The 72,089-nt window shown below is 40.7% G+C and overlaps 3 protein-coding genes across 4 annotated transcripts in view; 2 read left to right on the top strand and 1 right to left on the bottom strand.

Moving 5' to 3' along the window:
- LOC121185334 (zinc finger protein ZFAT-like) overlaps positions 1-1,981 on the top strand; it is an 11,669-nt gene extending 9,688 nt beyond the window's left edge. The window contains exons 19-24 of one of the 2 annotated variants that reach the window (XM_041043367.1): positions 73-161; positions 279-417; positions 625-731; positions 877-964; positions 1,068-1,165; positions 1,249-1,981. In XM_041043367.1, coding sequence (XP_040899301.1) covers positions 73-161; positions 279-417; positions 625-731; positions 877-964; positions 1,068-1,165; positions 1,249-1,443 — 716 coding nt within the window. In that variant the 3' untranslated portion in view covers positions 1,444-1,981. Of the gene's footprint in view, positions 1-72; positions 162-278; positions 418-624; positions 732-876; positions 965-1,067; positions 1,166-1,242 lie in introns of both variants that reach the window. The other variant, XM_041043366.1, reaches the window with a different exon arrangement.
- A 588-nt stretch (positions 1,982-2,569) lies between these two features.
- On the top strand, positions 2,570-28,848 carry LOC121185364 (MDM2 binding protein). The gene is made up of 23 exons (XM_041043406.1): positions 2,570-2,745; positions 3,377-3,460; positions 3,562-3,635; positions 4,052-4,200; positions 4,538-4,596; positions 5,343-5,487; positions 5,926-6,040; positions 9,056-9,172; positions 13,161-13,255; positions 13,572-13,638; positions 13,868-13,985; positions 14,176-14,355; positions 16,310-16,423; positions 18,871-19,029; positions 21,215-21,308; positions 21,386-21,544; positions 22,227-22,322; positions 22,518-22,781; positions 22,966-23,129; positions 24,874-24,986; positions 27,260-27,373; positions 27,951-28,016; positions 28,104-28,848. Exons 1-23 carry the CDS (start codon positions 2,679-2,681, stop codon positions 28,140-28,142), a joined length of 2,652 nt encoding a protein of 883 aa, XP_040899340.1. The 5' UTR covers positions 2,570-2,678; the 3' UTR covers positions 28,143-28,848.
- Positions 28,849-39,356: 10,508 nt separating this feature from the next.
- Positions 39,357-70,804, bottom strand: sntb1 (syntrophin, basic 1). The gene is made up of 8 exons (XM_041044677.1): positions 69,607-70,804; positions 60,798-61,044; positions 54,325-54,442; positions 54,076-54,165; positions 52,127-52,263; positions 51,342-51,538; positions 44,170-44,399; positions 39,357-41,516 (listed from the first exon to the last, which is right to left on the bottom strand). Exons 1-8 carry the CDS (start codon positions 70,151-70,153, stop codon positions 41,424-41,426), a joined length of 1,659 nt encoding a protein of 552 aa, XP_040900611.1. The 5' UTR covers positions 70,154-70,804; the 3' UTR covers positions 39,357-41,423.
- Positions 70,805-72,089: the final 1,285 nt, after the last annotated feature.

The following is a 72,089-nucleotide window of genomic DNA, read 5'->3' as shown; positions in this document are numbered from 1 at the left end:
CTGCTAGAGAATCAAAAATTTGAGGAGGTGCAAAGTCATGATAAAATAAGGGCAATAATTCTGTTTGTTCAGGGAAACGGTTTCAGTGTTCAGAGTGTGACTTTACCTCGGTCTCTAAACCTTCATTGCTCAGACATATGGAGCAACACGCTGAATTTAAGGTCAGAATACACACACGCAAATCTGTAATTTCATTTTTTTAATTTATGATTTTTCAGTCTTGCCCTACTGCTATTTCATTTGCATCTACTTGTGTGTGGATTTGTCCATCCCTGTAGCCATTTCGTTGTGCCCATTGCCACTACTCCTGTAACATTGCGGGTCCCCTGAAGCGACACTACAACTTGAAACACCCAGACCAGAAATATGAGAATGCTGGACCTGGACTGCCTAACCCCGATGCTCTGAAACAGCAAGGTCTGATTTTTGCTTTGCCCACTGCCATTTTCAGAACCTTATGTTCTTTAACATACCGTTTTACTAACATAGAACTTTTGTACTGTGTAAAGAAGTATGGTTCACATTATGGTGAAGACTGTTAGGAGTGGGAATCTATTTGATATGAGCAGAAAAGTCTTTACAGAACAAAAAGTGTGTTCAACTTTTGTGTGTACCTGTGTTCAGGTGGAATGAAGTGTCCTGAGTGTGAATTTGTTTATGGCACCAAGTGGGAGCTGAACCGCCACCTGAAGAGCAAACACAGCCTGAAAGAGGTGGAAGGCACCTGGGAGGTAAATAGTATACACATGCACAGACTAGATACAGAGAACAAAGACATTGGGTTGTTTTTTTTTTTTTTCTTCCTCACTGAAAATGATATCATACAGTATAAGTTTTCAGAATTGTACAATATCTGCCATATGTATAAATATCCAGGTGGGTGAGGCAGTAGAGGCCCAGTACCTATCTGTGGAGGATGAAGAGCAGCTGACAGAAGCACCTGTAGCGGCCCTGCATGACAACGGTAGCAACAGTGGCAAACATGTAGTAGATAAGTGATTCAGCCGAAGCTTACAAACACCAGACACAGATAATGTCCTATGTGACACATTGTCTTTTGTGTTTAGTTAATATCCAGCAGATCACTGAGTTCAGTTCAGAGACTCATGACGCCGTCGCCTCCATGGTCGCCATGGCTCCAGGCACCGTTACCGTCGTACAACAGGTGAGCGTCATCACGCTGCTCACTCAGAAAAACACAAGAGATTACAACAAAATGTTGATGTCCAGTTGTGGCTGAAGTTGCAGGTGGCTGACGAGCAGGAGGTTGGTAACTGCAGCAACCAGCTGATGGTGGTGAACGCAGAGGGGGCTCTAACTGGTGACCAGGTGATGGTGGTGGAGGACGCGCACGGCCTGGAGGCCCTGACAGTCCTTACTCAGGGAGAAAATGCTCACCACTATATTGTTTATGTTCAGGAACACACTGTAGAAATCAACTAGTAATACAGTTTTAACACAAGACTGTTGATCCATCAGTGCTGAGTGGATCAGTGAGCATCAGTTGATCATTTGCTGAAGTGAAGTAAGTATAACATGTACAAATAAGCAATAACATCAGGATATAGTGAATGTCATCATCAAGAATTTTCTTCATCAGTTATTTTTTAGTCACTTGGACATTATGAAAACAGGAAGTGCAATACTTTATTTTGTGTTTATGTGACATATTTTGTACTTACAAAGTATATTTAAATATAGTCTAATCTGCACAATTTGATGCACTGGAGTGGATTCCTTTACTAGAAAACAGCTTGTTTTGAGTTCCGTTGTTGCTCAAAATGTTTGATCCTTTTTTAATGAAGATTATTATAACACACTTTTAACAGGTGACAACACAGTGTAATACAAGATAAAACAGCACAGGCTCTTTAGTAGTCTACAGCAGCAGAAAGTGCTGAACATTTTGAATAAAATGAAAAAGGGAAGCAACACCTTGCATTGTGATCTCAACATATTTGTTTCTAGTGTTTTGTAGCTGGGATATAGGCATCACATTGTGCTGTATGACACACTCAAAAAGATCAAGACTTAAGTACTTGGTATGATGTGTATGAACAGTGTTTACATTAGCTGTACACACTGTAAAAGAGGTCATTTGCCAGTGAAGAAAAGCCTTCTCAGCGCAGCCTGAAGAAAAACAGTGTGCTTAAAAGACATCGAACAACTATGCCCCTTGTCTTCATGCAGGATATTTAAAACAGTATACTGATGCACTGTTGTAGAATAATACCACAATCTGTTGTTATGTAATAACAATCCATGTACTGGAGTTATTCATTTCTTATGATTTAATTTTTATCAAATGGTACTAAACTACATTTGTTTAATTGTGTTACTAAACAACAGTTTAAGATGGGATTACTTCTGACGCACACAATAAAATATAAAAGCACTGTGCGTGTTATGGGATGAAAGACAGCAGGCTATACAGAGTGAATGACAGGAGGGTAAAGATTTTAAAGTTTGCACCAATAACAACACCTCGACAGGTTCCGTCCAGTAGGGGGCGATGGTGCGCCTCGTGTCCCGTTGCCAGTCCTCGACACTCAGCGTAGAAGAAGAAGAAGAAGAACTGGTGGGAAATTTGATAGTGCGCGAAGTATTTGTTGTTCATAGTTCGGCAATATTTCACTCCAAACAAACATTAACCGTGGATTTACTAATGTTTAGACGAGATGGACCGGTACGTGTTGGTTATATCCTTTTGCCAAACCGATGCCGACGCGGCGGAGGACTATAAATGTAAGTTTCAATTCTCCCTTTGGAACAAACTCTGCTAATGTCAACGCCGCTAAGCTAGGTTTAGTTTAGTTTGCTAGCGGCTCTTAAAGTGTGTGGATAAGTTATACGAATGCTAGGTTAACCTCCTGGGGTTTGTCTGGTGGAGTACTTAATAACGAGCTCACATTGTTAACTGTCCTTTATATAAGTTTCAGGAGAGAGAAGAGTCACGTACATTTCGCTTGTAAACATTTCCAAGTCAAAACCTTTCTATAGGAAATAAGTGTTAACAGTCGGTAACTTAGAGGACTTTGAAGGACATTTAGTGTTAGCAGCACACAGTCTGAGATTACATTATCTAAATCAGGGGTGTCCAAACTGTTCCACAAAGGGCCGTGTGGCTGCAGGTTTTTGTTTCGACCAATGAAGAGCACACAGTGTGACCAATCAGCTGTCTGAAGACTGAGATCAATTGATTAAATGAGTCAAGTCAGGTGTGCTGCTGCTTGGTTGGAACAAAAACCTGCAGCCACGCGGCCCTTTGTGGAACAGTTTGGACACCTCTCATCGAAATGATCTGCTATTCATATGTTTTAATCTTAAATAAACCAGTAGTCTGGCTGTGATGAAGCCCAGTTGTCGTTGTTCGCAGGCCTGGAGTCAGTGAAGCACATGTACGACAGGCTGGTGGACATTTCAACTCAGGAATCAGTGAGAGGGATCTCTGTGTTCCCAGGTACAGTAACATACAGGCTGTGTGTGCATCTTTTGTTCTGCCTCACTTCAGTGCAGAAAACATTTCTTGACTTTTTTCCTTTGCATGTTTTTTTTTTCCAGCCTCTTCTCTGGATGGCAGCCCATCAGGCCAGAGGTGGTATTTTGCTGTTCAGGCTTGCCAGGGAGGAGCACAAGTAAGACATTAAGGAGAGATCCAAGACTGTATTGCTTTACATAATTGTATATTTTGCAAGGAGTTGAGTGTAGGCACCTATCCATGTAGTTTATTGTTTATTGTGAGGCAGTAAAAGCTTTTTCTCAGAAATAACTTATAAGACTGGAGGTACATCTTGATTTGAAGTTGTTTGACTCCAGTGCCATTAACACAAAGGGTGACTTTGTAGAGATTTTTAAGCATTTAAAGATAAAAGGGTATTTTATTGTTCTTTACTGATTTATTGATTAGCACCATTAACAACAGACCAGAGGCAGACAACAACAATGTACAGATGAATAAAAACAAAAGAGAAACCTGAAAAATTTACATTGAAAAAGCAGTTGCAATTCTGTAAGTATAATTAGTCCTGGATGTATGTCATCTGTTTTGTAGTTTTGCAGCTTGGACTGGGAAGAGTTGGGGACAGGCCATCAGAAAACAGACAGTGAGGAGGAGAGGCCTACTGCTGTGGAGTCGTGTCTCAGTTCTCTGAGTAATCAGGAGGCATCGGATCAAAAAGCCGACCAGCCAGTGCTGACAGAGTGAGTGACAGATGATATTTTCCGTTCTTTATGTAAATAAGTAGGCTTGATTTTCTGCTCTGTGTTGAAAGATTGTGCCAAATCTATCAGTGTGAGTCATTAAACTGACTTCTCTGAATATATATATATATATATATATATATATATTATAAATATATATAAATATATCATATTATCTGAACTTAATCAATTATTACACAGCTCTACATTTCATGTAAAGATAATTTCCTAATGTGTAGGTCAAATATAGGTGCGAACTCCAAGATCAAAGTCCTGGTGTTATGTTTTGGCCAGTGGGCCTCCCAGTCTTTCTGATCTGAATATCTTTATTGAGCAGGTTGTTAGAGGAGGCTGCAGAAGGACTGCACCTACTGTCAGACAAGCTACCACCTCCAGGTACAGTTGACCAATCCACCCATCTGGATCTCAGTTTTCATTTTCTATATTTCATTTGTGTTGATGTGAACTGTGTAGGGGTGCCACCTTCTTTACAAAATCTAGTTAGAATCCAAAACACTTCTACACATTATTTTTGCGAGAACAACAATCTTATAGTTTCTTCATAAGGCAACAGAGCAGGGATTTAGTTTACTCCATAAAGCAATGTCTCAAGTGGGAGTTTTGTCTAAGCCAAAAGCTGCCAATAGTGAAGGATCAAAATGTTTTTACTGAAGCCAAACTCCTCAGCTGTGTGACAAGGATCCAGTCCAATTTCAAGCAATTAGATTTTGAAAATCTGCCTGCTGCATTGCACTTAACTGCACTTAATAACATATTCCCTCACCACTAGGAGAGACAGGATACTTTTACACATCCTCTGAGTAAGTCTGCCTCCTGAAGTGATAATTCACTCTTTAAAGAACCCTTCTTAGCCTGCACTACTTCTGCAGGAGTTCAGAAACAGTCACCCTCCACGGTTAGAAGCCCTGAAGAGCTGGAGTCACTGTTGGCTTCCAGCTTTTCGTCAACAGGTCTTGATATTTAGAGTTGCAAACAGAGAAGATGGTGTCAGTGGAGCGACTAGTTTAGGTCACTGTCACCTCATGAAATCCTGTAAAGATATGTATGTGAGAAATGATAGAAGAAAGAAAATGGCTAATGAATTCCTCTTTGGTTTGTCCTATTTTTTTTTTCCCCTTCAGGTAAAGCCCTGTTGGATTTGGTGGTGTTAGGCTCTGCTGAGCAATCCCCTCCTATCAAAGACCTGCTGCCTCTGCTTGGAGCGCTCAAACACATGTCCTGCTGGCATGCTGCTAAGATCAGTGTAGTCACACAGCACACGACTGGGTGAGCAGACTTTCAGATCCTTTCATGCTAATGCATTTCACAAGAACCTTGCTAAAGACACTGAATTGCCAGTACATTTAGAATCTAAACAGAGCTGCATTGTGTAAATTTGCAGACATGATTATTTGTGAAATGGTCCCAGTTCACCACTAGAGGGAGTTAGATAAGTAGATATATACATTTGTTGACTTAAAGTCATGGATGAATAGTCTGAGCAATATTTCTCCAGAAACACTCATTTTAGTTAATTGCAGAATAGCTGCATTAAAAGCTTAACAACATATTCCTGCTTTATTTGCCTAAATGGAAAAATTAATCTGAATCTGGAGTTTTTTTTTCTGATTTACAATTCTAATTTACAAGCATCAGCATTTAAAGTTCTCCTTGAGTTCTCCAGTTCTGGTCACTGAGTGATGTTTTTTGATCCTTCTCTCCCAGGTGGCAAAATGCAGCATCCTACCTGAGCGCCGGTCTGGTGGAGCCTGCTCACCTGGACACCTGTATCGACCACAAGGAGCTATGGAGGGGTGGGCTGTTTATCAGAGAGAGGAAGGTAAGGGTCTCTGAAAATTAACCAATTAAGCATGAGAAAGAAAGACTGGGGATACAGTTCTTTTTGCATCATTTATTTGGTATTTTTTTTCCTCTTAGTGTAGAAAGATGGAGAAGGAGTTGGAAAACACAAGGAAACTCATTTGAATCTACACAGTATAGACCATGAGAAAAGCCCAGTATCATTAGTTTTTGTTAAAACACACTGTAATAGTTACAAATACAGCAGAGACGGTGCTGGTGACACAAGACTCTTGGGGACCAAAGAGGCTGGCGGCTTATTACATAGAGCAAGACTAAGGATTTTCAAGGAGATTACTTTGTGTGTGTGTGTGTGTGTGTGTGTGTGTGTGTGTGTGTGTGTGTGTGTGTGTGTGTGTGTGTGTGTGTGTGTGTGTGTGTGTGTGTGTGTACACAGTGCCTCAGTGCTACAGTAAATTCTGTTTGTCAGTTACTAGAAGGGTAAGACATTTAGAAAAAAAATGTGTGTGGGTGACAGCTGATAATATTTAACTGTAATTCTTTGTATATACTTGAATGAATCTGTATACACTAGCTACACAATGGCATGTGTTTGTTTCAAAAGTTTTCAAGGACAGTGGGTGCAGTTAATCATCAAAAAACAGTGATGAAGGATAAAAGTTCTTTTGTCTTATCAACTCTGTGCCTGTGTGTGAGTTTGTGTGTTCTGGACAAGTGCTGTAGAAGGCATGAGAAAAAACTGTGTCCTGTTGAACTTACCAGCTTGCTTGCCAGTGTTCTCTGTGGGCAGGAGCACACAGCTAGCTGTGCTCAGTGAGAAAAGGCAAAGAAAACAGTGTTTTGCTTAACCCCCTGTACTGGGGCTAATTGTGGTTCAGAGACCCGGTTCATACCACTGTATGTGTTCCTCTGTCTTTTTCATGTGAAATTACTCATGCACTGCACACAAGGCCATGGGGTAAATTTTCGTTTATTTCCTTTTAAATTGAGTGAGTCTTTTGAGTCAGTAGGGGGGTAAGTCTTTCTCTGCTGCTGAATGAATCTAGAGGGATCACTGGAGGTCACTGAGGGGTCATGGGAAATAGCTCTGCCTTGTTGGCATTGCCCTTGCAGAGCCTACCCGGCCCAGCCTGGTCCCGCTCTGACTCGACCTCGCTACCCGGGCAGTCGGCCACAGTTAATTAATGGTCCAGAGTTAGGCAAAGGACAAATGTTAGAGAACGCCTCTGGGCAGTTTCTGTCTGTATTTAAAGGACAGCGTTATTGACATGCAGGTGCAGTTCTGTTCTCTACTTTAGTTGAAGTTTAAAGTGTAAAAAATAGATTTAGATGAAAATGATGGCGAGAGCTGGTAGACAGCATTTAGCCTTTCCACAAGAGTTGGGGCTGTTGTAGCAGCAGATTAATGCCCATTAATTTGGAATGAGAGGTTTAATTACATATGGGTCTGATACCAGATGTCTGGATATTTTTTGTGTACATGTATTGTCCTTTATTTCCCACTTTATTGCTAGTATCAGTCTATTGGTGTCAAAGTGAATAGGCTGAGCTGAGTTGACAGCATTTTCTTTTTATTTATTTATTTATTTTTGCTACTCTGGAGATTACTACACGCCCACTTGTACTTCTTTCTCATTATGGGAAAACTCTGGCAGGTGCGGTGGTTTTCAGTGTCTGGACAGAATTGGCCAGTTTTGTGCTATTCTTCCACAGTCCTCAGGGGGAGAATCAGCAATCTGTTTCGCGGTGGAGTTTCCTTTTATGTCTCATACTGTTGGTGTTTTTTTAATCTGACTGAGATTTTCAGTCTGTCTTTTGGAATCATTTTAAACATTGATCAGCTTGCATCTGAAAACAGACAGCTGAGTCACATCTTAATGTTAAATATGTGTTTTGAAAAGACTGTCAAATGAGGACGTATTGTTCCTGTGAAGAAAGAGCCTGTTATTTCTCAAATATAAATTTTTAAGAACTAAACCGCCTTGTTTTTCTGCTTGATGGTGATGTTTGTTTGACACGATCAAAGTAGTTTTCAGTTTGGTTTAGGCCTGAGAGGTTGGACATGGTTCTGAAGTAGCATGTATTTCTTTCTGTTGAAAACATGAGAATCACTGAAACTGGAGACAAGAAATTGTCACCTCACGTGAAAATATCTGAAAGATTGTTTTTTTTTGGGCACAGAGCTTTTGTTATATTGTTGTGGAAATGAAAACCATGAAGCTTATAAAACCTGCATCTCTATAGCAACGACCACATACGGCCACAATTCTCAGTTTCAACTAAGTTCAGTTGAACATATCTGATGTTATTTCCGACACAAAGATATTCAAATTCTTTGGCATTAAAGGTAGTTTAAAAAACAGTATCTTCATTGAGCGGTTCATTTTTCCGCTGTAAAATTTCCTGATCAGTGCACAGTTGAAGTTAATTAAGACACATTTAAATGACCCATATCAAAAATGTTTAATAAATTAAAATATAGGCCAATAAATCCTCATCAGATACCGATATCAGCCTCAAAAATCTAGTATCGGGCACACTATGATATGAACTGATGTCCCGTTTGGCGAAAGTGTTCTCCAGTCATCTCTCCTCTGTGTGCTTAGCTCGGAGTGCAGCTTCTCCTTCACTGTAGTGACCTTTGTGAAGTTGCTTCCTTCAAAAGTGAGTGGGCTCCAGCAGTGAGTCGAGAAAGCTTCGCAGTTGGAGAGCGGTGGAACAAAGGAGAATTCCCACAGGAATAAAAGCCTGTCTGAGAACAACCAGCACCACTTTACAGCCGTGTAACACACGGCATATCAACGTGGCGTGTGTGTGTGTGTGTGTTTTTCATACGTGTGTATGTACATGTGTGTAACTAACTATAATTTTTGAGTTAATCTGAGAAACGCTAACTGCATTATAGAATGTAGTGTGCGATATTCAGCACAGGCACTAATTTCTAACTAACACTGACTAAATGAGATAGTGTGTGACATTAAGATCACTTTGCTGTTACGTGACCCTTTCTCTCCTCTGTGTGTGTTTGCTTCAGTATGTGTCGGAGCTCCGTTTCGATGGTTTTTCTCTGCGTGCTCCAGTGCGTCACATATCAGGGTCCAGTCTCTTGCGAGCCCCCTACACCACTACAGACCACAAACTACAGTCGGAGGTGAGTCCTGAGCTTTTCGCTATTTCTCACGTCTTTAATTCCCAACTTTCCTTTTGTTGAATTGACCTGAGCCACCGGTCAATGTGTGCTCTGTTTGAGAGGTTGGATACATCTGTAGTTTTGAATATTAGCAGCTTTATGGAGAGCCATGTGGCTGCAGGTCTTTGTTCCAACCAAGCAGCAGCACACCAGACAAGTATGTAGAAAGATGTCCCCATTCTTAATCCCTCTTGCAAAGCTCTGATTGGTTGAATGCTCCTCCAGCCGCAGATAAAAGCCGTCAGTAGAAACAACAACAGACATATTGGAGACACTGAGCTTATCACTGATGTGGGCAGTGATTCAGAGGTGTGGAACCAAGCTTTCTCAAAGCTGCTCTCATTTAACTTGTCCAAACACCTCAGGCAGCTAAATTCATGTGTTTTTTTTGGTCGCTTCAGAAGTCCAATTGTTTGCCTCATTATTTCTTGTTTCTTTCTCTCTGACAAAGACAGTAGCAACCACAGTCTTCTGCCAGAGTGCTGTAGGGCCTGCACTTGATCCAAACGTTGTCAGAGAAGAAATCTTGTTTAGAGAAATGCAGTGTTTTTGAAGTTGTTAATTTCTGCCGCTTGAAAGAAGAGTATGATGAAATAATATCTGTGTGTTCATGTTCCCACAAACTTCAGGGAATGTTTGATTGATGGGATGAGTAGATAATGACTGAGTTTTCATACAGGGTATAACTGCTCCTTTAACCCCAGTTCAACCCACATCTTTCCTCCTCCCAGCTAAAGAGTTGAATGAGGCGCACACACTCCATCTTCTAATGATTTCTGGTGGCTAAAAGGAGACGAGCTCCAAAGGGTCACTTCTTGGTTGCCCTTTAATCACGTTGTGGAACCTGTGACAGAAGGACCATCAGTCAGATAAATCAAATGCATTTCATCTGCTAAATGAGTGTCGACCTCTGGTGCTTCTGCTGACCTCATACCAGTGTTAGAATATAGATTTCACACATCATCAAGAAAGGCCAGTCCCCAAGGTCTCAAAGGAGGGAAATCTGTAGACATATGATACTTTCACAGGGTTTGCACTCATCTTTCGCCCATCTTCTTTCACCAAAATGTATGTACTTTATAGGGCAACCCTCCCCCTCCTTCATTTGGCACTAACTTTGTAGCCGAGATCCATCTTTCATCTTTTAATAGAGTTGTTCAGTTATTTGTCTTAAGGTGATATGAGTCTCTCACTGGTACTGTAAAACTAGAGTGTGCTGTCAGCTCGTTGTGGTATCTCCAGCCACAAAGTTTGTAGCCTAACTTAATATCCATGTATGAACAGTATTGACAGTAAGCCACTCAAATGACCTCTTATTCATCAACACAGGATGACATTGTCAGACATTGTGTTTGCGATACATATTAAAACAATACATGTTCATGTTTAATTTCTATGACTTTTAAATTCAACAGCAATAGCTGAACTAAAATGGTGTGTAATGGGTTTTTGATTATTCAGTTAATCATTTGGCTAATAAAATTTCAGAAAATAGTGAGACTTCGACTCTATATTGATGTCTTCAAACTTAACTTGTTTTGTCTGACCAACAGCCAAAGATATTCAGTTTATCATGAAATGAAACAGAGAAAATCAGGAGGAGCGGGAACGATGGCAGTGGTGGTGGGTCATCCCCCTCAGCCTGAGCTGTATTTTGTGTTTAGTGCTAATTAGCAAGTGTTAAAATTCTTACAGACTAAACCAAGTCACCGTCTTGATTGGCAGTTAATGGTAAATATACCTGCTAAACATTAGCATGTTAGCACGTTGACTCAAACCACTATCGTGCCCAAGTACAGCCTCTCAGAACTGCTAATGTGCCTATAGACTTAGAATTATTTCACTTTATTTCTTAATTGCTGATTGTTAGTCAAAGTTATAATGAATGGTGAAAAAACATAAGTAATAAAACACACACCTCACTGTATTGGCGTGTAACAACTATAATCTGAGTGTGCGTTCTTTTCCATGGAGAAGATACAGCGTGGTTGTGTGTTGGTGGTGTATGTGTCCAAAAACTGTGTATTAGTTTAGAGAATGCACTCTGTGTGAGACAGTGTCTTTTATAACAGTTGCTATTCTTCTGTTGTGAGTTTTCTTTTGTAGATAAATATCTATAATAAAACCACACAGGAGCTGTGCCCAAGAAGTTATGGCCTGATATGGGGTATACATGCGGACACACAGGCAGCCTTTACTAGCATTAATTAGATGAGCATTAAAGGCCCTTGGTTCAAAGGGTGTCTGTTGTACACAAGAAAGAAATACTGAGAAGAATCATAAGCTCTTCAGGCGAGAGTAATGATACGTGTGTGGTGTTTTTATCTCAACCATTGTCTGTTTTGTGAGTTTTTGTCTGGCGTCAGATAGAATGTGTTTGTGTTGTGGTGTGTTCTCATTATTCAGCTAACACAGCAGCGTTCCATAGTTAAGGTTTGTGTATGTTTGTGTGTACTACTCATTAATGTGTCTGTGGAGACTGAGAAGGTGTTTATGTATGTGTGTGTGATCTCAGATCTCTGTACAGAGAAGCAGATGGCGATTATTGTCTTGGCACACAATGAAAAAAAAATAACAAAAAACTCAGAGGACAACAAAACTATCACATCTCTGGGATAACTGACTCTGTAATGACTCACACATACATGCAAATATAAACTATGCTCACATAAAAACTATTAAGGCCTCCTCATTGTCAGGAGTAGCTGTTGTGATAATTACTAACACGCAGACGCACACAGACGGACATTCTCAGCCTCAGTGGGCAGAGAGACCATGCTGTGCTGTATGAGCACCAAACATGAGGTGTGAGATTTATTTATGAAATTTGCTCTACATTAGGAATAACCTGCAGGCAGGAGTGGAGTATAGGAATGCTTACGTTACATACTTGTAATATGGTTGTCTATTATTCTTAAATATTATATGGTTGTCTATTATTATTAAATATGAAATATCCATATATTTCACAGCGTTACTGATGCTAAATGCACACAGAAACCATTACAGAGGATCATTTCAAGTGGTTGTAATTAATGACGATAATCAGTATGATACTGGAGGTCTTAATGATCTGTTTGGCTCATCTCTGCAGGCCAGTGCTTTAGTCAGACTCTTCACTAGGTTGGACATCTTGCCAGCGATAGTTGGAATTCAACCAGAGTTCATTAAAATCTTCATCTGTAGGAGTCCTACAGAAATAGGTCGCTTCATTTTTGTTCCAGTTCAATAAATTACGAGACTGAGATTTCAGGCTTTGCTCTGTATTTGTGAAATTCTTTTTTTTTTTTTTTTTTGTACATGCAAATGACCTGTTTTTCATGTGACAAATGATTTATATATTATTGATTTCCTCATAACATAATGAGCTCATTAGTTAAGTAGGACAATTGCAGACTGTTGAAATGTAGGTTGTTTTTTTTTATGTGAGCTAAAGTGTGTTCAGGATCTAACTCTGATGGGTTCCTGACAGAAAACCCAGCATTTTGTGGTTCTTGGTTCTTGGTTTTTGCTGCCTGTCTTAGTTTATTCTCTCTTCAATATTATTGTAAATTGATTGTGTGTGTGTATATACTGTTGGTTGGACAAAACACAACATCTGAAGAACTCACCTATCAACCAAACAGTTACACAGAAAAGTAACTGATTGATTAAATGATCATGAAAATAATTATTTGTTTCTGTCGCCAAATGTTTCATTCTTCACGCACGCACACACACACACACACACACACACACACACACACCTCTGGATGTACCTTTCCTTTTAAATGCTCTTCTTTGAGATAACTCTCTTTTTTTCTGTCTTCTTCTTCGTTTATTTCCTTATTTCATTCTCTCCACCCCCTCTCTCTCTGTCTCTCTGTCTCTGTCTCTGTCTCTGTCTCTGTCTCTCTCTCTCTCTCTCTCTCTCTCTCTCTCTCTGTCTCTGTCTGTCCTGTGTTTGCAGGTCTTTCATTACTACGCACCAGTGTTAGACCTGGTTCAGTTGGTTAATCTGTCAGACCTGCCCAGCTTTCTGATGTCCAGCACCCACTTTGAACTGTATCCTCATTTTGAAGTGTGTTTGTGTGTATGCTGAAAAAGGAAAGTAACAGCACTTCTACATCGATCTGCATTTAAATAAACCTGCTTGTGTGAAACAGTTACACTTGTATATTAATACCAAAATGTCACATGCAAACTATTTGATTATTATAATAATTAAGTAATCCTGACTGTTGATGTCTTATGCATATTTAATATTTTACAAATTGCTGCTTTTTATTACAAATGTGCCTAATGGATTTTTCTGTCTTGAAATGTGGTTGGTAACTTCTTCTCCTTCATATTGTACTATTCCTTTACAACTGACAAACAGAGCTCTGAGTGGGAAATCAGCAAAGGCTAAACTTCTGTTGGACCAGCTGAGGTCACTGCGTGGACAGGTGTGTCTGCCCCTTAAGCGGCGCTCTTCTATGTACAAAAGTCTGCTCTATAAAATCTGAATTTCCAGTGAAGCAAAGAAGTAAATGTCTAAAGATTTCTGCTGTTTTCTGTAGTTTCCTGCCTAGTTTGCATCTGACATGGGGGATACATATAAGATTAATCTTGGTCGTGGTTCATAGGACTCAGGGTCTGTGTGTTTATGCTCATCTGCTGTGTGTCTGTCTTCAGGTTGGAGCATTGTTCAGCTTGTCCTGTATAATCACCCCCATCATCCAGCCCCCAGCCAGCCAACTCAGCTCCCAGCGCTGGAGGGAGTCTTTAGCCAGGAGACCAAAGTCCTTACTTGGTAAGACATTTTTTTCATTACCTCAATAAATGGATGACCGTTTGGCAACAACAGAGATGAGCCTTATCAACTCCTGAAGGGAAATGAATTGCTAAATAGAACTCCTATCTACTCCTAAATTAAAATATTTTTCTGTTGTCGGTTAACTCTCTGACCTCCACCCCCCACCCGCCCCCGTCTCACCCTGCAGTGCCTGACGTAGAGGTGAAAGGTGAAAGTGCTCACTACTTCCTGTTGGTCCAGGGCTCTGACGACGTTGGGTGTGGAGCCTGCAGGGCCAGGATGTTACACTCAGAGAGTCAAATTAATGGAGCAGCTGCCATGGCAACCGTTTCCAGGCTACTGAGAGAAAAGTCTCTGTCATCATCAGGTATATTATGTTGTCATGTTTGCGGAGGTGTGTGTGGGCTTGTGCATTTCTCTGTGTTTCACTGTCACTGTGAGTGTTTTGGCATCACTTTAATTTGTTGCCTGAAAAGTTTACTGTTAGCTATTAGCAGTTCCTATTTGCAGGTCCTGTTTACACCGAAGAAAACTTAAAAACGTGATTTACGAAGGGGTTCGTGAGCATCCTTTTTTTTACGATCTCTTAGTGGCTTTATTGAACCTGTGTTAGCAATGGACATCAGAGATAATGCTGTCCGCGGAAAGTACTCACACAAAATATAAAAATATGCTTATTGTCTCTGTGCGTTCAAATTTTAGTAAATTATGACTTAAAGGAGAAGTACCAATTTTACAGAGTTTTAAACCATAGTAATTGACTCCATGAGCTCTAAGTTGGAGTTTCTCAGTGTTGATGAGCACCAGCATACACCTGTCCCCTCCATCTCACACGTTATCTTTGCCTCATGTCTCTCCCTCCATGCCTCACAGTTTGAAAACCTCTGTTGTGCTCTGATCAAATTTAAAGAACTCTAGTATTTTATCAAGATTTCTGACTCCAGGGATTTTCTTAATTTGTGCTACACGTCGCTCTGTTTTTTCCTCTCACAGCACTGGAAAGTTGTGACTGTTTTGTTAATGATTTCCTCATCAGTTTCACTAAAATAAGAAAAATCTATGAAAGATGAAAGGAGTGAGAAAGGCTGTTGATAGGCTAGATGGGTTAGCAGAGAAAAGAGGAAAGGTGAGGAGGAGGAATGGACTGAATGTAAATGGTTGTCTGATGGACTGGCTGGATGATTGGACAAAAATTTGAAGTGTGGTATGGGCTTTCCTGCTGTAGGGAAGTAAATGGATGGAAGGACATCTGTGGAAATGGAAATCTCATCCTGTTGTTTGTTCCCTAAACTGAAAGCTTCTTTTCTGATCAAAGTCCTTCATTGTTCTTTGGCTTTATGTGATATTCAAGAGACCTGGGGGAGTTTCTCATGAGAGTTCCTGCTGTTGTTAACATTTCATGCAACCTTCAGGAGACATTTTTGAAATATTTTTAAAAGCAGAGCAAGACTATAAAAGGTGCCCTAACTGCTGCAATGACATGGCAGAGTTTTCAATAAAAATGAAAATGTTCTCCTGAAGGTTGTTGCATCTGAACAAAACCATGAAATGCTTAATAGACCTTTGAATCCTGTCCTAACATAAGATTTCTGGGTGAGTCTCTTTTTTTCTTTTTTTTTTTTTTAATCAACAAAGGGGTTGCAAATTTAATTCATCAGCCATACATTTCCATGTTGGAACAGTAATCAAAGGTTTATTTGTTTATTGTTTACTAATTCAGTGGTTCCCAACCTTTTTACCTTAAAAAGAAGCATTGGCTACTTGTGGCTGCTCACCACATGTTGCATATGTGAACAAATCATGGATATGTTACTGTGTTAGTAAAAGGTGGAAAATTCAGGAAGATAGTAGCATGTTTTTGTTATCTGTGTGAAACCAATGACAATTACAAAGATTCAGCTTTGGGTTTAGAAAAGAATGGTCAACATCGAAGCAGCAGAGGCTGACATATCCAGACTGTCAGTCTCTAGTATGGGCCGAGCTCCAAAAAGACAGGATCCTTCACCCCTCAAAGTGCAACTCATTAGTGTCTTTCATTTGACCATCTCTGCCTGTTAAATCCCCTCATCTTTCAAACCCTGTGGCCTGAGTTTTTAATGCAGAATTTCTGTCAAATATTTGAAGTATACTGACCTTTTTGTGAAAAGCTAGGGGATTGCCCCTAAAACTCTGCGTTGCCCCCGATCCCACTAGAGAAATATCAAAATGCTTAGTGAGTTCCACTCCAAACAATACACAATTGAGGTTTGCAAATGATCTCATTTGTCAATGTTTTTTTTTTCTTTTTCTTTCCCTCTCACTACTTCTCTCTCTTCGATCAGGAGGAGCTGTAGGCGACATCCTTCGCCCTCTGCCCTGTCTCCAAGGAGACAGCCTGCTGAAGAGAGAGAGGAAAGTGACCCAGGTTCAGACTCTGGTACTCAAAGAATATCTCAGTAAGTACTACATTTAAAGAGCTCCTGAAATGGAAAATAAACCACAGAATGTGCTGTAGTTCCAGGGGGAAAGAAACAAAAAGTGAAACTTGTGGAGCTGAGCACTGGGCATTTGAAATTATAGCACACTTACTATTTCATCTCAAATTTTTGTTGTATTTTAAAGCTGCTGTTGTGCTTTTGTCAGTTGCTTACATGTTAATGAATCACAGTAACCACAGACAATACCTCAGCACAGCACCTTAACCTCACTATGATATGTCAGTCAAAACATTAGTCCCCCCAGGCAGAATGGGAAATCGATCCCCTCACAGCACAGTGGAGGAGAAAATTGATTTGAGAGTTTCATGGGAACAGATTTATCACATAACAGACAGAATTATTTTAGGTTTCTCACCTCACTAATCGCTGTGGTGTATCTTCATCAGGAACATTGTTTAACAATTTAAAAAAAAACATTGAAAAACAGGCAGACAGGAGAAACCCAGAGTTCGTTTTTTACAGTATGATAGGATTGTTTAAGAGAGATGTACTGACCTCATGTCATTAACCCTTTCCTGGCCCTGAAAATGGCTGCTGGGTTAGACATGCTTCACAGCTCTCTTTAATTAGCACGTTTCAACATCTCATCATCTTCATTTTATCCAGCATAACACAACCATCGTGGCCTTACATTAAATCTGAATCTTCAAGGTTTGGGGATCAAAAACACATACAGTATAATTTGTAATGCCATGGATGAGAGAACACCTCCTGTTCTTTGTCATAATGTTCATCTCTTCAAAAACAGGTAATAAAATCCACAAAATGCATAGAATAATTTTATTTGATAATGCTACTAGGAATGAAAGGATATTGATAAGGACATTGATATTTGATCAATCTTTTAGTCAGTCTACAAAAAAAACTGGCAACTTTTTTTTTGTTTTTTTGTTTTGCTTTTTTTTTCTTGTCTAATGTGATAGTAAAAAGAATCTTTGGGTTATGGAGTGCTGGTTTTACAAAACAAGAAAATTAAATATGTCATCTTAACATATGACATGTCATTAATTAATTGAGAAAATAATCAGCAATGAATCAACAATGACAACCATTATTAGTTGCAGCCCTAAACTTTATCACTTCTAATTGTACTAATGTAATTATTAGCAATAGTTTCTGTAAAACTAGTAAAGCAAGACAATGTGTTAATGTGCTGGTGTTATTAACTATACATGTCTGTTTTATTCAGTTACCCACAGGTAGAAAAAAAATTGTAATTTGAAAGCAGCCCTCAGCGTTGCCTGTGAAATATAAATTCAGCTGAGATCAAGATACATAATATCCTGAGACAAAGAGATGGACGGAAGAGATGTATCAACTGTCGGGGGCTACTTGAAGCTTCCCGATCTGTCGTCAGTGTGAACTCTCTCCAGCCCTTCGCTCAGTACAGGCTGGTGCACAGAAAGACTCTGTTGAAATATCATTATTTTACAGACCCACATAAAGTCCCCTTGGCAGGCAAAGATAGTGAAACACCAGTGGAGGGGAGCCAGATTAAAGGAAGTGGAGTGAAATTCTTCAGACTTGAGGAAAAGCAATAGGGCTGTTCTTTGAAAAGGCCGTGAGCAGAATGAAGAGGCCTGACAGACCACAGGCCTTAATGAAATTCATTGCAATATATTCTGACTTGGCATCAAATTGGGGAAAGGCAGGTCCTTATAAGTCGCAAAAGTTAGAAGTAGTGTTGGAAGTTTTTCTGATTATGCGAAATGTGTGTGTGTGTGTGCGAGAGTGAGAGAGCGTCTTTGTGTCTCATAGACTGTAACCAGTCTGTGTCTCTGCATGATAAGTATGCAAGCTGATGCGTGCCAAGGACTTCGTTATCATTTTTCTCTGTTTCAATTTGAGTGGCTATATAGCTTTCAGCTACTTAAAATGAAACCTCAAACTTTGTTTTCATTGCGTTCATTCCGTTATACCCGTGTCGCTCAGCAGACTTTGTTGACACGTTATAAATGCTAAAGATATTGAGTATAATATGACTAATGTACTACTTAACTAATCTTAGATACAATGAACTTGAAATAAAGAAAGCAATTTGTTGTATACAGTCATTCTGATACTACTGACGTTTCCGTTTATTTAATTTCTTTTACATGAAACTATCAAGCAAGTGTTGTTTTATGAGAGGATCTATAAAAAAATGTCCACTTATCATTTCAGCTGCCCACCTTTGCCCCTTCTGATGTCATAACAGCCCTCTGCGTTTCTGTTATCGTGTGTAATTAACCAGTGCAGCTTTAAAATAAGACTGAGACTAATTAAAAGAATACACTCCTGTTTTGAAGGAGAATCAATCATCAACCCACTTATCATCTAACATTAACGCTGATGCCAGAATCTTCCACCAGCTGCAGTGAGCCATAAACTCAATCAAAAACCAGCCTCTGTGTGTGTGTGTCCAGGGCAGAAAGAGGAAGCATCGGCCTCAAGCTCAATACCCATCAATGACTTGAAGGTCATTCTGAATCTGGCCAGGGAGCAGTATCTGAAGATGATTGACTCCACACTTCCCTCTGTTGCTGCCTGTCTGACGTATGAGCAGGAGACTGCCAGGAACTCAGGTATGGAAAAAGAAAGACAAAACAAACAGTATTTTCAAAACCACACTGAATGCAAACACAATAGGAATTTGTCAGTAGGCTGATCAATCTTTCTCATCTAAACACAATAAAACATGTAAAACGCACAGGCCACCTTTTCCTACATTATCCTGTTATCTTAAATTCTCTGTTTGTACCTATTTATTTTTTAACACATGCAACTTTTCTTAAGTATTATTAAAAGTGTCAAATTCAAAATTGACACAAAAAAAAACAATAACGGTTTTACATTAAAACTCCACTAATCAAATGCCTTCTCGGAAAATGCTGCATTCACACACCATTATTCTGACTTGGGACTGGTCGCATATTGTTCCAAGATGGCTTCGCCCATTGCTGACCTTGTTGTCAAAGCATTTAATAGTGTATAAAGATACACACTGAACAAATATTATTATGAAAATCTTACGAAACGCGCGTTCTGACTTGCCCATGAATTGTTAAGCAGCAGTGCATCAGTATTCACTACATGCACATTCATTGGATGACAGTTTTAGGAAACCAGCTAATAACAATAATACGCAAATAAATTGTTAGCAATAAAACAAGTCCCAGCCCTGCAGCTAGAGCTACATGTGCACGGTGAGCGCGGTGCAGCTTTTAAAAGTATAGCTGGGGGGCTAATAGACCTGCAGTTTTCATGTCATAAATGCTGTGACATGATTTGCCAATTATTTTTTGAGTTTCAGCACAACATTGTCCATCATAATGTTTATTGTGTAATTATCTGTGCTACTAGATTCAGGCATTGTCCCAGAGAGTGTAATAGTATTGGAATATAGCAGTGCCTTTACCAGCAAAACTGCCGTTTGTCTCCAAAGCAGTCGACATTATGGCCTTTGTGTGCATCCTCCTCATTTCATGTTCTGTGCTGGTTATATGTATCAGCTCTCCAGAACCTCCAACAAAGGATATACTTGATGTTCAAAAGAGGCGAGGCAGCAAGCTTCAAAAACAGAAATAATGATAGGTGCAAACATGTACAGGCGAACTGTCTGAGGTGCAAATCAGGTTATTTTTTCTGTAATTCGTGCCCACCCTCTGGTCTAGAGATGTCATTTACAGCAATAAACAGCTTCTGCAATCCATAAGGAATGTCTTGCATTCGTGTATCTGTATCGCCTAAAGGCGTGAATGACTTTGTGTGGGTTGTCAAACCGCTGGCAGAGAGCTTCAGTCTCTTCATATAATATACTTACGTCCTCAGGCCATTACCGCGCGTGAAACACCCTCATCTCGTCAAGGAACCTACCGTATACAGATTTATCACAGACCTGGAGATAACATACAATCTTCCTGTCCAAACACAAGAGAACTGCTGATGTTTAGGATGCTGGGATTTCATCTGTTCGTGGTCCCGTGTCTGCCAAGAGTTCAGCGTGTTGACCCGGTTCAAGTGAAAGCTGGGATAACTCTTGCAATCCATCATGCAGTACATAGTGCCTACATTATTGGGTGTACTGATTAAAAAGGCACTGTAGGTTTTTAAATTAATGCTTGTGCCACGCTCTGCTGTTCCTGCTGGAAAATACTTTAAATTTCCTGGGTCGTTTCTGCTCTGTACTAAAATGTAAAGTACCCATATGATGTCTTACAGATCTTTTCCCAACAGTGCTGAACTTTAATTCCCTTAAGGTGTTGTAAATGCTCACCCATCAGCATTTTAAACTAATTTATAACTCCCACCTCTTCTCTTTCATCACATCTACTACTGAGAGCTCCAGCTTATGGGTCAAGCAGTACCAGACCACATGAAAGGATCTGAGGCTGGACAATTACTTGGTATTTTTAGACATGACCATGTGAGACAACTAAAGCCAACAGAACTTGACAACTTGAAGGCTCATTTAGTATTAAACCGATTTGTGTGCACAGTGTACTTTTGTTTTATAATATTTATAATGAGAAGCACCCTGTGACTGAAGTTTAAATGGAAATCAGCTAATTAACGTTTTGAAGGAGAGGGAGGCAATGAGTCAATTTTTAAACTGGTCATATTTTCAATTGCTGCATTGCACTCAAACAAAGATGATTCCCCTAGAATCACTCAACGCACATTCTGGTTGAAGGGAATTTCCAGTTTAAGCACTGGAAACAGACCTTATCTATTTCTGCTGGAGTAAGCCTTGTTGTTTTGTCATTGTAGGTTTTCAGACTGATTCCCAGCAGCCACCTGACTGGCCTGAGAGGAGCGTCCTCCACAACATAGAGAACCTGCAGAGGAGACGACAGAAGAGGAAGTAAGTGGGATTTACTGTGGGTAGTGTCTTAATTCTTCCTGTATCTTATCACCACTATGTTTCTTTTTGTGTCTTAGATTTGGACTGTTGGGTCCAGGCTCCAGTGACAACCTGCTGGGTCCTAAAGACAGCCAGAAGGGCTCCTCTGCTTTACTAGACGCCAAAGAGCTTCTAAAGCACTTCACCGCTGATGGTTTGCCTACTGGGGAGCTGCAGCCACTGGCTATCAATAGAGGGTATGTTCAGACTCCTCTGGACCCATGACATCAGATCAAAGATATCAGATGGCTGCATTTTCTTAATTGAATTTAGATCCATATTAATATTACTATGCTTTCACTCAGGCAGACATCAAGAGACAAACGTATAGACAGTGGCCATGCACACAAGCAGAAATGATTAGAGACACACAAGGGTGTAACAGACTGACAGTAGCAGACAATTTTATAAACAGAGATAGATGAACTTTGGATATGAATCAAGACAAAATTACTCAGTACACAGTAAGATATTCTCTACAGTTACACATGAACATGCACTTACTGCAGTCAGGTGAACAGCAGTTTTTTTTAAGATGTTTCTGAATGGCAAAAATTTAATGGGGCAATAATGAGTATTTGATTATGATCATTAGCCTTTAACAGTGAGATTACAGCCTTCTGGAGAAGGAAAAGTTGTGGGGAAAAAAAAAACATTCTGGTGCAGAACAATCATCCAGCAGGGTTAATAATTCTGTCTGACCAAATGGTGTGTGTTTTAATTAGTTAAATTTCTTCCTGTGGTTTAATAAAGAGAATATTAAATTGAGAGAAAAGACAAAACATTTTCTTTGACAAATTATTTATTAATTGTTTTTCCCATCTTTCTCTTTTCCCTATCACCACTCTGTCTGACTCCCCTCACTCTCTCTCTGTTCAGTAATAATGTGTTTCAGCTGTCATCAGACCTCTCTCCTAGGAGAGTCAGCCAGATGCCCTTCAGCAAGGCCTCAGCCTCGCATTATCACGGCATAGAGTAAGTTTCTATAAAGTGCACAGCGACCGTTCAGCCGCAGTAACTAGTATTAGTTAGCACAGTGCAGGCAGCTGTGAAACTTTTGTCATGATCAGTAGAAGCTCAGCCTGTAACTAGAAGCCAATATACTCTCCATTATTTCTGTACTTATTATTACAAATTACAAATTTTAATTCATTTTATTTTTTCACCTAGGTTCTGCCTGGACAATCAGCGGTCCTTGGATCGGGACCAGGCCTTTGTGCGGCTTCAGTCCCGTCTGATTCGGCATGAGACCCAAACCACCTGCTCCAAAGAGCCGTGTGCCCTCCCCTTCGCCCTCAGTCCCGCCCCCTCCCCCGCTGTCATGTCAGAACCAGGAAGTGTGCCTGACGGAGAGACTCTGCAGAACGCTGACGTAGCTCGACTCAAGCGCAGGTCCTGGGACACGGACATTATCGGAGGTTATCCTCGCAAGAGGTATGATGATGGTGTGTGGTCTTTGGTGTGGTTTGGTTGTACGTCTGACATGGCCTGTGATTACTAAGGAAAGGGCTTAAGAAGAAGAGCAGAGAATCTTCAAAACTATTTCTCCTGTTTAGAAGCAAGAAAATGGATGACATGAAATGCCTTGCCACGTCTTCTGTTTTTCTGAATGATCCAGGCTGGTGAAGTCAGAGAGCAGCGACTCTCTCTGTTCTCAGAGCAGTGGCAGCAGTGGGACACATCCTGTCATTAGGTCTCTAAGACAACAGCCGAGCAGGTCGCAGTCCACATCCTCCTCCATTAGCTCTTCTTCCTCTTTGGCCTCGCGACAGACATCCTCAGGTAAAAAACAAAACAAAACAAAACTCAGCCTCGCACTGAGAGAGACTAGAATTTCTTCTTTTTCTTTCTTCTACATTTTCTACCCCGTAGAAAATGGGCCATTATGGTTCAGAACTGAAACCAAGATTTATATTATATTCATATACACTACTCACAATAAGTTAGGGATATTGTGAGAGACTCAGTGGTTGTCATACATACGGTGTTTGTTTCACTTGAGAGATTTTTGGGATAGGGAGGCAGTTGTGTTGGGGTGATAGACACACCTCATTTTGTGTTTTCCACGTAATGGTCTCACTGAGTGGAGCCCCACGAGTGACAGACCGCAACAATGACCAGTACCTAAGGACCTATGCACTCAGACATCGTTATGCAACTGCCACACAGCTGCAGGCCCGTTTACGAGATGTGAGGGGTACTACGGTTTCCAGACAAACCATTCGCAACCGACTCCACCGATTTGGCTTGAATGGCAGACGACCGTTGCAGGTGACTCCACTGACACCAAGACACCGTCGTGAACGTTTACAGTGGGCACAAGACCATGTGACCTGGACAATGCAGCAGTGGTCTACCGTCCTGTTCACTGATGAGTGTCGGGTCACCTTGCACAGAAATGATGGTCGTCAGCGTTGCTGGAGAAGGCGAGGTGAGCGATACACTGAGGTCAACATGGTTCCCAGGGTTCGCTTTGGTGGAGGAGGTGCAACAGTCTGGGCAGGCATCACCAGTCTGCGCAAAACAGATTCTTACCTCAGAGACATCATAGAACCCATCATCATCCCCCAATTCCACCAGCACACCCCCAACTTTCTGTTCATGGATGATAATGCTCCACCACATTGTGCCAGAATTGTCACAGCTGGACTTCAGGAAGTCAGAGTGCCTCGTATGTCCCCCGACCTGAACCCCATAGAGCACGTCTGGGACCAGCTGAAGCAGAGACTGGATGATCGTACCCCACCCCCACGTGACCTGGCAGAACTGCGTGTAGCACTTGTGGAAGAGTGGAACGCATTGCCTGAGAACAACATCATGAGGCTAGTGAGGAGCATGAGACGCTGTCATTGCGGCAAATGGTGGAAACACCCGCTACTGACATTGTCAATTTTTGTTATTTGGGGCTATCCTCGTTATTGTCTAAATTTTGGGGGTAATAAATATTAAACTAATGAAAATGGTGTTTCTTCTCATTCTTTATGAGTCATATCAAAGGGAACTTTTACTTATTTCATTAAAATTCAGACCAAATAGGAAAAGCACTCATGTAAATAACAATATAGAGTAGTGTGCGTGTGTAGTGTGCTGCCATGGCTCACTGAGACACTTTAACACAATGCAGCCATTGTTGATGTTATTGGTAAAACCTGTGTTTTTCCTACCGCGACCAATCAAATGTCTGCTGTGAAAAAGGCACGTTCCACTTTTATTGCACGACCCTGAGATTTATGAGGCTTAAGACTGTTGAAGATCTGTTAACGCTTACACGCCCACTCACACAGATGTTTTTGATTTATTCTGACTGATTATACCTCTGCTTGGGTGGATTTTGGGCGGAGCTATGCTAGAAATTACATGAGATCACCAAACAGCATGTGCTCATCAAATTAACAAAGGTGACAGACGCAATGAAGCTGACAAGAGCTTTTTTTCAGCCATGGACTCTTACTTTGATAAACATAACTTTTATTTGTTGCCATGACTCTAATGCTGCGTTGTTGATTTCCCTGAATTTACTCTCTAGGTTTGGTGATGATTCCTTCTGCTGACAAACCTAAACCTCAACAGCAGAAGACACACCATGTGCAAACAGAGGACAAACCTGCCAAAGAGTCACGCTCCCAGAAACACAACAGGGTGAGTGTGTCTTATACTTTGTAACCAGTTTTTCAGATTGTAACCAAATGTTGGAAAACCTAGGGTGGAGGAAGACCTCCCAGAATGAGGGCTCATTCTGATCTAAAGAAAACACGAATCCTGAGAACATAACTATGAATGTTATATTTCATTTCTTCCAGTAGATCCCCTGGAATCCTGTTCACTGATCATTTAATGAAATTACCAGACACGCAGTGATTATGGTCTTTTTTGTAAACACATTCATGCTTTAAGAATAACTCAGAATAATTGTAACCATGGAGACAAGTTCTCATTACAGCATGCTCAGGTTTGTGCATTTCAAGTATGTTGTCATTCACTCTGATGTTTACAGGAAGAATTAAAAGCACTTACTCTGAACTTCTAGGAAATAGAGTTGCAAAGTGTTTTTTGGTTCATATCTGAACTAAATTAAAAAAAAAAAAAAAAGTTTTCCCTTCATATAATTAATTACTAAACAAAAACAATGATTACACATGATTGCACACTGTATCACATTTGTACAGATTTATGTCACTGGTATATAAAATGTTCTTACAGAGCTTAAGTTGCTTTCAGGGGCAGTAAATCATATTCTCGGGGTAATTTGCCTTGAGGTTGGCAATTTCAAATGAAAATTTCAGTGCAGTTTTCGTTGGTTCTACACATTATGATTAGGGATATGCCAGTATCAGATTTTCATGCTACAATAATTGTGGCCAAACAAATCCAGGTTAAATCAAAATATTCATCAAACTTTCCTCAAAAACAACTATTGGAGCTGAAACACAGTAAAATTACCTCACACCATATTCGCCCTGGATTTCAGAGCTAACAAACCGAAAAGTGAATGGTATTATGCAAATTTGTTGGACTGGAACTGATACTCTTCAAACAGCATAAACAATGCGAGAGAGTGCGTGAAGTCCATGTTCTTGCTCTCTTTCCCTCTTAACATTACAATCTCAGCTCCCATAAACTAACTGCTCTCCAGTAGGTCAACTAGCAGGGGTCACCGTATCCACAGGATCCACAGCCAGACAGACAAGGGGCCTGGTTTGTTTGCCTGCTGTGGTTACTTGCCTCTGTTTGACAGGCTGAAGTTGCTCCCTTGTGGCAAAGCGAAGTAAAGCTGGAGGATAATGAAGGCAGGAGCGCTATGCAATGTTCAAGGTTCTTTCTGAAAACTCAGTCAAGATCTTAACAATTATTTTGTTAAGTATAATATTATCATAACTGACGGAGGCAAAGGCTGAAGTTACAAAAATAAAGCTGAAGTTGTAGTTTCCTTTCCATTCACACGTTTGGCAGTAAAATAAAAAAAAAAGACGTTCTTTTAATTTTTCTGCTAAAATCTGAAAACAACTGAATGTGCAAGTCTCCCACTCACCACCAACCCTAACACCCACAGACACGGTGGCAGACGAACACACAACAAAACACACACACTCACACAGAGTGTGACTATGACAGATGAGAGCTCCACCAAAGATAAATGTTTTGCAGGTGATCACTGAGAATGTGTGGGTTGCAAATGATGTGGCAGAAGCACTTTAACAACAACACTATTAGCATGTCACCTGCTGCCTGCCTCCACAGACACACACACACATTTTCCTGTCTGTATATGCATACAGAAACACATACATGGACACATTCACGACACACACAGGTCCCTCCATAATGTTTCAGGCTGTCCCTCCTCGTACAGCTCGCAATCTACATCCCGACCTTGACTTTTTCTGATTACTATGCAAACAGGCTTATCATCCAAACCCAAGTATAGGAAAAGAACAGTTGGCCCTATTCGGAAATAATGATAGCAGTTTATTCAGGACAGAGATTAAAAGCTGCCTTTCTACTCCTCGTGAGACTGAATGGCACCAATACCAATAACATAGTAATTTATGGTGTTTCCACAGAACAGTTGCTGTGACAAGATTAAAGCTGGATCTATTTATTTCAGGTTTTCCCTGTCGACATTAACAGTGAAATATTTGTATGTTTGTACCTGCGAGCACACACTGTGAATGTAAAAGTGCGCAATTCTGTGCAAGGACACCCCCACTTACCCACTCCCCCACCCCTCCCTCCCCTCCAAAATCAAGACGTTTTGACATCCTTTCCTTTTAAAACAGCAGCCAGGCTAAAATTAGTCTCTCTGAACCGGTTTAGCATTCAGTGGCTTGGGAATAAACAGAAACTAGATTTTATGTTTTCACAATTGTGCTAATACAAAAGTGTGTGTGTCTGTCTGTCTTTTGTGTCCTCAGATGTTGCAGGAGGTGGTAGTTAAAACACTCAAACACCATGGGATCACTGCTCAGCATGAGTGTTTTGAGGCCTGCAGCAAAAGACTGTTTGATATCTCGAAATTCTATCTCAAGGTTAGTCTTTTTACTGCCCACACACACACTCAGCTCTGTGGTGTTATTTGACTGTGTCTCTGTTTGTATGCCTCTGTGCATCCAGGACATGTGCTGCAGTTTTGAACATAAGTTGTATTTTGTTATAGATCCTCAATAATAAATGTATTTGTTATGCAGAAAGGCTCATTTCAGAGAGTTATTATATGTATTATTTATTTCGATTATTATTACTGATGCATTAGCAGGTGTTTTGATGTTAAAGCTGCTCAAAGTGGAGCTAATTTCAGACACAGTTATTTTCTTTATTTAGGTATGATTTTCCTTTCCTAGTCATATGTCCTGTTTGTAAAAACAATCTGTAAAAGTGACTATCAGATCAATGTAGTGAAGTTAGATGTATAAAGTAGCAGAAAATAAAGTATTTTAAAACTGTACTGAAGTATAGCACTTGAGTAAATGTACTTAGTAACTTCCCAATCCTGCTTGTCAGTAATACTTAATTTGCTGACTGACTGCAGCGTCTTACATACTGTTCACCTGCCTTCTACCTAAATCCTAAATCCATATGAGTTATTTTCCGTTGTATGACCCCCAGGATCTTAAGACATCTCGCGGCCTGCACGACGAGATGAAGAAGGCAGCCAGCATCAACGTCAAACAGGTAATGCCGCCGAACACCAGAGGTTCTCCATTTGATTTAGTTGTCCTAAATCTAAACCCTCTAAAGTCAAAGTTTCTGTCTCTGAAGGTCATTGATTGGGTGCTGGAGAAGACCTCAGACAAGTGAACATGGCCTTGAAGAACAAGTAGGGAGGGAAAAAAAAAGAAATTTCTTGTAATACTTTTTGTCCAAAACTGGGACAGGTCAACTGAGTTTCTGTTCTTTTATGGTTTTCTGTTCTTAGGTCAAGCAGGTTCCAACTCTTTAAAAGGACGTTTTGTGTCACATTTCAGCATATTCATAAGAGAGATGATTCTAAGCCTTTCCAATTGTTGCATTAAGCCTGTTTTAATGGACTTAATCCTTTATTTAATTTGATTTGCTTGTCTCACTGAGGAGATCATACACCCATCAGGCACAACATTAAAACCGGCAACTGCTTTTAAAACCGTGGCTGTATATTTTTACTCATGTATTCAGATTGTATACAGACTTTGGAGCTTTTATTTGTGTGTGTGGTTTTGTGCTCATCCACCCTGATCTCCTCCCTCTGCTCACGAGCCTCGAAACAGGAAAACACTGTGAGACAAGTCGACATAGTACACTCTGCTCTGGCTGCAGTCAGTGAGAAGCCACAAGGGCTTAGATGTTGGCTTCAGGTTGCAGTCGTCTCTTCTTTGTAGCTGCTTTCAAACATGATTTTAAATCTTTTCCCACTTGTTCAGTTTGTTTCTAAATACAATAATAATTTAATGGCTTTATGAATGTGCATATTTTATCTTTGTTTTTCATATTTTATCCTTTGTAACACAATAAAGTGTTTTTGAATCTTCTTTTGTGCCCAGTGTAACTTGCTGATTACAACCTGAGCTGGTGGGAAAGCGTGCATGCATGTGTATGTGTTTGTTCAGTGGGAAGAATGTGTTGTCTCTAAGAAATATGTATGACATTATCAGTGCTGACAGGTAACTGCCGAGCCTGGATGGTAGCTGTTATTCAGACACTGAAAACAAAGCCAGGAGCAGTGCAGCACATTATGCAGCGCTGATTATCACTGACAGTCAGATTTGTTCTGTTTGTACTAGTTTGTCCTCGGCACAGGCTGATCAGGGACGCCGCTAAGATTTCTCCATCCCTGCGATGTTTTTACTACATGCTCCGTGTTGGCTTTTCTCCAAGTTTTCGCCAAGTTAACATAGACCATCTGCATTTTTTTTGTGAAGTCGACTGGTCGATTGCTCTATGAACAGGATCAACTTAATTTGAATTATAATGTGCAGTAACCCTTTATTTAACAGGTCTGTCATTTCCTATTAAGTATTTCTCAGGAAGTTTTGCTGGGAAGAACTGTAAAAAATACTGGTAAAAGAGGATTTTCCTTAAACAGAATTTCTCCATTTAAGTCAAATAAATGTGAACTTAATATTGGAAAAATTTGCTCTTGTGTGTTCAGCTGACTGGGTGCTCTCTGACTGAAAGACTGGTGATACTGCAATTAATTTGAAATTGATAATTGCAAGTATGCCAACTAAACTGTCCCAGCATCAATTCACATGAAAAGATATACTTGATGATACTTGGTTTCAGATTATTGTCATACTGTGTGTGAGTAGAAGTCTCATAGAGGCTCATCACTGCCTAATGTAACCAAACAGAAAAATGTCGGGCCGGTAACACTTTTCTTCCTGGTCAGCTGATGGTCGAGATCAGACCATCCAAATATAGCCTGTGCTTCTCAAAGCAGGGAGATGAAGGGGTCGTGTAAACAGCGTAACCTGACATTTTTAGTGTGCATGTTTTTGTGGGAATGGCCTGAGCGTTGTATCCATCAGGAGCACCACAGAGCATGAAGGTGAGATAGTGAGAGCATATTATCTGCATGTGCTGGTTGTGTCACACTGGAACAACAGAAGAGATAATACAGTTATATTGTACACCTCACATAGCTGCCTCACACACACAAGCCCTGGTAGAAAATGACCACAAAAGGAAAATACACCTTGGCTGCGCAGAGGAGGAGACAACAAATGGTGCCACTTATCACTAGTCCTTGGTATAATAAGATAATGTTAACAAAACCTAAACTCTGAGTATGGAGACTTTTTTTTGCTTTTGTTACTGTGGTAACTAAAACTTAGTACATATTTAGGAAAATGTCAAATGTGTATCAAATTCAAAGGAAGACAACACAACACGACCTGAAGGTTTTCTGTGGATCAACAAATCCTCAACCAAAATCTGCAGGATTAAACATGTTTCTGTTGCAGACATGGTTTGTTTTTATCTTATCGATTTTAATCTCTGGATCCTAAATGATTTACAGACATGTTCCATGGGCCCATTAAATGAAGACAGCAAAGATTAAATGAACTGGCCATCTGTTGTCGCTGCTGCTTGTTGCAACATATAAAATAAATGTTATTAATGGCCGTGGAAGCTTCTTGTTCCAGGGACTTGAAATTCGGCTTTTGACTGAGAAATGATGATGAGAAAGATGAGGGATGCATAATGTGAAAAATAGGCTGACACTCAGGCAGCAGATTTATGCTACTAAAGAGGGGAGAGGGGTGAGAGATCAAAATGAGGTCGCCCATCTCATTTCTAAACTGTTTCATTATAAAATCTCAAGGTGTTAACTGCAGTTACCGCTCAGTTGCTTATTTGCCAAGGAAGCAATTCACTCTGCGTGTGTAGAGAGCAGCAGAGCACCTGTTTTCATGATTACATTTATAAAAGGCTAATTCAGTATGTAAGTGTAGTTCCTCAGCTCAATATCATGTATTGAAGAGCTGATTCATACAGAAAGCTGTTATATTGTTATCCACCTTGGTCTAAACCCGTTTGTAGTTTACTGATAATGTAACTTCAACTCTGCATCTTATCAACCTTGAAATCAGCTATAAAAATTTTACTTCCCTTAAACTGTTTTTTTCTTTGAACATACATACACACATGTGTGTATATATATATATATATATATATATATATATATATATATATATATATATATATATATATATACACAAATATACAAAAAATATATATATTAATATATAAATGATATATATAAATGATATATATATATATAGTGCATAATTTCAGTTACATTAAATGAGAAAAAACTAGCTTGTTGGGTGTTGGATGTTGGGTGAACAGACTGAACTGAGTGACTTCCTCAAACGATCTATTCCCTTTAATTATCTTGGGGGGGGGGGGGGGGGGTTGTCTCTCCGTCTGTCTCGACCGGTTGGGTTGCAAGAGAGAGAGAAGGGGGGGTTTGGGAAGGGGGTGGGGAGGTTGGTGAGGTTGGGGGGGATGTTGGGAAGAGGGGAGAAAAGATGGGGGTGGGGGGGGTTGGCAAGAGGGGAGAAAGGGGAATGGGGGTGTTGTGAAGAAGGGAATGGGGGTGGGGAAGAGGGGGGAATGGGTGGTGAGGTGGGGGGGAAAGGGGGGGTGGGGGGTTGGGAAGAGGGGAGAAAGAGGGGAATGGGGGGATTGGGAAGAGGGGAGAGAAGAGAGATGTCACTCCGGTACGTCACATATGCACATAAAGGAGCACAGGTATGAACAACAGCCAATCTTCAGTTTGAACTCAGCCCCTATCATCCCCGGCTTCTTCTCCGGGTTCTCCTGCTTCTCCTTCAGCTTCTTCTCTGACTTCTTCTCCTCCTTCTTCTCCTTCTCTGTATTTTTCTTATCCTTTTGATTTTAGAAGTTATGAAAAAACAACACATGAGTACGAGAATAAAACTAAAAGGCTACAGTTCAACTAAAATATGACAGTGAGGAGACATTTTTAAGTCGACAACTGGACTTGTTTGGTCCTGATGAGGATTCATTGCTTCACGACTTATTACGTTTCTAGATGAAGCACAAGGATGAAACATCTTTAAGGACAAACAAGAAATCCAGCTGCCTTTGACCTAAGTCTTGTCAGATCTGCTCAGATATGTTCTCTAAGTAAATTGTATCTTCACTGTGGTTTCAGACAATAGACATTAATTTCCATGTAAATGCATCTTTACCCTTGAAAAGATGTTGCGGAAAAACCTGAAACATCTGTTTGTTTTCTTGGGCTCAGTTTCCTTTTCACTGCGACTCTGCCAGGCAGGGGTTTGTGTGAACTGGGACTTAAGATCAGGGTACATCTCTTCATGGAGCCCACGAGACATAGACTCTGCCAGGGGTGGATCCTCAAGGGCTTCGGATTGACTGATATCAAAGATCTGATGATCTGATGGAATTGGGATGATGGAGGACAGAGAGAAATCTGGTGTCATGTCGTAGTCTTCCAACACCAGTGGTATGAATCTTGGGTCTGCTTTCAGGCTGCTTTCTGCTTTTGTGGAGGTGGTGGAGGACGTCTTGCTAAGAGAATGAGAGTCCTGGTTGCCTGGTGCCCTAAGAAAAAAAAAAAGAAAGAGCAGACAGAAAAAGTGAGACACAGAAGTAATGCACAAAATGTCCTAGATGTATTAGAGTATCCAGAGGAGTATCAGGAGTAATATCCTACCGTTCACTGATGATGGGAGAGACATGGAAGAGAGTGGAAGTACTCAGGACAAGTTGTTGTTCTGCTGCTTCTTCATTTTTGTCCTGGGAAACTACACTATGCCTGTCCTCGTTTGATGGTCCTGGAGGCAAATAAATTTCTATCACCCGGTCTTCATCAGCCTCTGTAGGTCTCTCCTCCGGAGGTTTGGAGATGACAAACAGTTGTGTCAGTCCAAAAGGCAGTTGTTGCTCAGGTGAAGTCTTGTCCTGCTCTGTCTGGTCCTTAATAGAATTAAAAGAACAACAACAACAACGTTAAGTAAAGAAGTAAAAACAAACCTCAAACGTTCAGCAAGAAGATGACAGAAGATAGCTCAACTGAACTCAAAGCTCAGCTAATGTAGTTTTAACGTAGAGTAACTTTTACCTTCAGGGGGGTGGAGATCAGGTTGAAGTTGTGGCACACTGGAGCAACCTTGTTACTCCGCTTTTTGCCAAGTCTTTTCTTCCACATATTCTTGATTTTTTGGAAAAACGTCTTGCCGGCTGGTCTCTTGGCTCTCCTGTCAGAATCCATGCGCTCCAGTGTTTTAACAGCCTCATCAATCACTTGGGCAACGATTGTGTTTGCTGCCTCAAAGATGGCTGAGGTGGTGTACAGAGACGAAGCAGATGAAGTCTGACTGGGAGTTTTCACAGAGGCCTGAGAGCAGCTGTCAACCAGATCAGTGTCAGCAGCGGCCCTCAGAACCTCATCATAAGAGTCTGTGGATTTTTTACTTGTTTCCACCCCCTGAAAGTCTTTTGGAATTTCAGCCAGCGGTTGGTTCTCTGGCTGAGCAAACTCATCCACCTGATTGGGTGATGGACATGAGATGGTGGTGGTTGGAGGTGTATCTTTGATATCAGTCTCTGTGGTGTCCTCTTCTTTCTCAACAGTATGGTCCAATTTGGGTGAAGCTATTTCTGAAACTTTTTTGGCTTTCTTCCATGCTGACTTCATCTTTTTGAAAAATGACTTGCCAGCTGGTTTTTTGGCTTTACTGTCAGAATCCATGCGCTCTAGTATTTTAACAGCCTTGTCAACCATGAAGAGCATTTTGGCTGCCTCAGTGATTTCTTTGGTGGAGCAAGAGGAAGCAGAGGAAGCTGATAAAAGAGAAGTGAGGAGGAAGCTTTTCTCTTGTGACTTGATGTCTTGGGCTGGAGAGGAAGTGCAGATGACGTGTTTGACTTCATATGCTGGATCCCCACGATCTTCAGCGGTCACTTGACGTATTGCATAAGACCTTGTTAGGTGTTGTCTGAAACAATTGGGTGAGGATTCCATGTTGTCTTCTTCCTCGCCTGTGGTTCTTGAAGTTGCTTTCTAAAAGAGAAGCATATAATCAGTGCCAGAGGAAATATTCAGATCCTTCTCTCACCTTAAGGTTGAACTACCACAGTATTTAAGTCCTGAATTCAGAATTATACTGAAGTTAAAGTGTTAACTGTATAATGTACTCAGTGCACAATGCTTATATATAACATATTACTGTGCAACAACATTACAACAATCATTGTTGAGGCTGATTTACATCTTGAAAACTCCAACTTTACAACTTTATTCTGTCTCCACACAATTTTCTACCTCATTAGCAGTAGGATTTTCACATGATACATTCATTTTTTCCCACAAATTGTAAATATATTAAGACTTTGTGGTACAACTGTTTTCCTACTCTTTTGGATACTTGCTTAAAGATTTTATATGTTGTCAGTTAGTTGTTTACTGCTGTCTGTGTGTTTAATACATGTGCAATGCACATTAGCTTATCATAGTATTTTTTTAAGTGTTTTCTGTTAGAATTCAGCCCTGTAACTGATCTTTTATTTAATACATGTAATTTTACTAAATGACTGTAAAGTTTTCATCTTGTTTGTGTAGGACAGACAAACAGATGCTGAGTATCCACCAGCTCACAATAAATTAACTTACTGAAACACAGATACCACCCCACAGAATTGTTTTAACTAAAAAAAGTACAAAGTACAACTATTGATTAAAAAAATGTTTTTAAATTGTGAAAATTAATCTCTTAACTCTTTACTAACATACTGATGGTGCTTCAGCAGAGTGCATTCTGCCTGTTTACCTGTTTGTCTCCAGACATCTTCAGATGATCTTTGTTTGTGTTTGTTCTCTCTCTCGTTCTTCCTTTTCTTTTTTTCTTGATGAACTCTCTGTCTTCTAGTTTGGTCACTGCGTTTTTCTCTTGAGATGATGTTTGAAGCTTAGCACAGAAACTGTGTCTGTTCACTGTGGAGATCACAGCCAAACTGAGATCTGTTCCACTGTGAGGTCACAGGTCTGTGTTCTAGAACTCTGACCTCACCTGTCACCATTACCTTATAAAGCCTTTTATAGGTTCATATCTATTTAAATCTTTTTCTGTCTCTTTATCTACTTTATTGTTAAGATTTACTATTTTAGGGTAATTAAGGTAAGGTAATTCAACATGGAAGGATGGGTTGATCAGTCAGTTTTCTGAGCAAATATGATCAGCACACTAACAGACCTCACGGCATGCATTCTTTGAGCGCTCAACGCTCCTGAGACCCCTCATTTTTGGAGACTATCCTTCGATTAAAAAAATATCCCATAGGCTGTTTGTGCAAGCAGCTTATTATGACCCATTGTTACATTCAGCAACTGCCCCAAAGCAACAGGTTTATGTTCAAGTGACAAAGCCCTCTTGTGGCTGTAGTAATTATGACAGAAGGAGTGGATGGATGGATCAACAAAAAACACTGAACAAGATGGGAGATCAGAGAAAGGGAGGGAGGGCGAGAGAGAGGCCCCCAGTCTGGACGCTCGAGGGAACACAGAAAATAGAGGGTTAGATAGATGCAGTGGTTTTCAGAAACTTTACAATAATCTTGTCGGCAGGAGAACATGAGCACTATTGTACGCACAAACCCCCCACCCCCAACAATGCTAAACAAACAATGCTAAAACCCTCTGTAGAGCTACAGGGAAGTAGAGAGTTGCAGAGTTGGTGATAATTCTCTGTGGTTGTGTCACTACAACCAACACTTGTTATATTAGAGAGTTGTTTGATCTATTCTCAATATAAAGACTTTGTTTCATGCAGCTTTAAAGTATATGATTAATATATCTTGTTCTTTATAAGTAATCAGTCTACTTACTGTGGGGGTCTTCTCCATATTAATTTCTGTTAAGTCTGCTAATGCTGCTTTTGAAACACTGATACTTCAGCACATCCTGTCACAAAAAGGTGTAATGATTTGCTTTGTAATGTTCTTTTTTTTTATTTTGCCTCCCTCTGAGACTTTGTTTGATGTTTTTGTTTTTGTGTTTTTTAACTTTAATGACGTCTGTCCTTCTCCCACTTGTCGTTAACATACAAATTTTGACCATAATACTGATGATGAAAGAGTAAAACAGAGAGGAATAAATTTCCTCTGAGTGCTTAACATGTGAGAACACGCTGGTTTTTTACACAAACCCTGCCTATAGTCCTGGTCCCTCCCTGCTTGTCAGTTGGTATCCTGTGACAGAGGTCCACTTGAAATCCATCTCTGCTGATCAAATAGTCTTGTAATGACCCAATGTTCCTGTGGTGTTACTACACAGAATGATGACCGCTTCAAACTCCTGTTGGAGCTATTTTCATGACAGCAGGCCATACCTGTGGGATCCATCCACATGTGCACAGAAACAAAGCACGCACACATATTTATTACACATTTATCTGTCCCTGTGCTTCTGTGCACAGGTTCACGAAGCAGAGCATAACACAAAGAACAGTCGCATAGTGTGTGTTTGTGTGGGTGTGCGTGTGAGAGAGAGATGGTGGTGCACTCAGGGGGTACTATTGGGACTTGGCAGTTGCATCCTGAAACATTCCTTTGTCTCACATACACACACACACACACACACACCTTCCTTACCTCACTTCTCTTTTATCATCAGGTTCCCAGAGACTGGTACTTTGTATTTTTGTATGTGAGGGAGGGGGGGGGGCAAAGTGTTTCCTCCTCACTGCCAAAGACAGTGAAAGGGTTGGTTGTGTACAGCCAGTGGGAGTAGATAGTTTTATGATTTGAGGTTGCATATGTGTATAGGTTACGTGTGGGCGGTTGTTTTTGAGAGTAACCAAGCTTGAAGTACTGCCCTTGTGAAGTGGGAGGGTCACGGCAGCGACATCACCTCACAAACATGCCTACGTCTGTCCTTTAATGTTGTAAGACAGCGTGTCCTCCTGTTCGTGTTTGCATAAAGTGTGTGTGTTTGTGTTCCTGAGAAGGTTACTCATCCTCTCCTTGTCTATTAAGAGATAATAACAGGGCTGTCCCTGTAGCGAGGAGATGGCCCATTTTCTTTCTCTTGCAAAGTGGCAAAGCCAGACAATTTTCATAGGGTTAGCGAGGCCGAGGCCAGGGGTGGCACAGATGTGAGCATCTTCAGTTTTTTATTTATGTATGGAGATTAATTTATGATGTTTAATAATGATCAAAAAGTGTGTATCTAAAGTTACTAGCTAAATCAATCTCTACGGCCTAAGTAGACTAGAAGTGCCTTTACTGTGAAGTAAACTATCCATACTATGAAGCAAAGAAACACAACTCATAACTGGTGTGATGAAGCCATGACACATCTCATCTGTAAACCTGATATTGGTGGATTTAGTGCTCGAGAGAGGGCACTGTGGGTAGACTTGATTGCAGTTCTTGTTTTACATCATTTTTACAAATAGTTTTTGGACTCAAGGGTCAAAATTTAGAATCATTCTTAAAACAGTTTCCTAAGAGTTTTGTAAAGCCCAGGTGCACTACGCATCTGAAGCTCCAAACGGACTGACTCAGGAGAAACTCCTAAAACTAAGTATTGTGTAATTTACAAAGATTAAAACAGGTCTTAGGTGTGTGAGGAGTTAGAGGTAGTCTGCCCAGGACTACAGGCCTGTGTAATGTGTTTCTATCATGAAAACGCTGACATGAGATGTAACCATGTGAAAACTTCAAGCTCAACTGCCATTGTCACTGATGAATGTTATTCTTCTGGTTGTCCTATATTTCCATTGTTGCATGTTTTTACATTACAGTGTCTAATCAGTCTCAAAGACATACCCAAAACCTGCCTTGTTGGACATCAAACTGCACAGACTGACTCATCATTTATTTATAATTACAAAATACAAGAGAATTCTGCAAATACAGGAGACAACTTGATGCAATAAAACTGTGTTGGTTCAGTTTCAGTTTTAATTTGTACTGACAGGCTGTCATTTCTCTCATCTCTGACAGGAGGAATTGAAGATCGCAGCTACACATCAACACAGAGACCCAAAGGTCGGATAATTGATATCATCTGTTTACTCCGTCCTCTGTCTCTGGCTCAGGTTTGTTTTCAATCTCAAATTCAGATTTATTGTACTGGCTTGAGTTTTGTTGAAATAGGTTGTACAAGGTTTGTAATATAAGTAACAACTGGGAAAGTAGACAAGAAAGAAAACTAATGCTATAAACATTACTACATATGTCTCTCTGTGTTTTGTTCAGACAAACGACCTAACTGGGGGTATATGAAGTGAACTATTGTGGAAAACTGAGCCAATATGGTCTTCAGTAGAGCACTGATTCTTGAGGAACACCTGCTGAGAGGAGTCACCCATGAGGCAGACAAAAATAATGGAGGTAAGACAACGTCCCACATTATTAAAGTGATTTCACTTATGAATAATTCATTCTCTCTCTCTCCCCCCCCCCCCCACCCCTCTCTCTCTCTCTCTCTCTCTCTCTCTCTCTCTCTCTCTCTCTCTCTCTCTCTCTCTCTCTCTTTCTCTCTCAGGTCTCTAAATGAGGAAGCTGGCTTATTAGGTAGCGCGCCTGCTTGAGTGGTTACATGTGGGTGTGTGTTCAAATTTCAGGAGTGTTAGCCCATTTGTGTGTGTTTTCAGGTTCGGATTGACACAAACACAGCTTTCTGTCCGTCTCAGTGGGAAAGTTGACCTGGAGAGGATTTGTGGAATTGGTTTTTGACATGATGCAACAGTTGCTATCTGCAGACATTTAGTGTCCCGCTGAGACTCTGACTTGATACAACAACGGTCTGAGCAGAAGGGAAACGATGGAGAACGAAAAAGAGGTGGGAAAATCTGCTGGTAAACACTGTCAACTAAAAGAATAATGGCAAAGAGTTATGACTGCCTTTGAGGTCTGAACTCCTTACTCTCAGCAACGTGAATGTGCCCATCCATCTATGCATCTGTTTGTGTGTGTGTGTTTGTGTGAGAGAGAGAGAGAGTATGAATGCCAGCTCATTACCTAGGAGCCAAGTAAACAATGTCAAGAGTTATGATTGTGTTAAGCAGTGTCTACAGCTCAATTGCTCTCAAGCTCTTCGGTAAAGACACACAAATACTTTTTGCTGAGCTGTCCAACAAAACACTGCCCAAATCAAACTGAACTGTCACTAATAAGCCATAAATTAGTGTACAACCTTTCATCTGAACTGTCCTCAAGATAAAATACTACCTTGTTTTTGTTGCACTGCAGAGAATGCATGTGTTTACAACAGGGTTGACAGGTCATGTCAGTTCTGAAAGCAGAAGAAGGGAATGGTCTAATGTCCTACTAATAATATAATTAAAAAAACAAAAAAACAATTAAGAACCAGTATCATTAGCAAACAAATTGTGGGTGTCATTTCCTTTTTATTATGATTGGAGTGAAAGTGAAACCACTTTTTTTCCAAGCTGCTTCCATTGATTTGTACTCGCTGTTGATGAGAAATGAATAAAATCACGAGCAAAGACAATAAAGACAGACTCATCATGTCAGTTTTGTTAAATACATGATTTATGTGCACCGTTAAAAACTAAGCTTCATCATTCTGAGTGACAGTACAGTAGCTGCCAAAGGCATCAGAGTATTCTACATATCAGTGCAGCCTTTACTCAAAAGAGCTTCTCTCCACTTGAGGTGATCAGTACGTGCTGGATTCTTCGTGCGTTACAATGCCTCCACTATCTTTTAGTATCAACAAAACACATGACGTTTCTTCTACAGTGCGGCAGGATTACAACGTGTTAATCATTGTTCACAGTGTGTTTGCAAATGCTCACTGGAAATATATGTAATGTTATTTCTGCTGGTTGAGCCAAAACTAATGTAGCCATCATAGAAGTCACACATCTGTGATAAATTTCTTTCCAAATTAAAACGCTCATTTCCTTCTCAGTCATCTGAAGGCACAAGGAAAGCCCTGGCAGCAGGCCATGTCCGACGGTGCAGTGTACAGATTTGGTCTGCTGCATAACATCCAGAAGAATAATGACCCACACTGGCTGCTGCCGGACTAAAGCAGGATTGAAGACTCCTGTGATGGCTACCTCGATGTAATAACAAATAAATAATACTTGACTAAGTGATTGTGGAACCATTTGATTGAGTCTCAGTTTTCAATATGAATATTACAAATTACTAGAATTACTCATGGCAGATATTTGCTTCATGGGGCAGAGCATGATTGTAGTTTGTCAATTAACTGGGCAAACATGATCAACTCTTACATACACTGAAATGATTTCAGCTGGTAAATGAAGCTAACAATGATAAAGAGTCCACTCTGAAATAGCAGAAGGAGTGAACAGTATCATCGTGTCTGATCGGACTGGAGACCCTTAGAGGAATAGTTCAACCACTTACTTGTTTTCTTGCTCAGATTTATATGAGGAGATCAACAGCAGGGTTGTTTGCCATCTTTATATCCTTATCATAAACTTCCATGTATATGTACTATTAGTCTTACTGTGGAAATTGCATGTATAGAAACAACAGTAAATGCCAGCTGGTTCCCCAGTGTTTTAGACAAAATTGCCATAGCAGACAATTATTCTCAGTTTTTTTCCAAAGTTGGATATGAGCATTTTTCCTGTTTTTGGGTGATAAATGGGACACCGAATTTAAACACCGACAAAAGAAAAACAGAACATTTGAGTAAAATTATAGTTCATGTAAATGAAACCAATGTATGTTTATATTGAAGTTGATTAAAGCTGATATTAGATCACTGTTAAATCAGTCTAACACTGAAATGCCACCAGATGGTCACTGTATGCAACGCGTTAAAAGAATACAGAGACGATTTGAATGTGAGTCAGCTGTCACATTGTGGGAATCTGTGGCTCCCACTTTCAATGATGAATACTGACACAGCTAACAAGACATCTCAGGGGACTCTAACAAAGACAAATGCATGACAAATGTTTTTTCCACAGTGTGCCAAGTGTTTGTGGAAGAAAAATTACAAGTGAAATTCAAAATGTCCTTTCAGAGCTAATGGTGAATAAATAATATAAATGGTAAATGGTAAATGGAAGGCAGTTTGCCATTACATTTTGACTGAATTAAAAGTGAATTCATCTCAACCCTTGCTGCACATGTCCAGTCCTTCCAATCCTGGACGTGACAGTAATGCCCAATCTGCTCCTTTCGGTGCATCCCTCTGTGTGTGTGTGTGTATATGTATGTATGTATGTATGTATGCATATATACCCCCCCCTCCCGCCCCCCAACCAGAGCTAGTCCAGTCCATGTTTTCTTCTGTGGTTCTTTAGTCAACACTTGAGTCCATGCAACCCTTAAAGGGAGGGTTTGTCTCCAGCACAATCTGTCCATTTTGCTCAAAGCAAAACCAATCTTTATTGGTTTCTTCAGTGTTTCTTTAATTTAGAGTTGAAGACCCAAAAAAAGGTCAATATCCAAAAAGAAGCTACATTCACTCAGGCTGCTTCCCCACGACTGAAGGAGTCTGAAATTGTGTACTGCATGCAGGCTGCAGATAGGTGGAGAAACAAGGTGGATTTCTGTTTTCAAAGGAGGTGAAATGTCCCTTTAGAGAGGCTGTCAGGCCACCAGACCTAGGCGGGAGATCTTAGCTGACAGGAAGGAGTGGAGGATGAAGACGATTGGCTTCGGACACGAGTGGAGGTCCAGTTGCTGCAGGAAGAGGGGAAAACAACAGAATTAAAAAGAAGAACAAAACAGAATAATGCAGAACACGGCAAGGATAAAGAGGAGAGATTATGATTAAAAGATGTGAGAATTCATTAAAGCAGAAGGGACAGCAGACAGAGGAAGAAGCTGGGGGGTGTGTAAAGCATTTAAAACCATAAAAATATATTCACAACTAACTCCACAGTCAACAGTTCCCCATGAGGCAAGGATTAGACACTCCTATCTGGAGCTAAGCACTGTACACACACACAAACACCACATCACTGTGAACAAAGCTCTGTTCATAGTCTGAATCAACAGCGGGTGATTTCACCGGTACTATGACTCATATCCTGTTCCTCAGACCTATATAGGGGAATTGAACCTATAAATTAACACTTAAACTACTGTTTAGTCTGTCAAATTTTAAACTGACAGGCTACCTCATCTCCGGAAAACCCAGCACAAAGAAACATGAGTAGACTGTATACTATACACTTGTCCACAAATGTTCAAAAAGTCAGGATTTTCAGGATGGAAGACATGAAGAGAGGTTTTTTTTTTTTTTTTTTTGCTATGCCGGTGGAGGTATGGATATATTGGTCAGTGAGTTAGTCCGTCACTTTGATCCAGATTTAAATACCTCAGAATTATTTGATGGATTGCCATGTTTCACATTAGCATGTCACCTACATCATTATGAGTGTGTTAGCATTCATCTCAAAGCACCACAGTGTCTTAGTACAGCCTCACAGAGGCACTGGCATAGCTGTGGACTCTTAAGTCTTGCTCTTGTCTTTGCCTTTTCCGATCAACCAGAGCAGAAGCGTGCGCGCGTGCGTGCGTGTGTGTATGTGTAATTGTTGTTTTCCAAACCACAATCAGTGGTTTGGCTCGATCCAATCTCATAATAGGTAGGGGGTAGAGACAAACTGTCAATTGCTGGGACAAAATTAGACACACATCATTCTTGCCAAGCAATGACAGGATAGTCAGCTCTGTGGAAAAAAATAACCCAGCTGATTCCACTTTCAAATGCTAAGCTAATGAGCCATCAGCCACATCCACAAGTGCCTTGGGATTTTTATGAAGCCTTGACTACGACTGTGCTGGGATTCAGAAACGCTACAGACACCAAAATCTGTTCTGCTAAGGTAGCCAACAGAGGGTTTTGGAATCAAAGCTCCCAAGTCTTTGCTTGTTTGCCTTCAGCATAAACTGAGAAGTCAGACATGGATGTATCTGAGAGATGTTTTACACAGAGCTGTATGTGCACTGTCGTACAGACAGATATAAAACACCTCCTGGTTCCAATTTCTAAATCCCATAAGCCTACAGAGTAAATATTTTAGTTTTCACTATCACTTTACTTTCCAGCATACTGTAAATCACCGTGCCGTGGCTTTATGAATGATGAAATATCAGTGTCGTTTTTCAAGGTAAAACAGTTTGTATTAGTGCCAGGGGAATGTAATAAAAGAGCTGCGAGAGCTCAGTCTCTTGACACCTTCATTAATATTCATATCAGCATTGTCAAATAAGATCCAGGAGGCTAAAAAGTGAAACTTTTAAAAAACAGAAATGATGAACATATTGAGTAGTGGGAGTGTTTGTACTCTGTTTACTTTGCAGGTATAAACATGAAATTGGTCCTGACTGCTTTAAAGGTGGCCCCCTGAAACACGAGCCACCTGGACGTCCATACAGCGAGCTGGTGAGTAGTGTAAAAAGATTAAAACACTCACAGTAAGTGACAGGTTATTTTTAAAGAAAAAACCTCCACACGAATGCTGTTACCTTGGAGGACCTGTGTAGGTGTGAAGTTCCTTTTATTTCAGGAGTTATTTTGTGATTAAGTGCTGTAATTTACTTTCTGCTTTGCTGCTTTCCCTCTGTCTGTCTTCTACACTTGTGCTCCAGTTTTTGTGTTTTGCTTCATTTCCCAGAAGGCCTTCTCAACCCCCCTGAGAGTGGACATGAACTTGTTCTGTTTGCTGTGAGTTGTACATGACCACAGCCAAGTAAGTTTGATATTGGGGTTGTTGTTGTTTTTGTTTTTTACCCAGCAGTACAGCTTGTAATGCAAAATGTTAGAAGCTCAGTTACTGATGCATTTCTAAGATCTGAAAGAAAACCATTTTAACCAAAATGAAAAAAATAAGGGCTGTGACTATTTATGTGAAATTTAAACAAATTACATGTCAATCCTGTGTCTCATTTGCAAAATTGCATTCTGGTACTACTGGGGCAAAAAACTGGCATATCAGCCTTTTCTACAGTGGTTTTCTGCCTGTGTGCTTGTTTGACATGGGTGAATATAGACAGGGGTCTCTACTACTCACATTTCTTCTATTAAACTAAGTTTTAGCTGAACCAAAAATATCAATATCATTTAACATCATCTGTTTAGCTATTTATACACAGAACATTCTCCAGGAAAGTCAAGCGAATGTATATCACTTACATTTGTTTTTAATAGCAAAAGTGAAAGTCATAATATTCTGAGGTGGAATTCACTTTGAGCAGAAACATTTTTCACCCTGTTTGCTTTCAGTGTGGTATGAACAACTGAGGGCAACAGAGTTCCTATCAGAGCATGCCTTGTTGAGTTCTGTGTCAAAACACGATGCTTTAGAAAAAAAAAAAAAACACTCACAATCTCCCCTTCCTTCCCTCCAAAGTCGAGGAACAGCATGCGAACTCCGTCATCCGAGGACATCTTTAGTTTTTCGTAGGGATAGGAGAGGAGGACTTTGGGCCTTGTAGGAGTGTGAGCTCCTCTCTCCTCTCCATTCTCCCCATCTGGCAGTTTGGGGTCGGCTAACACAGAGAAGCCCTGTTCATAGTGAATCACCAACCGGCACTCCTGACCCCGGTACAGACAACCTGGATGATAGAAACAAAGAGGATATTTATTGTTTTTGACTGTTAACAAGACAGTTACTCTCCTTCTTGTTCGAATCCATATTTGCCTGCATTAATAATATGAGAATGACAGAAGTAAGAATTAAAGCTGAAATGTGAATAATGTGTATGTAAAGAGCAGTGCAATTTCAAATGCATGTTGTGATCTTCATCCTAGTCCTTGGAAAACCTTCTCTCCTGCTTACTTTTAGAGGTATATACTGTATGTATTCTATTGTCTAATGGCTTTAGTGACAAGTGTTGGCTTGAAATGGAAGGGCAGGGCCATTCAGTATGATTAATGCTTTGTGTAACCAGGCTGGATGTTTGTACAAAGTTATTTCATTTTCTAAATTATAAATAGAAAAAAGATGAATGGCACTGATGCAATTTCTTTTTCAGCTGATTTTAGTGACACAGGTAATCATGTGGCTACAAGAGACGCAGAATCACATATAAAACAACCAAAACAATCAAACTTCTGTCATCGACAAGATTAACTTGTTAATTAATTAGTTTTTAATTACAATTTGCTTACAAGCATTCACGTATACAGCAAGGTTTTGAACAAAAGTCAATTTATTTAGAGTAGTGAGCAGTGACTTTTGTTTGCAGCCTTATATTCCACTGTAGTAGTGATTCCAATTAACTCCACACACCTGAATTTATCACAGTTTGATAATAAAAAAAAAAAACACTTAAAACATGGACAACAACATGGAACCTTATGTTTGTTTTTTTGTCTTTCATGACGCTTTAAGATTTGATGACATTCACTTACAACAGAACGGTACCATGTGTTTGCACTGTCATGCTCTAACAGGAAAAGTGTATACACTGTTTATTAGGCACACTGAGCCAAAACTAATGCCCTGCAATAAATCCTACCTTCATGAATGTTATAGAGTTCTGTATCAATGAGGGTGGACTAAATCTAACTAACCTAATAAACAGTAGGAAGGCATGACACAGTAAACGTTTATGCTTTCCTTATTAAAACACAGTTGTACCATTCTGTTGTCAATAGTGTTCTATCTTTAATGCTGCTGCTGACACCCCATTAATACATTAGTTATCTATCTGTGTCCCATGTCTCTTCACTTAGATAACACATTACAGTTTCAGTGACAGACTCTTCACGTGGAGACCATCCCGCTGAAAGCAGAGAGTGTAATTTATCTGCTCCACCACATTTCTAAGCACTTTCTTTCCCACTCTCTCTCTCTCTCTCTCTGTGTGTGTCTCTCCCCTCTCTTCACAGCATGCGTCTTGCTGAAAGCTGAGTGTACTATCTTTGTCTCCTCTCCCAATTTACGCATCACTTTCCTCTGCTTTAATGAAGAACCTGTCTCGTCTCCACACACTGTGATCTAGCTGCATTTAGTCTTATTTTTCAGTGCCTTGACAGCAGAGTTCCCTCGCCTCTCCCCAGGCAGACATGAAGGCTGCATGCTGAAAACTTCATTTAGAGCATAAGCTCCTCTCTCGACGACATGTCATCTACCAGGAAGTGTGTTTGTGTGACAAAGAGACAGTCAGCCAGAGGAGTGTTGCTGTCTTTCAATTGTTTGCTGACAGCCTGAGCAGGATGTGTGTGTGTGTGTGTGTGTGTGTGTATAGCATGTATGGACAGGAGAGTGTTGTGAATACATATGACAGTGAGAGTGTGTGTAATGCCCCTATGCTGGAGGGGATAGGGGATAGTGTATTTTCTATCCTGCAGATAAGTGAAAGAGAAACAGAGATGCATATGTGAGCGCGAATCTTCTCTTTCTGTGGGCTACACAATACCTATGCATATGTGTTTACATATATGTATGCGGGTGTGTTGTCGCTGTCTGTTGCCTGCTTTAGTCTCTTTTATCCATCTATCAACAGGCCCTTTCTCCATCTACTTAACCACTATATCGGTCAACCCACGCTAATCACCCTTTACACACCTATTTCCCTTCCTCCTTCGGCTCTTTATCTAAAGGCGATTATGAAACAGACGTACACCTCTAACTATGGTCAAACACAATTTGCAAATAATTCTTGTGAGTTTAATTTACCCTCCACAGAGCCGCAGATGGATTGGCTGAACTGCACAACAGTGTAATCAAATCACAGAAATGCATGCTAAATTGACTGTAATTTTATTTATTTATTTATTTAGACATCTCATTGTGTTCTGCTCATTTTAACCATGTATGAAAGTTTAACAGTCTCCTCATTAACTTTATGGTTCAGCAGAGAGACAAATTAATGAAAAGCACTCTCACTCTGAAAGAACGTATTCATTACAAACATTGCTGTAAAGGTGAGTCTGATTAGTCTGATTACCACTTAGCAGCAGTTGTCAGCTTGTGAAAGAGGTGTGGTAATTAGCACTTAAATGCGTGATTTTACAAAGCAACATGAGACGAAGTCAGAGTCCAAAGTGCAGGCACACTGGTAAAATAAGACTTCTTATCTTATTTTTACTCTGTCAAGGAGGTGGCAGCCTCAAAAATTATGAATGGAGTTTTAGCTTCAGAGCACTGAACACTGCATGTTGTGTTTGCGGTGGCATCAGCTGTATCACCATCAGCTGCCTGGCCACCAGCTGACTAGTAACATGCAGGTGTACAGCAAACAAACAGTTTGATGTTGCAACTCTCTCTGCCACCTCCTCTTTCTGCTTATGTGCTATATTTTTAGTATAGTTGATATGCTAACATTAATGTTTGTGAATGTGTTGATTGGGGATTAGTTCTCCCAGCAGAATCCATGTTACTGCTTACTATTTGCTATAAATGGTCAATTTCAAACCCAGATAAAATGCTTTGAGAGGGAAAGAAGACCTCTCTCAAGTGGGATAATAGGAACTGTCAAGCAGCCAAGTTTAATCCTTTTTTGTGGCAGTGGTTGCAATGCTGATTTGAAGTGTTTAATTTGTCCAAGCCCTCATTATACATGTGAGAGTTTTCTCTGGAGCTGACCTGTAACAGAATCACTGTATGGCTTTGTATTGGATTAATAATCTATTGTCATGCACTGCATATTGTATTTTTAGATAGCAATACCACAGAAGCAATGCTGCTTTCAAATCACATTGATCAGGTGAGGTGGTTTGGGTGCTGAGGGTTTGAGTGGAGCAGTATATTACAGTAATCTATCCTTTTTCTTATCAGCTGTGAGACACACTAAAACAAAAGAGGTGTGTAGATTACAACTTCAGGAAGTAATGTTGATAAGAAGGAAATTGTGAATCAGACAGAAAAAAACAAGGCATGCACACAGTCAAATATATGGTGTAATATCCTCGGTACCCTGAACACATCCCATTCATGATGAAAAATGAGCCTCATAATATTATTCTAATGATGTATAAACAATATGGCAGGACAAACATATCCCTAATGGCATAACAGTTGCAAATGGGGCAAATTGTGTGGGGTCTTTGTTGTGTTCAGGAGTGGAAATGAGACCTGAAACTCTACTCTCCTACCTGAGAGCCTTGATCTGTGGGGCAAGCAGAGTTTCCCACCAGAATACACACACATACACGCACACAGAGAAAGGGGCTTTTCAGGCAACAACAAAAGCCCTTCTCTCTGCTTGATGGTGAGTGGACAAGACAGAAGGAGGGGCAGAGAGTGATAACGCAGAGAGACAGAGAGAGGTACTGAATGAATGAGGGCAGGAGAGAGAGTGACAGTGGGAGAGGAGGGAGAGACTAACTCTGTTACCATAACGACAAGTGGAAACGCTAAAAGGTTATTACAGGACAGAAACTCTGTTTTCACAGTCATTTGTTTTAAACTTGTAAATGATATCAGCAGCACGGAAAGTACTCCATAGTTTGAAACTGCATCCCACTGCGCTCAGATTCACGTGTCACAGCAGGTTAAATAGGTTAATTTTCCACAACCACTGAGGTAAAATTGCTTTTTTAAAGTCCTCCAAGCCATTAGGCTGTTTACCTGTTCATTAAGGAGACCTAATCGACCTCTAAGACAATTTAACAAGTGTTACAGCTGTCACCTTTGACAACAACACTAACAAGGAGGCAGTGGAAGTACAGAAAGAAGGAGAAGTGGGATTACTGACTTAAAACAGATGAATCTGAAACTGATCATAAAATAATGTTTTGAATCTGCGGTTCAAAGTTCATTCTTGATTTTGGAAACAGAAGATGAGAAAACATTTGTCACTACAAGGTTCGTTTAGAAGCTGTTCTTAGTTTATCTTACCATATAGACAGGAAACTGGGGGAGATCTAGCCTGGCTCTGTCCAGAGAAAATTAAGCAAAATAAACAAACAAACAAAAACCCCACTGAAAAGTTGTTTTTACACTTCAGGTTTTTGTATGAATTAAACAAACATGATATAAAATGTTAAAGTGGGATCTTCAGAGGTGCTGCTGGAGGGTGGATTTCGTTATCTCTGAACAGCACCAGGCTAGCCATTTCCCCCTGTTTCCAGTGTGTATGCTAAGCTAACCGGCCATTTGCTGTAGCTTTGGATGTAGCATAGCAAGCCAGAGGTACTGAATAACTTATTCACAATTACAAACACTGCTACAACACCACGTGAAAGGATTGCAAGCTCCAGTGTAGTTCCCAAATGGACCTTTTAACTAATGTTCTGAATGCTTTACAAAATCTACTTATTTACGTTCTTCTTCATGGAACTTGTAGAGGATTGATGCAAATTATTGATTTTTGATAAGTTTATTAAGACAGTCAAGTCAGTTAAGTAAACAAAGCAATAGACGACCGTGCTAGTTGCTCAAAATATCAATATAATCTCTGAAAAGTTTAAGTTACTTGGGACATAATCATAACAAAGATGACAGCAGGCCAAGTGAGATTTGATTTCAGATCTGAACAAATTACTTTCCCCTTTAAAAACCCTCTTAAGAATGGCCTGCTGCCCAGTGAGTGATTGAGAGTTAATCTATCTTCAGAGCAAATCTTTATCACGAGCCTTGACAGTGAATAAACAATCACAATGATTTATCAGAATGTCACGCCGATGAAAAGCTGCCAAGGTCAGTGCAACGACTCAAGTGGCAACTGCTGAAAAATGAGTGAACGCACTTTGTATGCATTATCACACTCCTTGGGGAAGTGTAAATTACTTTCCTAGTTCCATAAGAAGAAACCGATGGCTTGGTGTTAACATCGATCTGTTTCAGAAAAGTTATGGGATCCATTTGAGACAGAAATTCAATAGTGAGCAATAAAGATTCAAAACAGTTCTCATTTTTCTCATTCTTTTGGCCTGTGTCACCGACCTGTATCGTCGGTCAGCATTGCTGTACAAAATTAAAGCTGCTAGAACAAATATTTTTAGCCATGTTAGAGGTATGGCTCTATGTCTGGCAGTTCAACACACTGATCTAAACTGAACTATCTCAAAAACTATTGGATGGATTGACATAAAATTTTGTACATTCATGGTTCTCAGAGGATGAATCCTAAAGACCTTGTAGATCCCCTGACCTCATTTCTCAGTAAAATATCTCAACAACTATTGGACAGATTTCTATTAAATTTGGGGCAGACGCCCATGTCTTCATTAGAATGAAGTGCACTTTGGTAAACCCCTGACCTTTAGTCTACTAGTAAAGTTAGCTATAGCTCAAGTTAGTACAAGTTAGCACAGCGCTTCAGCTGCTAAAAAGCAAGATGACTCCCTGTGGAGCTGGTAGGGAGAAAAACAGAGCTAAAAGGAGAACAAAAGGAGAACATTCATCAGGTTCCCAGAAAAAAAATGACTCCAAATTCATGTTAATGTTTGCTTTGTATCTGCTGGCAGTATAAAGAAGAAACTGTTGGCTAACACATTTGTCATATCAACTTGGCAAAAAGGTGATAGGTGTGTCAGTTTTGAGTTTACAGCTTCCTCCCCCCCAGAAAATAGATTTATGCTGGTATAAACTTTACCTGTTGATTCCACTGCTACTTTTAAACTACAGCACATCGATACTGAGCAGATTGTTTTAGTCTAGACAGTGTTTCGTTCTGGGATTAAATAAGATGCCTTTCTAACATTCACATTTCCTGGCTAACTACCATGACATACAAAATCTGATTATTATCACACAGCTGGAGTGTTAAATGTAAATTGTGCTCTGCAGACGTGAAATAAGCCTAGCTATGCTAATCACAGCGTAACATTTAAACCTGGATCAGTGGGTGCAGACACAATTTAGGAGAGCTTTAACAAGAGTTTGGTGGCGATAAACACTGACAGCAAGGATGTAGTGCTGAAGTGTAGCATTTGCTGCTGGATTTCCTGCTGTTTCATATATGAGTGTAGTTTGAAGGGAAATTCAATTTGGCTGTTATCATAAATGGAGAGACGAGGGGGACCCAGGGGAAAACTGCAGTTCCCAGGACATTTTGTGCTTGGAGATGGGAGGGGGGGGCAAAGAGGGAGCAGGAGGGGTGTGGGGGATATTCTGCTGGAATCCCCTGGACGACCAATACCCAATGCGTAACCCCCCCCCCCCCCCCCCCCCACCCCCCCCCCCACACACACACACACACACTAGAATTGAAAGTACTTTGTCCATATCTTCCATATGGCTGTCAAATTACATTACAAACCTTCCTCTAACACAGTGGACGTGGGAGTCTGTGTTTGTGCATGTATACATTTGGCTTTATGCACTGGATTTAGATTTTATTTTAGGCTTGAGAGACCTCAGGCAAGACTTACCCTTGCAGCTTCTTAAATTTCTCTGTTTTGCTGCAGCATGCCTGAACACAACTGACGAAGCATCTGCAAAGCACAGTGACCTGTATGGCTCACTCCGCTCTGTCCACAGCTACACATTTGTGTGTGTGTGTGTTCCTGTTTATGGGGTTTGAGTGTGTGTGCTTCTACACGTTTTCAGACATTTTAAAGTTGCCTGTGTTTCTAAATCTGAATGCTCATGTATCAGAACTCACTCGTGGAGACTTCTTTGATCATCTCAGCTGAGGTGTGACATCCATTAACTATGTGTCTGGTCCACAGGGACAGGTCCTTGGTGGTCTCTGCCCGGAACAGGTGAGTCTCGATGCCAAGTCGCGTGCCAGTCCGAGTGGCAAAGAACAGCTCAGTGCCAGAGTGAGGTGACCCCCGGTCAGGACCAGAGTGGACCAGACTGAATAAACACAGACACACAGAAGGAACAAGACATTTATCATCATAAGTAAGAAAGTACAGTGTCATGACAAAGCATCTTGCTATAAGAGAAGAAACTTCTAACTTTCTAATGATAACACTCACTTCTTCTGAGATATTTTTTCCTCACTCTGCTTTTTCATAGTTTCATTAAAACTGGCTGTCAGAACTGTTATCAGGAAGCAAAATATTTTGTTTACTGAGCCAATAAAGATTCAAAGGTCACACCAAACCAAAATCTGTGCAAAAGTTAATTCAACAGCACAGAGACTAAACGTCTACTGCCACGCTAGCAGCTCTGAGAGGCTGCATCACTCATTTAAGAAAATAACAATCATCAAGATGGATTAAAAAGTTGCAGTTCACAGTGTGTTTAAATCCTTAGCAGTCAGGGAGAGATAAATGTTAAAACAGTAGTGGTAATGGTTGCCATGCTTTTAAGTGATAGTCATACATGATAGTCTCCATAAAATGTAGAATTATATAAAGCATTTATTTCTTTCATTTATGAAAATATTTCATTGTGCAATTATACAGTGTGGGTTTGTGCATGTGACGGGGGACCTACCGTGTCGCTAAAAGTGGGTAAGTGTGTGAAGGGCTCTGCCAGGCCTCCTTGCCCCGTGGCAGACTGTCGTAAAGCAGCAGGTCTTTCTCTGTCAATACCACCAGCACCGGCCTCCAGCACTGCTTCTCACTCTCTGTCTACAGCACAAACAGATAAACACTGAGACATGGACAGCTGTCCCCATCCATCCATTTTCTATATCCACTTAACTTGTGCAGGGTTATGGGGGGACTGGCTGGCTAAAAATGTTAGTTGTTTTTTTAATGTATTGCATCACTGTTTTGTAAAATGCAAAAATTCACCAGAGTTTAAAGTAATAACTTTAAAGTCATTAACATTAGTATTAAGTCGAAAGATTTTCATGAAGCTGTAAAAGCTTGTACCTAGTTGAAACTTAACAAGTGATTATTAAAATTCTGACTTAATTTCAGTTAATCACTAAAAGGTTGCTCAATTTGAATTTGAATGGGGAACAACATTGATTAATTTGTTGATGCAGGATCTGATGTACCTACGCCCTTGTATTTTTATCAGAAATAATGAAATTGTCCCCAGGTTTTTAGATGAAAGCAGATATTTCATCTGAGATATCAATGGTTGTGTGGCAGCAAGTTAGTTTATGTCAGAGAGAGGAACGGTGTTTGTGTTAAATAGGTACAAACATGGGTGTATACTTAGCAGTGGGTGTAGACCGGTTTTCACCTCCCAACTTCCATGACTGAGTGAGCAAACATTACTTTTCTCTCCCGTACACACCCTTATTCTCTTTATCAGTATTTCACACCTAAAATCTCCCAAAATGTTATTGAAAGAAGGAATGGCTAAAAATAAAGCAGGCTGGTGTGCAGGTGCAGCTTTCCCTTCAGAAACACACACCGTTAATCTTTTAACTTAGAGCACACACACACATATACACACACGCCGCCCAGTATTTCATTTTACAATGCTCCATAACTATTCTCATTATGAGAGCTTATCTGCAGCCCAGCCATGGAATCCTAAGCTGCTCTTTGAAGTTGTGCCTCAGCCAATCAAACCATGGGATTTACAGGGTCAAGGGTCGGCTTTTTAACATAATGAGAATATGTTGCTAAGTAACAGTATTGTACTGCATTTGAAGGATCAAATATTGGCAAATTCATGAGGACTAAATTAGACAGGTATGGATGTGTGTGCGTGTGTGTGTGTGTGTGGGTATGTTTCCAAAGGTGTGTGTGCCTGTATGTGAAAAGGAAAGTGAAGCTGTAGCTGTGTCCTTGCTTGTGTGAATTTCAAAAATGTGTGCCTCTGTGTGTACAACAGATGTGCACGAAGCAAAAATATGCATGCAAACACAGGTACATGTGCGCACACACGCACACAAACACACACACGTGCCTTTGCAATTCTATGCTTATGAGGACCCTCATTGCCATAACATATTCCTGAGCTTTTAACCTCATGAGTCACAAATACATGCCAAACTCCAATCCTTCCACTAAACTTTAACTATTATTATGAGATAACTTTAATCACCAAAGCAGAAACTAGTTACTAGCCACACACAGTAAGAGACACAAGTAAGACAGATCACAGCAGACAACATATGTAAGACACCCTGCCACAACAGTGGTAACATTCATGGAGTTCATTCATGGAAGACGGTATCAGGTGATTTAACATCACCTGATACCGTCTTCCCCCTTCACATTTTTCCAACGTCAAAATTGGCGGGGTCAGCATCCGACAATCTCTGTATCTTTCCAAAACAAACATTCTGACGTTCGCACTCACTTCACGTAGCAATTAGCCAGATGTGTGGATGTAAGAACAGCTGTCTCAAGCTTTTTTTCTTTCTTCACACGACTTCTGTCACTTGTCATATATATATAGTCATATATATATGACATATATAAAGCATTTCACACTCCCTGTCGCTCTCTCTCTCTCACACACACACCAACTCCTACCTTCCCTGCCAGCCACCCCAGGTGTCGTATCTCTTTGCTGCCAGCAATCCCCGTCCTGGCTGTGCTCTGGACGACCTCTGCCAGTGCCCGCTGTGGTGGGATGACAGTTTTTAGGACGGATGATCGTTCAGAACACATTAGATACAAAGCAGCTCTGCAGGAGCTGAATCTGGCCACTGAAATATCTAATTTTAATGGTCACACTGATGATGAGAGTCACCTGTAATATCAATGTAATCAAAGACCAACCTGTGCCAGTGTGGAAGTGACAGAGTGCATGGCAGAGAACCAGGACAGGGCAGATGGTTGGTCTGGGCATCGCAGCACCACGGTGTGCCTGGCGTCAGGGGAATGTAGCTCCAGTTGTCTGGAAAAGAAGATAAGAAAAGCTCAAACAGCTTTAACCTCTCTGTTATCATTGAGGGGCTCTAAAACTTCTGTAGTTCACAACCTTAGATGAAAAAGTTTCTTTCTGGATATTGAAAATGTATTGCTAGGCTTATCAGGCGGACCCAATTTGACTCATTTTACTCTCAGCTCATCGTTTTAAAAGCCAAATGTTCAGCCTCAACAGATGCTCATTTGTTTCATCCACAAGAGAATGGGCACTCGGTCATAAACGACGTAATGAAGTGCACTGAAATTTGAGTTTGAGTTCAAGTCAATTCAAAACATGAAACAGTCTTTGCTCATGCATCCTATGTGGGCCATATGACACAATACTGTCTCCCACTAAATTTCCATAACTAATCTGCTTATATCATATGGGAGTATTTCTGGCCCCGAGAGAAATGAATCTGTAGGATGCTGAATGGCCCTTTGATTATGTGCTCAGAGAATATGAATTTTAAGAAGGTACGTGTGGCAGCCTTTACAGTGCAACATGCTGTGTGCTATTGCTTCATATTGTAGCATCAGTACAGTCAGTGTTTGTGTCCGTGGAGTAAAACCAGAAACAAAAGTACTCTGAACAGGTACGCTAAAGCAAAGGTTAAATTTCCACTGTCCTTTCTGGAGGATGATTACAATTATCTGTGTCACACAAACTATTAATTATGGCTGACTCAGAAGATTAGCAGACAAGGACATGGTAAGCTAGTCTTCAGTGTGAGCCTCATGCCAGCATTTTGCATTAGGCGCTGTTTGAAGTATAAGCTTAAAGAATATGAACTCGTAGTAAAAAACCTTTAAGGTAGGGTAGAAAATACAGATGTAAGATTTTAAACCGCATATCAACACAGGCCATGTCTTGCAGTGAATGAAAAGAAGCAACAGTACAGTCAGTAAAACTTGCTGCAAGAAGCATTTTCTGGGAGTACAGGCTAAGTTTCAACTCACAACATGAATGGAAATTCATTCTTAATCTGTGAGTTTGCCACCATCACTAACAGCACTCCACTGTCCAGGTGCTCCTGGTGTTTAAATAAAAAAACAAAACTAACTCAACTCGGCAAACATGCTTTATTTGCAGCTTTCTTTATTCACACACACTCTGTGGACCAGGAAAAGCCCCAGTTAATGTGATAAATCTTCTCTTCCATCAAACCCTTGGAGGAGGGAGAGAGACTCACCAGCTCCAGGTGTGTTACTCTGGGTTAAAAATAGAACTGGAACCTGTAAAAGGTGAGCTGAGTAAGGACAGGCAGAGAGGAGAAGGGGAAGCAGAGGAGGGGGGGACTCCAAGACCAGATGTGTGTTTGGTAGAGGATCAGTCCTTTGAGGATGATGTCACTCTGACTCCCACGAGTTATACTAGACCTTATTTGCCATTTTCACGCCAAGATGTGGACGGACATTGAAGCTAATTTGTCTCATCTCTTGCATGCGTGACACAGGCATGGGGAACACAGGAAATCACAGCACATGAAATGGATGGAGTAGATGGATTTGACTGTATGTAGTTACATAAATCTGGTCCTGCTTGCATGACAATCAGTTTTTCACTTTATCAAAGGGTAGTTGTTCTCACAGGATTATCCCTATGTATGGCAGACGTTTATTTAAGCTTGGTATGTCGGTTCCAGCATACAGGTGTGCAATAACTGCCCTCAGACTCTTCACTGGTGAACTCTGTGTGTGCATACATACACACACACACAGAGTTCACATACAAGAGTTCCATACAAGAGTTTTAACCGTTTTAAAGCAACAAAACAAGTTGCAACACTGCGGAAATTCTTGTCTTCAAGAAATGAAACAATATCTAAGCCTACTGGAAATAAGCTGTGTGTCACAGAGAACAAGAAAACATAGTTGGGTTTAACAATTAATCAGTTCAATTGTTTGTTTTGGCCCACCCCCATCTCTGCCTAAATCCAGATGATGACTCAACATGGATTAATTGTTGCTGCACCACATGCTCCAACCAGAGCTGTTTTTAAGCCTCATGGGACAAATTTCGTCTGAAGTCTTGAGTCAAAACAAGACTTTAAGGTCCTTTAATCTTAATAAGAAAACTGTAAGTCAGCTGCAAGTCTGAACATTTTCCCTGAAAGCTGTGTACTAGTTTTTTTTTGTTTTTTTTTTTAGGTAGCTGTGTCCTTTCAAACCAAAGGTCTAATTAAATATTCAAGGTATGTGACAATGCGAGGCCCGTCGGTCACTGTATTATTTATATTCTGGACTGTTCTGGGATTTTACCAGGTCAAAACTTGACACAGGACTACTCCAGTGTAAAGTTGGCAAACTCATGTTGCAATGTTTAAATGATTAGTAATCACCAAATATTCTGATAGTCAGCTAATCTTTGAAATGTAGGTCAGGCAAAACAAGCTATTTGAGGACATCACCAAGCGCTCTAAGAAACTGGACATTTTATAGACTGAACAGGTAATTGATTACTCTAACAAAAAACAATCAACAGATTGATCAGCAACAAAAAATAATCCTGACCTGCAGCCCTACAACTTAATTGTTTTTACACCTTGCCATCTTAACATCCATATTTTTCAAAATATGAGACCTCCAGGCCCAAGCAGAGACAACCGTGACACCATCATCATCTGTCACAAATGTCAAAGAAAACTAGACTTTATGTTCTATACAGTTTATGTTAAGGTGAGGAAAACTTCTTCAGCATGTCCAATAGTTAAAATTAAGATAAATCAAGCCCATCTTTATCCCAAAGTAAAAATAATTTATCTTCTCTTCTCTTCTCTTCTCTCCTCCCTACTCTACTCCCTCACTGACCTTTCCCTGTCTTTTATCATTTTTTCTCATCACTGTACGTGTACCGTTTCCTCATATCCTTCTGTCCTCTCAGGCTTCAATGCAGTTTAAACAACATCTGCTCAAATGAACAGAGAAACCCTCGGAGGGATCAACACTGCACTGAGTCTAATAAAAAAAAAAATTCACTGTCACTTAACATAAAGCCTTATAAACCATCTCAGTTCTGAAACTAAAACAAAAGAGAGTAGGTTTAGTTCTTGCCCTGCAATCTTTAACTTTATAGTGTAAATGTGGCCTCCCTTTGTAAGTTTCATGGACGTGGATGCATGCAAACATGGCAGACCACATTTCAACTTGGGTGTCCTCCCATTCAAACATTTACTAAACATTTACTAGAGGAATTTGTCCTGGCTGCAAGGGTAAAGAAGGAACTTCATAAAAAAACATGCTGGTCAAGGACTTTATTTCTGCCTGTGAATCTGCCCTATGGCTTTATCAAACCACAAAACAGCCTGTTATCTGTGTGAAACGAAAACTCACCTTGTCATGGACAGGACTCCTTGTTTAACTGGCTAAGCAATAAAGTCAAAGTTATGGCAAACGAAGTGAATGTTCAACCTTATTGTGCTCTTAAATAGTTTAATACATCATCCTAAGATTTGTGACTGTGCAGCTCAAAGTTTCACCAAATAGTCTGTGGCCATTTTGAAAGTTAAGATTAATTTTTAGTTCAGATTATTTTAAGGGAAAATCTGTTACAGTCATGTTTTCATTTTCAGAAAAAAAACTTAAACTAAACTTTGTTAGTTACACACATTCATGGCGTAGCTGACCATTGAAACAACAGCCTCATGCGTAGTGAAGTTAAACTCCGGCATGTCCTCATGAATATCTGTAAAAGCTTTGAATCTATCAAAACTCCTAAATGTTGAGTATTTTCTGTCCAAACCAGCCTGTTCAGGTTAATTTTTCAAAAGCTGTTTCCACCAAGAAGATTTCCATTATTCTTCAAGATTCTCATATAAATGGAGCTAGACAAATCTCACACCTGAGTTCCCCACAGTCGTGTTACAGCGTTTCTGAAAATCTCAGTGTTTCCTGTCTACACGGGAGAGAAGGAGACATGGAGCCTGTCGCTGAATCATATTGGATTCAGCGACAGGCTACGGCATGTCCATCTCATCTTCTTCACTCGTGGCCAAAGCTGAATTACCAGCCTGGAAAGCATACAACTGTCCCCCAGGACCTCAGTTTCACTGGTTATTTATGGCAACTGGTTTGGGGTTATATAATCAGCTGCAATTTTGTTTGGGAATCAGCTGACAAGATGAGGGTCTTAAGGTAGGTCAGACTTTAATACCTGTTCTTGAGGTCCTGCCAGTGTGTCAAAATCTACCTTAAGCCTGACTGTTCAGCACCTCTACAGTGTACTAATTGAAATCATATATCTCGTCTCTTCTTGGTTTAATCCATACACAAATAGAAATGTAAAATTGTTTGTTTTCTTGTTACCAGGCAACCAGCAAAGTTCTGGGGCCTTGTTTTAAGCCAAAAGGGGGATGTCTGTAAGCAGGGGAGCCCTTAGAAGGGGGCCAGAACCTTGTTTTTTCCCTGAGCCCCCATAGCAGGTTTATCAAGCCATAATCACAACACACGTTATAAACTTTGTGATGCACAATGTGAGGCATCATAATCTATTCAGTATGTAAACTGACCTCAAGCTCACATCTCTAACCTGAACAGTCATGATGGAGCTCACACTGCCTCAGGCGAAATACAGACTCTGTCGGTAACCTGCTCTACAAAGAATGTAAACATTCCCAACAAGGAAACATGACAAGTGCATTTACAGCTGTTACGGGCAATGTACTTTTTGTCAACCTTTTTTTGTTCAGTGGTAAATAAAATAAGTTTTTCCATACAGTAACAAGCCAACAGAGAACCATCTGCTCTGTCCGTGTAAGATGTTCTTCCTCTCATTGTGCTTGTTTTCTTGATTGTTTGTGTGTTAGAATTTACATTTTACAGTTTCAGTGTGGAGCCATCTAACAACATCTATACAGACAGAGAAAACTTTGAAGTCAGTGCTCACTGTTACCACTCGACTTTGATGTTTCTTCCATCGTCTGAAGCTTTGAAGTTTAGTGAGGTTCAACTATCTCACACTTCTAAAATCATACATATGCAGAGGGGGAAACACATGGATGGAGGGACAGCAGGATAGAGATACAGGGAACTGTAGTGGGAAAAAAAAGAAATAATTCAAGAGCAAGAGAAAATGATAGGAAGAGGATGGAGATAGAGGAGAAGTGATTCAGACAGATAACACAGAAAGCTGGGAACACAGAGAGAGAGCGAGAGATGTCATAAAAGAAAAGAAGAGGATGGGGAGAAGACAAAAGGAGCCGAAAAACACAAACACCAACAATTGATTGAAAAGCACAGGACAGAAAAAAAAAAGCAAAGGCAAAAAAAAAATATGACAAGTGGGAAGGGAAACAACATGGTAAGAGAGAACCAGGGGGAGAGACAACTAGGACAGAAAGCACACGTTCACAGCCCGTGACACCAAAAAAGTTGAAAGAATAAATCGCTTTCTTCCCTCAATCTGTTTGATTGGGCCGTTGTCATATTACCGACCAATTAACTTGACGACACCTCCTAACAGACCACCCCCTGCTGACTGAGAATTATCTGAGCACTACTTCAAACGTCTGTCTTTAAAAAAAGAACAGGAAAAAAAAGTGAAAATGGCCTAAAAAAGTCTGAGAAAACACTATTGAGTAATCCCTTCAGGATATCAGAAGGAGCTGCAGACCCAGGGTATGACTTTTCTATTCTCTCACTGTCACACTGCTGAGTTAAGGAGCAGAGAAGAATTAGTTAACCTTTGGTTAATTAAGGTAACCGTTTTCGGGTTTGCCACTACATTCATGTGACATACTTGTCGCACTGCAACAGATTTATAAATCGTCCTTTTCATAATGGCGGTGGGCTGAAATTTGAATTATTTTTTTTTTGTGTGTAAGGAAACATATTAAATATAATGATAATATATTTCTTTCTGCAGTGGTTGACTAACATTTTAGAGCCAGAGTTGCAAGGAGAAGCAAAGTCAACTTCCGTGGTGCACTACAGACCACACCAAGTGACAGCCCTGTCACCTATGAACACTGATAACAAATAATCCCCTGACATTTAGAAACAGACCACCAAAGATTTACAGTATATACTGTTTTCTTTTTTTAATCAAAAACTTTTTATTGTCCTGAAATCCCATAAAAAAAAGGCCAAAACCAACAGCCTGTTAAGGTCACATCACTTAATATTTTCCCAATCCTGTCTGAGACACTCAGCCACAAGCTGTTTGTTCCTACAAAAAATCTAAATGAAAAAAAGATTATACATGTCTATACATGTACATATACACTGTCTGAGTGGTTTATCAATGAAATAGTCATTAGTCTGTAAATGAAAAGCAATAAGCACAAGAGCAGCAGACAGATGAAACGCCAGCATCTCCAGTCTGTGTGTGTGTGTGTCTCACCTACCTGTTCTCAGGGTCTGGTGTGGTCATGGCTCGGGTCACAGAGCACATCTTGAGGGGTATGCACCTTCTGTCGCCCTGCAGAGAGAAGGAGGGCTGGGTCGGGGGGCTCGGAGGGTCAGATGAGGAGGAGGAGGAGGTGATGGGAGGGCTGCCAATGCGGGGGGACTCAGGAGGGGGAGTTTCCCAGCCAATCTCTGACACAGGGGAGCACTTCTTGACATATGGCGTGGCCTCACGCATGTACTTGACTGGGAAGGAAAGTTACAAAAAAAAAAAATATATATATATATATATATTTTCAGTATACAGTAGGCCAAGGTATACAAGAAAGTATTTTGAGATCTAAATGTTTTGGAGGCACTCTTGGCCAGGATGGGGGGGTTAGTTTGAACACATTCATAGGAAATTATAAAGTATAAAGCATCCAAATGCTTGCTGAAAATCTTTCTCACACTATTTCACAAGGGGCAGGTCACTGATGCACGCACATAGTAAATGTTGCAGGTCACTTCCCTGTTCTTACACTGAACAGTATGACGTAAACTTTGTTGAGAAGAGAATCTATGTCTTACCTTGTGGCCATCTAATGACGTAAAAATCACATGCATTTGAGCAATAATACGTAATGTGTCACTTGCTGTTTTGAAATAGTTGCAGTCGTAGTTTGTTGTTGCAGGTCAGAGGAAGGATGTGGGGATACCACAGATGTACAGATACACAGCAGAAATAGAAACAGTTTAATTGTGCTACTACTGAGGTATTTGGTGAGTATTTCAGACTTACATGGGGCAACAGACAGAAAGATAATTCTCAGGAACAGCTCTGTGTATCAGTGATGCTTGAACTCTGTCGTAAAGGCCCACAGAGGATGTGTGGGTAGTCTGTGGAAACTTGCCAACATGTCATTTCCTTTTAAGAGAGAAAACCTTTGATTATGTCTCTGCTCAATAACAGAATGGTCCTATTGTATGATCCACTGCTTCTGGTGAAGAAGGGTGAATGGATTTTTTTTTAACAGTTCTTAAGTTACATAGTAAAAATATTTTATGTACAAATTGTTATTCTTTCATTTAACAGTATGCAAATGAAGCAGTTGGCCCCCTCTGCTACCAAAAGGAAATTATCACAGAAAATGTCAATTTGAGCCAAAAGCCAGAACAGACTGGGGCAGCTCTTTGCCTCTCAGATAATGTCTTAAAATGTAAGTATTCTTTCTGATGATTCAAACCTCATCTCTGCTGCTAAAGGAAAGAAGCATGAGGAAAAGAGTTAAGGAACCAAAAACACTGAATCTACCCCCACAGCTCACAAAATCTCCAGATAGTATGGTCACAACCGATGTCGCCGCGCCACCTGAGAAACTTTCCAAGCAGTAAAACAGAAAGCTTTACTTGTAAAAGTCAAACTCTGAATCACTAGAGGCTTTGCAACTGTTTTAAATTCCTCGTGTTTTTAGGTTTGAGAAGGGGAGAAGAAAAGTGAAGACAGGACACATGTTACAATGAAAGACAGAAATAGAGAGGCAGAGTTAAAGTGGGTGCTTAGGACTCTCTCTGTCCTGAATGTTCTGTATCCCTGGTATGCCCTGGATGCTTAATTGGCATATCCCACTGTACGAGCCGTGTATAATTGGCACATGGCTGGTGGCATTTGTAATCCAGCATATGAACTATTCTTGGGAGAAGCACTATAGATCCCTATGAGACTGTGAAACAAGCCTAACCGCCAACCTGAAGAGGAGAGATGACAGGGTGACACATAACACAGAGGAAAAGACGGGGGTGATGTGAGAGTGTCCTCAATGGACCTACAGACACGACATGATCTAGTTGCGCAGTAGAATAACCCACACAGTCAGATCAAACGAGGGAACTGAAAAACAGCTGATGTATTTGTTAAAACAGAGCATAACAAAAAACAATAGAGCTGAATTCAATGGACTGAAAACATCAAATCTGCTGTAGTCCATGATGACAACCTTGTTAAGAGCCGCGCATTTATGAGACACAAAAGAACATGTAGGAGTTAAATTTCTGAGAGAAAAAAAAAAGAAAAAAGTCAGCATGGTTTTCAAATTTGAGACTTGTTTGAGTACAAGGACACACACTAACATACACTGTCTGCCTCATCTTCTGTGCAAGAACCTGCGAATGAACTCAAGGAAACACTTTAGAGTCACAAAGTGTGTCTGCTTGTGTGTGTGTGTGTGTGTGTGTGTGTGTGTGTGTGTGTGTGTGTGTGTGTGTGTGTGTGTGTGTGTGTGTGTGTGTGTGTGTGTGTGTGTGTGCCACAGCTGGTCAAAGTAAATTTACAGTCCACATACGGAAATATAGATATACTACTAATACAATGCATAGCAGGAAATTTGTTTTCCGTTAACATTTACAAAGACAGCCTGGAAGTAGGAAATCTAAACTCATCGAGAAACGTCACTGTGCCCAGAAATAGAGCTGCAAGTGTTTCCAGCAGAAGGGGAAAATAAATGGGGTGGAGTCCATGTGATCATTACCCTGGAAGTGTGTAAATGTGAGCGCATTCCCTTGGGTCATGTTTATATTCCATTACAGCACCAACACCGCCAATTGTGCACAATAACCTCAACAGCACGATAAGAGCTCAGAGAGGACAGGACTCTTGCTACCCGAGGCTTCATTTGAAATCAGGCTTCGAGCTAGTTCGCCGTTACACAAGTTAAACCAAATCGTCCAAATGAGGGTCTGCCCTCCACCATCTGTCTGATTTTATTTTCCAATTTCTGGCTCGTGCTTGAGACAAAGTGAGAGCTCGCACACAACTAAATCTTTTTTATTGTGACTCCCACTCTGCACTTCGTTTAGAGTTTGCCGTTACAGTAGTTGTGATGCAAATGCATGAATGGCAGTGTATCACCAAGGACCAGCTGTTCAAGTGCCCAATGAAAATCCCATTCACTTCTCTTTATGGTATTCAAAAGCCATTCACTTTTTCCTAAAGTGCACTTAACCCCGTTCCCTTACACATTTCACAAATGAGGCAATTCATTTCTTCACAACTGTTTGTTGTGTTGACAGTGAAATCAGCCGTGCGTGGATTTCAACTGTATCTACCACACACAATCACAATAAATACGCGCAGACACACACTTGTTCGTTCATATTCCTCAGCATGTGTGTCTGCGCAGCACCAACCCCCCCTTCTCACACACACACTCTGCTCTATAACATCAGGTGTAATTACTGCATCTATCTTGTTGTGTCTTTCTCATTTAATAGTCTTAACAATATTTAATGAGGTCTGGAGTCATTGGACCTTCTGTCATATGCTCTGAATGGGGAATTTTCTTTTAGTGAGAAAATGTACTAAAGAAATAAGAATTCTTCCTCTCATTAAGCCTGTGGGAGAAAGAATATAAAGTTTAACACTGGCGGCAGTTGGGAAGAGAACAGAGCAGGGCAAATATGTAGAAAAGAAGAGAAAGGCTCCTCTGATTGCAGAATGAAGGCTTTCACTCCTGCGCAGGTATCTGAATGCTACAGCAGCACAAAACGCCTTTATAAATCCAACCTCGGGGCATCTTTTTGTAAAGTTTGGACGCACATCTCAAAGAGTTCAAATATCATCTTATCTGAACAATTCTTTTAGCATAAGTAAATTTGACAAAGAAATTTGAAAAGTGCGTAGGTGCAATTACTCACTGGCACTGATCTTTGAACCTCATGTCAAACAGTTACTAACTCTGTGCAGGCACACAACTTTCTGCACGTAGAGGAGCAGAGGTGTGAAATATGTGTTTACATAAGCATGAGAGGTTGGATCTGATGACAAAAGCTTGAAGACTCTTTATAAACTTTTTATAATTTCAACATGTTGATGTTGGATTGAAGAGACAGTAAAAGTGAGCTGTCACACTATTTGGGAAACTGTAGACTGAAGCAGATGAATAGTGTCACAGGTCTTCTGTATAAAGTTCTGATCATCATAATGTATTGTTCTGGCTGTAAACAGGCCCATGACTGCGAATGTGGGAATTAGTGTATGTGCTACAGAGTTAACCTAACAAAAACTATACGACTGAATTCTGAGCACAGAAAGACGAGTAAAGCTCAGGAGCCTATTTGCTAGAAAACAAACAAATACAGGTGTTTACACCACACTGTTCAGAGGGACATGTTAAATGTGACATCTCCATTACACTAAACAATAACCTGCATATTAAAGACCAAAAACCTCCCTAATATGTCAACCCAGGGAAATCGAGGACCCGCTGTTTAAAAAATGACAAAGAATTTCCATCCGTCTTGACAGGAGTAGAAACAGTTAAGTGGGGTGGGGATTAACAAACAGTCAATTACTGTGTTCAACTTCCAAAGGAGCAAGAGCTAGATGTCATCAAAAATCGCAAGCGCATCATCTTTCAACCAAAACTCTCATATTCCACTGTCTCCTTCATCCATATTGAACTGTACACAACATTATTAAGGCAGCTTGTCCTAATGGGAAAAGCATGTTTGCACAAAGAAACTGAAAAAGAGAAAGGTGCAATACCTATCTTCATGATCATCAGACATCAAACCACAGAGCTGTGTGTCACATGTTCCATTATTGCCATAAACGGCAGCAAAAAAACAACATACTTACTCAAAACCACAACCACAGAAAGTATGAGCAGATGGTAGTTTTTACAGTATGCTGTTGACTCATAGACAGTGTCATACATTAAACAGAAGTCACTGTGAAGCAACAGAACAGTCTCACAGACTTCACTTTTTTTTTTTGGGTCACCCGTGGTCACCCTGTTAAATGTTTATGAAATTCCTAATTGAAGCGTGAAACTGAAGTGCCTTCTCCACTGTAGAGGAGCTCCGTTTATAATGACCAGCATGAGAAAACTAGGGCAAAACAAACACAATGAACAGGAACACAATGGTTACACCTGGAGGGGAAAGGAGTTTTTGTCTTATTCAAACAAAGCTGACAGGAAAAACAGATGAGCCTTAGCTCTCGTTTTGTTTTGGCTCTGTATACATCCACAGAGGAGTGGAATGAATGATTCAATCTATTATCTTCGCCACAACAATCACTACTGCATCTCCACAGTTGTTGTTATTATCATCACCATCGTCCGCTCTGAGTCAGACTCCACAAACAGTAGCGGAGGAGATGATAGTTTCTCTAATGACATAAACAGTCAGCTGGTAGACACATAGACACTCTCTCTCTTTCTCTCTCTCTCTCACGCGCACATATTGAGTGTAGCATCGGTCTAGACTACACTGCTGACTAATGACACATATCAACATACTCAAGTAGGCACATGCTCATAGGCACACACACACACACTCTGGATCACACTGCTGACAACACACACACACACACACACACACACACACACACACACACAGATCCATCCAGATGTCAGGTGATAACAGGTATGGCTTGTTAAGGGCTCAACAGGAGAGCTGTCGGGACACTGACTCATTTCCTGCCTGCTGTAGTTTGGCAGATGTTCTTCTTTATTGTGCTCTGACTTTTCATTATTAATTTCTTCTGCTTCCATGTTTAGACTATGTGGACTTGTATTGATGCTTATAAATAATACTGTTTGATGCTGCGCGCTGGCACTGAAATCCACCTGGTGTAATATTTCCCTCGGTGTCCCCTGTTTCAACCTGGACTATTTTCTCCCACCACTTCCCACCACGTCTATCCATTCTGACCAAAACCATCTCAATTATTTCAATATAGGTTCCTGAAATTGATGTTAATTGATGTAGCTTAGCAGCTATAGCTAAGCGTGGCAGGGTTGTCAAGTTTTGGACTGTGGTATGAGCGATTTTCCGCATCTGAAGTATTTGGAAGGTTGTTTCTTTTTTTATTCCGTTTTTCCAAAATCAAAAACACAGCAGTAACGTGTTTTTGTCTGCTCTAGATGGTGCAAATATGAGCATGATATCGTCCTGCTAACTATCTTAGAGCCTATAGCAGTGTTAAACTTTTCCAGTGTTATGTCCCAGGCCAAGGAGTTTACTATGTTGTTTTGTGGGGTTAGGTAGGTCCTCAACTGGTGAAGATGCTGCGTATTTATCTGTGACACATAGCTAAAGCATCTGTCTTTTAGAGTGATACCTTTTATGTAGCCATCGTGTGCATAGGATTCCTTTTACCAGCTGGAAACTTGTAACCATACTGTTTATTGTTTTCCATCAATTTGTAATTGAAGGCATTATTTGTGCAAAACCAATCTTTCACTGGACCACCATGATGGCACAGGCTGCAGTTGCCAGGAGCTTTGTGACTCAGCTGCAGAGCCTCGATTGACCCCCATAGGGCAATTCACTTTTGGCTTGTCAGACTGCACCCTGAGCCACGGAACAGAACCAGCAGAGAGTTGGGGGGGTGGCTACCAAGCAGATGGTCTCTGACATGGAGGCTTCAACCCTGATGGCTTCTGACCACTGGGTGAATTTGCCATCCTGCATCAGGTGGGAGTGAGTAGTCGGAGTCTATTTTAGCTGACTTTGTCCTCCATCTTCGTAATGAGTTTCAAGATGGGCTGTCAGCACTACAGTAAAACACACAGACTACAAACACACATACACGTGCAAGCTCACTTACAGGACATGCAGAAAAACACAGTTCACTGTGTGCACACATGCACATAGACACACACTCCTCTCCCATGAGACATACGCTACCTCCTAACAGTTGGATCAGATGTTTCCTCCTCATCTCTTTCCTCGTGGAACACATTCTGCCTCTCTCACATCTTAGAAGTTGGCTTGAAAAAAATGGATTTTTGAGCTTTACATCTCACTGCTCGCGTCTTTTTATTTGAAATGAAAGTTTACACGCTTGGTTACGTGTTAAGCGCCTTTCACGCCCCCGGAGATCCATGAAATCCATTGAAAATGCATTTTGTCACTTTGCATTCTTCTTCTGCTGCTTTCCCAAATGCAAATGATCTCAGTAAGGGTGCAGTTACGGTTACCTGCTGTGTTACCCTAAAGAAAACCCATACTGTCATCTGTATATCAGCCTCTAAGTTTCCCTCGTTAGCTCTCCTTCTGTTTCAGTCTCTTTTTACTGTTCTCTCCCTCTAAGCACTTTCCCCATTAAATTCACATTTCAGCTCCAACCACTCCCTTTACTCTCTCTCTCTTCCTCTTTCTCCCTCTCTTGCTCTGTGACTGCTCCATCCCCTCTTTCCTCATTTCTTATCTGAGTAAGTTTTCAGCAGGGACCTGCTTTTCCCTCTGCAGTATAGCCCCTGTACTCCACTGGGAAGGCTCATCACCGTGTGTGTATATATGAGAGAGTGAGTGTGTGTGTGTGTGTGTGCGTGTGTGTGTGTGTGTGTGTGTGAGAGAGAGAGAGAGAGAGAGCGGTAGAAAGAGAGAAAGTGAGACACTTTGTTCTTACTATCTTAGGTCCAAGAGTCCTCACAGGAACAAGAAAATAGACGTGGGCACATTTTCCGGTGTGTGTGTGTGTGTGCACACGTGCATGTGTGTTAAGGGCGTAAAATGATGTTGAGCCTTCAGAGTGGAATCTGCCAGCCATCAGCCTAATTTTCTTCTTCACTTTTGGCTAAAAACAACTGCGAAGCACCGACTTGGCTGAACTGTTCGTGTGAGTGAGTTGAAAGTAAGTGCTGCTGCATATATGCGTGTGTGGAGACGCTTGAGGAAATATAGATCTGGATTTGTCTGAGTGGCCTTGCTCAGAGAAGTATGTGAGGAGGTAAAGGGAGACAACATTAGTTTCTTGCATGTTTCTCCCAATGCACCTCTGGTTACATAATGACTCTTTCCATAGAAATCCAAACTGTTCTTTTGTGCAAAAAGAAGCCTCCTGTTTCCCAGCTATGGCAAGTGCATCCTGACAACAAAGTTGCATGACATACACCCTTTAAATACAGTGTCTTCTCCTCTTCTGCTGTAAATTAAATAAATTTGTGGAGATGCCACAAAAAAAACAGCTCCAGTTCTTTTCAATTTGGTTCCCTGGGAGAAAGACTGTATGGCGACAACCAACTGTGACTCTATAAATGAATTAAAAATAAATAAATAAATCTTGAAAGAAGATTTGAATAAGAATAGCCTGTGAAAGAAAAACACTGCCTTTCCTGCCTTAGCTCTTATTATTAACCAGCAGCTACTTTCTCTAATGGAAAATAAATCACACTATAGGTTTTCATTCCCAGGCTTCCACACGCAGAGTCATGCTGGTTTTCATTCTGTTCATCTAATCAGGGACTGACTTATACCTAGGACGTTAAGTGGACGCAATTAACCAGAAGGTAGAATAGAAAACTAAGTACTTTGTGTCCTGAGGACCAGGGTTGAGAGAGAGCAGCTGACCTACCAGGGGATATGCACAAAACGACTCAACACTAGTCTAAGAAAATAGGCAGGCATGCAGGGTGAGAACTCGCATCACTACATAACATGTTTCAGTATAACATCTACAGGATGAGGTACCCATGCATAGCGAGGTCTCGGGTTCCCTGGGGGATCTGCATTAAAATGAAACTGAAATTCACCAGCACTTGTGAAATGCTTCTCAAACACAGAATGTGCTTAGCTAACTGAGATCTAGCACTTATAACTCTTATCTCCCCTGGTATGCAGCATAATCCGTCATCAGAACACATCAATAAACACTATCACTCACATCTGGGCTTCCTGAAATAAGACCTTATCTTGTTTTGGAGTTCAGTAGATGAATGGGGGTATGCATGTGGGATGGGAAAAAAAAGTTTGGGATTCCCTAACACATACACTCTCCTCTGTTTCTGTCATCCTCTCACACAGTCTGTGCAGCCTGCATACCTTCCAGAGTCACCTCTTTCCCGGCCCGTTTCAGCGCCTGCACAGCCTCGTCGTGGGTCGCGTCCCGCAGGTTCATGCCGTTCACGGACAGGATGGCGTCCCCGACGTACAGAGCCTGGGTCTGGTCCGCTGCGAGCCCCTTGAATATCTTACTGATGAGGATGGGCATTTTATTCTCCTTCCCCCCTTTGATGCTGATCCCGAGTCCCCCGATCTCCTGCTTGGTCACCTTGACGCACCGCTTTCTGTTGGCGATCGCCTCGGGCACTCGCTCCGGGAGGTCTGTGAACGCGGTGCGCACAGTTTGGGGGCCGTTGTTGGAGTTGGTGTTATTGTTATCAAGGTAAGATCCGTTGGTAATGCCGTTAGAGTTGACATTGTCGTTCACGCTATCGTTAAAGCTGCTCTCCTCGCAGCTTAACGTGAGCGCTTCCTCGTTCAAGTTGACCAAAACTTTGTGCCACTGCTCCCGCACCAAAACCTCCACAAATCCACTTTTTTGCACTCCGGAGGCACCCGAAACTCCCGTCGCTATTACCACCGCCATCTTTTGAGCATTTCTTTAAAATAACATGCGATTTAGTTCCAGGCACGCGCTCTCTCACACATTAACTTCCACCCTGTCTCCCTCACGCTCAGGTTGGACTTTGCCCCTCAGAAGTTTTTTGCGGGACTTGTCAAGCGTCCCGACCAACCAGCCCGAGCCCTATGGGCACAAGCTGCCCTCCGCTCCGCCTGCCTGCGATCCTATCTGCTGGGTGGAGTTTGCTCCCCCTCGCCGTCAGCCGATCCCATCTCCAGATCCCGCATGCACAAAATGTCTTCATCGTTTCCCCTGAACATTTGAGACGTGACCATTGACGCAGAGGTAAATCTAACAAGTACCCCCTCCAAAAAAAATCTTTAGAAAAATCCAGTACTTTCTCAGTTTCTCTTTCGGCATTCCCCGTGATATATACAGTGATGTTAAAATGTACTGATGTGTACACTAGCCTTAAAAGGAAACCTGTTTCGTGAATAAAATCATTTGTAGTACGTGCGTTATTAATTAGTCATATGGAGCCGAAGAAATGACAGAAAACGGGACATTTTCAGTCTGGTTGTTATTTTAAAACACGATTTTAAATAAAATAAACTCATTTACAATATCACTCAAATGACTTTCCAGTCCTCACATGTCCACCGAGTCTCCACGCTGCTGTACTTCACGCCGCGTTCACGTTGCAGAAAGCGAGATCGGTTACGCGCGTATAGGAATGCGCCTGTGCCGGTTTTGATGTGTCAAAGAGGAGAGAGAAAAGAGTGGGAGCGTTTTTGTTCGGAGCCTCTGACATGGAAAGACCTCCCTCTGAGGCTTTGCTCTCCATCACTATTATTATTATTATTATTATTATTATTCCAAAGGACATCCTCATGCCCGGTCAATCCTACTGACTTGTTAGAGTTCACACACAAGACAGAGAGGGTGCAGCCAGTGCTATCACTATAATGACTGGAACCCCTGGGTGCCCCGGTGGTCGGACAGACCGTTCTCCACAGGGATGACCCGGGTTCAAGCTCTGTGAGTGTGTGTGACTGACAGGGAGGCTGAGACAAGACAGAGACAGCTTTAGCCACCAGGACATGGTGATGATTTAAGGGAGTAAAAAAAAAAAGAAACACCATGCAGCTGTTGTGACTTCCGACAGAGCTCTAAGTGCCAAGAACTCAGCATTTTTGTATGCAACCGCATTGAGCCCCATACATTTGCATTTTCTTTCAACAGCTTGCACCTTGAAGCACAGCATCTCTGCTTGATGAATCACGTTTCGCACTGATCTGTTAGAAATGTAGCTACGACACCTACTGGTGACTCTGTAAACTGATGATGACCTGTCAGGCAGCACAATTAAACCCAATGAGAAACAAAAGAGACACAAGGGATAATTTGTACCAAGAGCAATGATATAATAATAATAATAATAATAATAATAATAATAATAATAATAATAATAATAATGATGATGATGAACACTGCTGTAGAATATTGTCATGCTGGGATTTTTTAATGACAAATTTGATCAACTTTTGCACTTACATTTCCTAGTTGATGGTGAGTGGTGTTTAATATTTATTTTATTACTAGTGATGCAAAGATAAATATCTTGCCCCAGCGGAAATAAAGATGATTCTTTTCTGTTCTGGAAACACAACAGTAACCCATCTTGTATCTTGGCGTTTGAACATTATGGGCCTCTAACACAAACTACCCTTTTTTCCTTTATTAACCAAAACACAGTAATTTATTATTATTATTATTATTATTATTTTGATATAGATTTTCAGGTTAGGGTTTTTCAAAGAATATTCAAACAAATTTGACTCAAAAGAACATGTTGACATTAAATGTACTGCTGAGCTTCTTTCTAAGGGGCTTTGAATTCGAGGAAAAGGGCTCAGAATTTCTACCTTCCAACACGTGAAGGAGGCACGAGAAAGCAAAA

The sequence above is a fragment of the Toxotes jaculatrix genome, chromosome 8 (genome assembly GCF_017976425.1).
Source record: "Toxotes jaculatrix isolate fToxJac2 chromosome 8, fToxJac2.pri, whole genome shotgun sequence".
Classification (NCBI taxonomy): Eukaryota; Metazoa; Chordata; class Actinopteri; family Toxotidae; genus Toxotes; species Toxotes jaculatrix.
Note: the sequence above shows the minus strand (reverse complement) of the source record. Positions and strands in the feature narration are given on the sequence as shown.

What these genes read in the sequence shown, in the direction of transcription:
- LOC121185364 (XM_041043406.1), top strand. Translation starts at nt 2,679, where the DNA reads ATGGACCGGTACGTGTTGGTTATATCCTTTTGCCAAACCGATGCCGAC. An exon ending in CTTGCCAGGGAGGAGCACAA is followed by an intron (nt 3,636 to 4,051) that starts GTAAGACATTAA and finishes TCTGTTTTGTAG; the next exon opens with TTTTGCAGCTTGGACTGGGA. An exon ending in CTCGCGACAGACATCCTCAG is followed by an intron (nt 23,130 to 24,873) that starts GTAAAAAACAAA and finishes TTTACTCTCTAG; the next exon opens with GTTTGGTGATGATTCCTTCT.
- sntb1 (XM_041044677.1), bottom strand. Translation starts at nt 70,153, where the DNA reads ATGGCGGTGGTAATAGCGACGGGAGTTTCGGGTGCCTCCGGAGTGCAA. An exon ending in ACACCAGACCCTGAGAACAG is followed by an intron (nt 54,443 to 60,797) that starts GTAGGTGAGACA and finishes CTTCTTTTCCAG; the next exon opens with ACAACTGGAGCTACATTCCC. An exon ending in TGGGGTGGCTGGCAGGGAAG is followed by an intron (nt 52,264 to 54,075) that starts GTAGGAGTTGGT and finishes TTTGTGCTGTAG; the next exon opens with ACAGAGAGTGAGAAGCAGTG.